At 49.1% G+C, this 67242-nt stretch overlaps 14 protein-coding genes and 2 non-coding genes across 16 annotated transcripts in view; 8 read left to right on the top strand and 8 right to left on the bottom strand.

Moving 5' to 3' along the window:
* Window positions 1-1427, bottom strand: part of F5B22DRAFT_564652 (amidohydrolase 3) — a 2139-nt gene extending 712 nt beyond the window's left edge. The window contains exons 1-2 of the mRNA XM_047973084.1: window positions 970-1427; window positions 1-783 (exon numbers count right to left, since the gene is read on the bottom strand). The exon at window positions 1-783 is cut by the window's left edge and continues 712 nt beyond it. Coding sequence (XP_047825024.1) covers window positions 1-783; window positions 970-1277 — 1091 coding nt within the window. The 5' untranslated portion in view covers window positions 1278-1427. The remainder of the gene's footprint in view (window positions 784-969) is intronic.
* Window positions 1428-1653: 226 nt separating this feature from the next.
* Window positions 1654-1739, bottom strand: F5B22DRAFT_t200. The gene has a single exon. It is a non-coding gene; the product is annotated as a tRNA-Glu (tRNA).
* A 41-nt stretch (window positions 1740-1780) lies between these two features.
* On the bottom strand, window positions 1781-1885 carry F5B22DRAFT_t199. The gene has a single exon. It is a non-coding gene; the product is annotated as a tRNA-Ala (tRNA).
* Window positions 1886-3353: 1468 nt separating this feature from the next.
* On the top strand, window positions 3354-5634 carry F5B22DRAFT_640384 (FAD binding domain-containing protein; the record flags this gene model as incomplete). The annotated part of the gene is made up of 5 exons (XM_047977840.1): window positions 3354-3889; window positions 3978-4369; window positions 4454-5000; window positions 5139-5200; window positions 5297-5634. 5 exons carry the CDS (start codon window positions 3354-3356, stop codon window positions 5632-5634), a joined length of 1875 nt encoding a protein of 624 aa, XP_047825023.1.
* Window positions 5635-7231: 1597 nt separating this feature from the next.
* Window positions 7232-14378, top strand: F5B22DRAFT_564520 (Not1-domain-containing protein). The gene is made up of 3 exons (XM_047973083.1): window positions 7232-7843; window positions 7942-8266; window positions 8331-14378. The coding sequence occupies exons 1-3, from the start codon at window positions 7574-7576 to the stop codon at window positions 14288-14290; spliced, it is 6555 nt and encodes a 2184-aa protein (XP_047825022.1). The 5' UTR covers window positions 7232-7573; the 3' UTR covers window positions 14291-14378.
* A 652-nt stretch (window positions 14379-15030) lies between these two features.
* Window positions 15031-17408, bottom strand: F5B22DRAFT_564421 (Sodium/hydrogen exchanger family-domain-containing protein). Its single transcript, XM_047973080.1, has 4 exons — window positions 16662-17408; window positions 15969-16525; window positions 15515-15905; window positions 15031-15366 (listed from the first exon to the last, which is right to left on the bottom strand). Exons 1-4 carry the CDS (start codon window positions 17254-17256, stop codon window positions 15110-15112), a joined length of 1800 nt encoding a protein of 599 aa, XP_047825021.1. The 5' UTR covers window positions 17257-17408; the 3' UTR covers window positions 15031-15109.
* A 1584-nt stretch (window positions 17409-18992) lies between these two features.
* Window positions 18993-20176, top strand: F5B22DRAFT_564425 (uncharacterized protein). Its single transcript, XM_047973081.1, has 3 exons — window positions 18993-19058; window positions 19189-19281; window positions 19467-20176. The coding sequence occupies exons 2-3, from the start codon at window positions 19209-19211 to the stop codon at window positions 19934-19936; spliced, it is 543 nt and encodes a 180-aa protein (XP_047825020.1). The 5' UTR covers window positions 18993-19058; window positions 19189-19208; the 3' UTR covers window positions 19937-20176.
* A 1074-nt stretch (window positions 20177-21250) lies between these two features.
* On the top strand, window positions 21251-23334 carry F5B22DRAFT_652381 (major facilitator superfamily domain-containing protein; the record flags this gene model as incomplete). Its single annotated transcript, XM_047979597.1, has 7 exons — window positions 21251-21573; window positions 21637-21716; window positions 21804-22029; window positions 22096-22142; window positions 22255-22535; window positions 22634-22802; window positions 22898-23334. The coding sequence occupies 7 exons, from the start codon at window positions 21251-21253 to the stop codon at window positions 23332-23334; spliced, it is 1563 nt and encodes a 520-aa protein (XP_047825019.1).
* Window positions 23335-33322: 9988 nt separating this feature from the next.
* On the top strand, window positions 33323-34559 carry F5B22DRAFT_640380 (uncharacterized protein; the record flags this gene model as incomplete). Its single annotated transcript, XM_047977839.1, has 2 exons — window positions 33323-33738; window positions 33800-34559. The coding sequence occupies 2 exons, from the start codon at window positions 33323-33325 to the stop codon at window positions 34557-34559; spliced, it is 1176 nt and encodes a 391-aa protein (XP_047825018.1).
* A 606-nt stretch (window positions 34560-35165) lies between these two features.
* Window positions 35166-36939, bottom strand: F5B22DRAFT_564300 (uncharacterized protein). The gene has a single exon (XM_047973079.1). It carries the CDS (start codon window positions 36802-36804, stop codon window positions 35419-35421), a length of 1386 nt encoding a protein of 461 aa, XP_047825017.1. The 5' UTR covers window positions 36805-36939; the 3' UTR covers window positions 35166-35418.
* A 575-nt stretch (window positions 36940-37514) lies between these two features.
* On the top strand, window positions 37515-39266 carry F5B22DRAFT_640378 (uncharacterized protein; the record flags this gene model as incomplete). Its single annotated transcript, XM_047977838.1, has 2 exons — window positions 37515-38656; window positions 38723-39266. 2 exons carry the CDS (start codon window positions 37515-37517, stop codon window positions 39264-39266), a joined length of 1686 nt encoding a protein of 561 aa, XP_047825016.1.
* Window positions 39267-45778: 6512 nt separating this feature from the next.
* Window positions 45779-47324, top strand: F5B22DRAFT_630511 (uncharacterized protein). The gene has a single exon (XM_047976550.1). It carries the CDS (start codon window positions 45957-45959, stop codon window positions 47163-47165), a length of 1209 nt encoding a protein of 402 aa, XP_047825015.1. The 5' UTR covers window positions 45779-45956; the 3' UTR covers window positions 47166-47324.
* A 5-nt stretch (window positions 47325-47329) lies between these two features.
* Window positions 47330-49191, bottom strand: F5B22DRAFT_564216 (FAD/NAD(P)-binding domain-containing protein). The gene has a single exon (XM_047973078.1). It carries the CDS (start codon window positions 48721-48723, stop codon window positions 47449-47451), a length of 1275 nt encoding a protein of 424 aa, XP_047825014.1. The 5' UTR covers window positions 48724-49191; the 3' UTR covers window positions 47330-47448.
* Window positions 49192-53176: 3985 nt separating this feature from the next.
* On the top strand, window positions 53177-55492 carry F5B22DRAFT_640374 (fungal-specific transcription factor domain-containing protein; the record flags this gene model as incomplete). The annotated part of the gene is made up of 2 exons (XM_047977837.1): window positions 53177-53526; window positions 53659-55492. 2 exons carry the CDS (start codon window positions 53177-53179, stop codon window positions 55490-55492), a joined length of 2184 nt encoding a protein of 727 aa, XP_047825013.1.
* Window positions 55493-57420: 1928 nt separating this feature from the next.
* Window positions 57421-59896, bottom strand: F5B22DRAFT_563905 (uncharacterized protein). Its single transcript, XM_047973075.1, has 2 exons — window positions 58880-59896; window positions 57421-58825 (listed from the first exon to the last, which is right to left on the bottom strand). The coding sequence occupies exons 1-2, from the start codon at window positions 59409-59411 to the stop codon at window positions 57597-57599; spliced, it is 1761 nt and encodes a 586-aa protein (XP_047825012.1). The 5' UTR covers window positions 59412-59896; the 3' UTR covers window positions 57421-57596.
* Window positions 59897-63248: 3352 nt separating this feature from the next.
* F5B22DRAFT_563915 (uncharacterized protein) lies at window positions 63249-66131 on the bottom strand. Its single transcript, XM_047973076.1, has 3 exons — window positions 64525-66131; window positions 63585-64473; window positions 63249-63521 (listed from the first exon to the last, which is right to left on the bottom strand). Exons 1-3 carry the CDS (start codon window positions 65513-65515, stop codon window positions 63350-63352), a joined length of 2052 nt encoding a protein of 683 aa, XP_047825011.1. The 5' UTR covers window positions 65516-66131; the 3' UTR covers window positions 63249-63349.
* Between the last annotated feature and the right edge of the window lie 1111 nt (window positions 66132-67242).

Here is a 67242-nt window from a genome sequence, read left to right as displayed (position 1 = left end):
GTTGCGTTCTGCTCTAATGCGTCGATGGCGATCTTAATTGTTTTGTCGCCTATCGCGTGAAGAGCGCATTGCAGCCCAGCGGCATCTGCCTTCTTCACCACTGGGCCGAGATCCGCCAATGACCATATCGGTTCGCAAGTGAAACCGTTGGACGTGTACGGCTCTGTCAAGGCGGCAGTGCAACCATCAACTATACCATCACAGATGACTTTGATGCCAACCACTCGGCAATCTGGGGTCGTCTCCGCATTGAACTGCCGGTTGAGCTCAATCGCCCGATCAACCTGCGCCAAATTCTCGACTTCATTTTTGCGGGGAGTGATGAGCCAATGCACCGCGTAGCGCATTGGCGAGGTTTCTTGTTTGCGAAACTCTTGTAGAACCTCCCAACCATTCTCGTCCATTGCCATTTCGACCAAGCCTGTGTATCCAACGGCATTATACGCCCCTATTGCCCCTCTAACAGCTGCTAGCTTCTCCTCCATCGACGCAACTTTGGCGACGTGAGGCCATACAATAGTAACTGCTGCAGACTCAGTCAGAAGACCTGTGGGGTTCCCGTTCTCGTCTCGGTATATCTTCCCTCCCTCGGGGTCGGGCATGTTCTGCACACCCAGGTCTTTCAATGCCGCAGTATTGCACCAAGTAGAATGAAGGTCTTTAGAGTCAATGAAAATGGGGCGGGGATCAATATCATCGAGCATAGTTGCCAAGGCTTTGCCGTCCGTCATGAAGTTCATCCACCCTTTGGCCAGTATTCGAGACGCGGACGGATGCGTCGCACTTGAATCGCAAGATGTAAGTCAGTAACTTCCCGTTGGTGAATATTATTCTAGCCATGATGGCCATGTACACACTCTGTGGTGCGACGAACTGGCATGACAAGTATCTTCACTCTCTCGTCATAATTGGAGGAAAGGGGGAAAATGAGAGACAGAGAGAGAAACATAATCCTTCTGTAACACTCACGCAAAATCTTTGAGTACTTTTCGGATATCATTGAAGCTTTTGCATTGCTCTAATGCGGCCTTCTGGAGTGACTGGCCCATCATCAACAGATGCATATGCCCATCTATGAACCCCGGTAGCACAACACGACCACCGATATCGTGTTTCGTGATCCCCTTAGCCTCGGACTGTCGTACTTGCTCGTCGGCCGACGAGCCTACGTAGACGATTTTTCCTTCTCCATCAATCACCATGCACTCTGCAAAAGAGTGATTTTCCCCCAGAATTCCCGACTGGAAAAAACGACCGTTATGGAAAAGAGTGGGCATGTTGAGAATCTTATTTCGTATATTACTCGGTTACGAAGGCAACGACGGCGGTGATATTGTGCTTGATACCGAGGCATGCCGCATACCTCTCCCCGCCGTGGAAACCCCGCCTCATTACCGGTTATCGGCATGTACAAAAACCAATACCATCGCATATAAAAAAACGGTAATACAGTATTGACAGCGAAATTATTCGTGCTAAAAGATGCAAGTGGGGTGTTTGGGACGTTCAGCTATCCTCGACCCAATTATGAGCGGTTGAAGGGCGGTTGGAACAGACCCATACTGAACAAACTTGAGAATGGCACTTTACACGCTTCTTATCCACATACCTAAACTCCAACCCTCCAAAACACCAAAAAAGTATAGGCTTATACTCCGAATCGGGGAATCGAACCCCGGGCTTGACGGTCCCCTAGTTGGGATGAGAGCGTCAAATGTTAGCCACTACACCAATTCGGAGAAGAAAATCGAGGGTATAGGTGGAATTGAACCACCGGCGATGGACTCGCGGGGAATCGAACCCCGGACCACTCCCAGTTACTCGGTATCTTCAGAAGAAGACATCTTAATGCTAAGGGAGTATTATACCACTAAACCACAAGCCCGATTCTTTCGAACCTTATTCGTTGGAAACGGTGCGCTTAATTGACGCAATTGAACGGCGGCGTTCTAGTAACCCCAGTTGAAATTCAATACTCTATCTAACAGTACCTAGGTAAAATGGGATACCTAGATAGAACGAAAAGCTAAGGTGTTTACGAATTTTCTTCAAAGGCTTGAGTTATCCCCTCAATTGCCTGACCTGCCTAGTATTCAGCGCCTCCTGAATGAATAGGGTGTACTTGAGTTCGCGGCGCATATGTCTCGTTTAACATGTATAATTGATAGAATACCCTTGTATCGAATCACAACACAGCCTACCTACATTTGTAAGGGATTAAACGGAGTGTTATTCACGATATCCCGTGACTAATTCCCAGCACTTTGGAAAGCGACCCCAACACGGATGCGTCATCTTTCTGTCCTCTGTACATAGATTGTCGTGGCACCAAATATTGCTACAATTTGTAAGCAAGATTATGTTGCATTGCATAAAAGATATATACCTGGTTCTGCCCAGGAGCGACGTAGGTTAGGGTTTCTAACGTGCATATCTTTCTAAGATGCCAAGTACCGAACCAATATGTGCCGCCATGCAACAAGACCCAGCCGGAGATATATTGACGGAATAATTGCCCGAACTAGACAATGTAAGCAGCTCGGTGACGTGCTATATAGGAGGCAGATGCCACCCTCAAAATGCAGGTTTACCACTTGTCAGATATTAGCTAATGCGTTTTCCCTCGATTCATAATCACTGACTCCCGGCACACAAGAGGCCAGATGGAACGTCCCGCTCTCCAAGATGCGCGGGGTACCAATGAGATATGATCTTGGTCGGAAGCAGGCAGAGTTACGACAGGAGTCTGGTTGTTGTTTGCGGCGTATACGATTCAAGGAATTAAGAAGAAGAATAAGACCAATAAAGTTAATGTTGGTTAGAATATACATCGTTTTAAAGCCTACATTAGTCATGACACCTTTCCTGCTACATTTAAATGAGTGTCTTCATCTTGTCAAGGCTGCATTTTCATTGAGCTCGACGGGGTTGTTCAGTCGTTATCCACATCAAGTGTGAGTTAGATGTTATTATAGTTATCTGATATCAGCGGGTGGCCTTCCATTTCAAGCCCAAGTAGCTTGGACGTAAGCGGGGGTTTGACGGCGTTCCTTACATGCAGGTCTGCATACACCGGCAAGTTGGTTTTCGCAGCAATAGTTATGTGTCCGAGTACGGAGATCAGTCTAGGCTCTTGTCCAGCTCCATGAGATGTAGTATCCTTGAAAATATATCGGCTTTTTAAAATCTGACAAACTGATCAAGTCATCTTGATGTCTACATGCTAGAGAGAAGAGGAGAATAAGTAGGGTGCTATATAAGTTGAGAGTTGAGAGGTGCCATTCCGCCGGTTGACAGTTCACGCCCAAGAACGGTATATTGACACTGCGCCTTATGTGGCTCGTTGCACCACCATGCATCTTCCCAAGCTTGCTGGTCTACTCAGTTTTATATCAGCGATCGACTGCATCAACTTCCCTTTCGAGGCGAGGGTGCTCGAGGAAGGCGATATTGGTAATTTCTCTGCTATTTCTTTCGGCAACAGGGCCACAGCGAGCCCAGTATACGATGGACCGGAATGTAAAGTATACCCTGGCACGGCCACATGGCCAAACGAGGCAGAATGGACGCGACTGAACAGCACCCTCGACGGCGCTTTGCTCAAGCCGATCCCGGCTGCTGCGGCCTGTTACAGTGGTCCTTTTCAGAATACGAATCAGTGTAACTTCTTGCTGCGCAACACAAGCTCGTCACGCTTCTACATCAACGATCCACTCACAGTCCTCGCCATGTGGCCAGAGGGCGACACGTGCTATGCCTCGGCTAGCACGGCCGGGCTCAACTGCACCCAGGGTGGCTGGCCTAGCTACGTCGTTAATGTTACAACGGTGAAGCAGATCCAGGCTGCTGTGAACTTTGCGCGGAACAAGAATCTCAGACTGGTCGTCAAGTGAGCTGAAAGCGTTTCCTTGAGCGCCTATTCTCTCACAAATACTGAACGGCACGACTGCGAATGAGCTCGCTGCTGACCATGATAGGAATACGGGACATGATTTCTATGGGCGCTCCATAGGGTTTGGTGCCATAAGCATCTGGACGCATTGGCTGAAACAATTTGAGTTCCTGCCCGAGTATAGTATCGGCGAATATCGCGGGATGGCTGCCCGCGTGGGCGCAGGGCTTGAAAGTTGGGAATTATTTGCGTATATGTCAAGACACAATATGACAGTCCTGGTTGCTGGTCCCTATACAGTCGGCGCGTATGGAGGGTGGATATCGGGTGGTGGACATAGCGCGTTGGCTTCAACCTATGGTATGGGCGCTGATCAAGTGCTGTCACTTGATGTTGTCACTGCGGACGGGAGGTTTGTGACGGCAGACGTGAACCAGAATACCGATTTATTCTTCGCACTGCGCGGGGGTGGCGGGAGTAAGTGCAATTTCTTCCTGAATGAGCCCGACTCTATCACACCTTGAGAGCTGCTATGGGTTAACAAGGACGTAACGTATGTAGGCAACTACGGCATTGTGACCTCCGCCATCGTCAAAGCTCATCCCGCGACATCGGTGCTAAGCTCGCCACTTAGGTTCTCCGTACAGCCGACCACAAATTCGTCCGCCACGGGCCTTTTTTGGGCGGCGTTTGATGAATACCACAGATTTGGGCTAGATATCGTCGATAATGGAGGCACAGCATATAGCAACGTTAACCGCATCGCGCCACAATCAGGCAGCAACGCTCTCCCGGGAGCCAGTTTCTCGACTACTATCGAGATGCCGGGGATGTCAGCGACACAGATCACCGCGTTCGTGAAACCATTGTACGATCGCATTGCAGCACTCGGTTTTACACTCCCCGCGTCTGCTATCACACAAGCCTCTAATTGGCAAGATACGAGTCACGGCGTTGGGGACGTGCCCGGTAGCGGTGGGCGTTTTGCCAGTCGGATATTTCCTCGGGTGAGCTTTGAGAACTCGACCCGGTTTGCTGCTACACAGAGAGCTATTCGGAATGCTGTTGAGGCTGGATATCAATTCCATGGAATCAATATGGCACCAAGGTCAGTACTTTAGACCCTGTAGTGCTCTATCTTGACGGCATGAGCTGCGTAGTCAGGAGTACCCATTTAGGGAGATACTCGAGACACCGAGTAAAAGAAGGAGTTACTGGCTGATGACTGACAATGATTTTTGTATAGCCTTGACATCGCTGGATATCCCGGAAGTAGCAGTGCTGTCAACCCAGCATTTCGAACCGGTGGTGAGTTCTAGAGAGATTGAATTTTCTTTCTCAGTTATAGTCAAAGTATTCATAAATCCTGCCTAGAGATCATGCCCCTGACACCTGGTGTAACAGTCATGTTTGCGGACGTTTTCGAGAACACAAACTTGCGGGGTCTCTCGGCGCAAGGAGTACGTGATGCGCACGCCAAGTTCAACGTGTATATGGATCAGATCCGCCAGGCTACGCCTGAGGGCGGGTCATACATAAATGAATGCGACGTCGAGGAACCAGATTGGCAGAAAGCGTTCTTCGGGAGCAATTATGCGAGGCTTGCGGAGGTGAAGGCAAGCTGGGATCCTTGGAGCTTGTTTTATACACCGCTTGGCGTTGGAAGCGAGGCATGGATCGTTAGGAGCGTGGATCATGGCATGCCAACCCAGGATGGACCCCTTTGTCGCGTCGAATCGTGAATCGCGGGTGGTTATGCTTGTTAATGGCTAGATCAAGGATGGTCAAGGCGAGGAATACTACGGGTGTGACTTGTGCCTGATCGGACGGAGGATGTTATGTATGTAGTACAAGCATTTTCCCCTTTCAGCCTGCTGTTACTCGATATTCTATCGTCAAGATTGTTAGTTGCGACAATGTCACGAGGATACTCACTCTCCCAGAAGTCGGCTCACTCTCGCCCCCAGATTGAGCCTCGAATTCCACAAACAGTTGACATCAGTTTCCTCGACTCACGAGAGTATTTCGCTTCACTTCCACAAAATAATAAAAATAAAGAGGAAGAGAACCAGAGCAAAACAGAACGCTTAAAGGTACCGAGCCCAAGTAAGTCGTTATCACAGTCAGCAGCTGTGGTTCTCGGATGCATAATTCTCACTAGAGTCTAAGGCTTCAATAAATGCAGGATCATTAGCATAAACGAATGGACTCTGTGACTCTTGCCCCTCATAGTCAGTCTGAATAGAGATCCAACCAAGAAGCGGGTGAGTCATATATGATTCAGGTGAACTACCTTTGGTCTATACTCTCAGGGTATTGAGGGGTCCGATAATTCTAGGCCGTAGATGACCCAGCTGGAACTTTCATCTGACAAGTTTAAACTGATTGCTAGTGGGTGTGAGATTCCGAAACTGCCGTAGATACAGATCTTGTAAGATACGATAGGATCTTTAGCGAGCCTCCGTTATAGACCAATGGTGAGGCTGTTGCACGTGTGGTTAACATTGTATGATCGGTTCATTTATTTTCATCTCGGCTCTCCGGATATTTGCATATTGAGTCAGATTATTTTAATACCTGTTGTAGGTAACCATTGGTGATATTGGATTGGACCTGCTTACCTCAATACCTACATATATACTTTTTACATAGTAAGTAAAAAATGAGCATATGCATGAAACGAGGCCAGCCTGGCACTCCAGTGGAGCTCTGGCATTTACTGTACCTAAGAAGACCACTGAAGAGGCGAGAGGCTCGCTGTTGAGTGAGTCTACTGTACAATCCTACGCCAGACGTTCCCACGGCGGTACTTAGGTATGTACCTATGTACCTATGTACCCGTGTACCTATGTATCTTACCTTTCCATTTACTGAACTCTGCTTCAAGTTCTACCTCCACCACACCTTACATACTCGCCAGACTCTACGTGATAAGTGCACAGCTTCAACCTAACCTTCTCGCAATATCGCAGCCCCCACACGCCTTACTTGTATAGTATCTTTCTCGGCCAGTGAAGCATACTAGAACCTTCCGCCATTCACTATTTGTTGCCCCGCTGCCATCGTCGTCACGCCGCGGTACCTTGCCCACATAGCCAGAGCCTCCCTGACTACTACCAAGGTTCGACGCCTCAGCTTGACTGCAGAACGCGCCAGCCGGACCCGAACACAGTCGGCCGTGTCAACCAACACATCTTCTAAGCTTGGAAGCTTGGAAGCTATTCGAAAGCCCCGAAGCCGACCGAATTTCGTTGAGTTGGAGCGAATTCAGCCTTGTCCATCGCCCCATCGCCTACCCAGACCAACTCGGCTTTCAAGATTACCCTTCTGGCCAGGCGATACACCACCGGCCGAACCTAGGCAACCTCTCAGACTCCAGTCCCTATAACTCGACCGATAGCCACATATCCATATCATCCTCCACTTCGACAATCGATCAGTCAGCTAGGCTCATGACCCCATTGCCCAACGAGTCGTTAAGCCTACGCTCTCTGTCCGTTGTCGAGTAGTCCGCAGCCTTTTCTAGCCTGCTTGCGTGGCTCTCGCTCGCTTTCAGTGAGATAGTCAATCGCCATTCCTGTGTGATTTTGCGAGGGGTTCTAGGGGATTCGCATTTCACTTCGTTCTATCTCTCATCTCCTTCCCCCTTCTTCCCCCACCGACCCCGTGACCACCACCCTCATGGTCCCTCCGCCCTCCTCCCATTCACGATCCGGAACCTTTTCGCCTGTTCCTGCCCAAGGCTTGCAGACGGGCTTGACCCATTCGCCCCATCCGTCACAGACCGGCGCGTTGAGTGCTGGCGCAAGCCCAAGTACTAGTAGCCCGACTACGGGTAGCAACAACTCTCTCACCAAGATCGTCGTCGCCCAGGTCTATCTGCTGCTGAGTTCTATCAATAAGGACAAAGACCGTGCAAAGTTTGAGCTTCAAGTCGAGCAGCTAAATAAGGTTAGTACATACATGTATATCCATCCCTCCGTCGCTTACGTTGTGACCACCTGATCAAATGTTGCTGCTAAACACAAACTAACTCTTTGATCTCGTAGCTGCTCGATGACCACGGGATGGAAGTATTTTCTAAATATTTCACACGGCTTGTCGCCGGCAATGCAGCTCAGATATTCCCTGGCCTCAATAGGTCTACGGCTAATCCCGGCAATTACTCGTTATTGGCCGGTGAGATGAACAAGATCTCGCACGACCTAAATCAGGCCCCGAAGATCGCCGAGTCAATAGAGACTGCTAATGAGGACATATTCCGCGACTTTGATCTCTCTACTTTCATGGAGCATTTCAAACTTGATGCTCTAGAAAAGACTATTCTGGCACTAGCCTTCAAGCTTGGCTTGCGTTCAGATCTAAAAACCAAAGGTTGGTCCTCCATTAAACCTGCAGTTGTGTCCAACCTAAGCTTATTATAAACGTTCTTTTACAGCCGACGCGATACTCTCCACCAATTTCCCAACCTTTGTTAATATTATCTCGCGCCCTAACTATGGTGATCACTCTGATCTTAGCCCATCCTTTATCGCCGCAATTGTCGACAAATACATCCAGGGCCACCCGCCCAACTTCAACTCGGCTGCCAAGCACGAACTAAGCCATAAAGTGCAATCTCGCTGGTCCCAGTCGGATCACGCACCTCCGATGGAAGTCTTAGCTGCTTTAGATCTCATTCGAGTACTTGGCGAGAAGCCGCCAAATGCTCTGGCTCTCTATATTCGTGCCACAGGTACCGATTTCACCCGTGATGAGGATACCTGCTTTAGTTATCTCGATAAGCGGCCTACTAATATACAACTAAGCGAGGAGCAAGTGTCCGCCGCCTTAACTTACACTACCGTAAGTATTACTTATCGACATAACCCATCTGTCCTGGTAGCCGCCCTTCGACGGATTGTACCTTCGACGTTTAATTGGCAGGACGTGATCGGTTACTTTGATCAGCGCGATGTACGAGTCTCTTCGGCGCAGTTTTTGCGACTGTATACCGCTCTTCTGCCCATTGCCCAGGCGAGTGAAAACAGCTCACAGCCCTTCGATATCCAGTGCTTATGGGGCGGCTCACACTGGGAAAATCCCGAAACACAATTGTCTTTCATTTGTGCGTTTGCCTCTTTGACTCCAGACGACCTTGATGCTACTACCATCCCTGGTCTTCAGCCTACTTTTACTCTCGATGACTACGCCCAATCACCTCCTGCGGTTAGGGAACGAGCCTTGGTAGCCGTCAAGCATCCGCTTGTTTCTGGTCCTGCTCTTTCGGCAATCTTCCAAGTCGCTCTTCATTCTCTACATGCTTCACAGAGCACCGAGGCCAAACGCCTATTCCAAGAAGTCGTCGTTCCCAATTTAGATATTTTCATCGTGTCGGCCTTCGGTGTTCCTAAACCGTGGCCGCCAATGGCTGTCGACACTCTTGCATCTTTGTTCGAAAATTTTCTCCATCGCCGTTCCGAGTATCATGAGTTCGTCATGGACAGCTTGTGGAGAAAGGATCGAGACTGGGTAATTCAGAGGCTTGCAGATGCACATGTAATGAAACCCGCTGATCTACCCTTGATCTATGATCATGTTATGGAACATGGCTGGTTGGAGGCTCTCATTTATGATGCCAATGGTTTCGGGCTTGATCTTTTATCTTATGCTCATGCCAATGGACAGATAGATATCACCCATTGGGCGCGTCACGTATCTGAGCGAAGTCCAGCAATCTCACCAGCACTGGTGCAATTCTTGCTGATCAAGGCGAATTTGGAAGCAAATTCTCAAAAGGTTACGAACGGCCCGAGCCCGTCGAGTGTCCCGCTTCATCTCAAGACCGTTCTAGCTCTACTACAGATACTAGAAGATCTTCTTCCTCGGGGCCCCATTCCTGAACTTATCATGGTTCAACGTGTGTGTATCACTGCCTATCCCAGACTGGTCAACTACGGCGAGGGTTACGATGAAATTATTGATGCGAACGGGCAAGAGAGTCACATGCTCCCCGCGGCTGCTGTTGCCAAGATGGAAGAGCAGTATAAGAAGATGTACAATGAAGAGAGCGAAGTTAAAGTCGTTGTCCAGCGACTTGAAACATACAAGCACTCCCGTATTCCACTTGAACAAGACATATTCGCCTGTATGATTCATGGACTCTTTGACGAGTATTCTCACTTTGCCGGTTATCCTCTCGAGGCTTTAGCCACCACTGCCGTCCTATTTGGTGGTATCATATCACACAAGCTCATTTCAGAGCTCCCACTCAAAATTGGGCTTGGAATGATTCTTGAGGCAGTAAGGGATCACAGGCCGGAAGAGAACATGTACAAGTTCGGTCTTCAGGCTTTGATGCAGTTGTTTTCACGTTTTCGGGAATGGCCGGGATTTTGTAAACAGCTATTGCAGATTCCAGGTCTCCATGGAACTGATGCTTGGAGGAAAGCAGAAGAAGTCGTGCGTGAGGACGAAGAGGAAAAAGCGCGCTCTCAAAACGGCAACGGTCGAGCCAATCACCTAGGAAATGATACCATGGTAAATGGTTCTGCTGAGGCCTCGGATGCGCACCCTCCTCCCTTCACAGCTATCCATGTTGATCCTCCGCCCGGCGATATCAAGTTTGAAGAGCCTGTCGAAGAAATTCAGGACAAAATCCAATTCGGTCTCAACAACTTGACAGCAGCATCACTGCAGACTACTTACAGAGAGATATGCGATATCATGGATGAGCGTCATCAACAGTGGTTTGCACTCCACCTCGTAGAGGAACGCGCCAAGCAACAACCAAATTTTCATCAAGTCTATCTCGATTTAGTCAAGCTATTCCAGCACCGGGGACTGTGGTCTGAGGTCTTAAGGCAGACCTATAAAAGCTGCCAACGAATGCTGAATGCGGAAAGTACTATGCAAAGTTCTACGGACAGGACGCAGCTCAAATTCCTAGGCGCTTGGTTGGGACTCCTTACACTAGCAAGGGATCAACCCATCAAGCACAAGAACATCGCCTTCAAGCAGCTCCTTATCGAGGCTCACGATACCAAGCGCTTGGTTGTCGTGGTACCTTTCGTTTGCAAAGTCCTCATTCAAGCTTCTCGATCAACTATTTTCCGCCCCCCAAATCCTTGGTTGATGGATATCATTCATTTCCTCATCGAGCTGTATCACACCGCTGAGCTAAAGCTTAATCAGAAGTTTGAGATCGAAGTTCTTTGTAAGGATCTTAATCTTGATCATAAGAGTATAGAGCCCTCTAGCGAGCTTCAAGATCGTGAGCCCATTGATGACGTGGGTGAACTCTCAGTTCCGGAATTGGAGCAATTTGAAGGCCTCTCTCTGAACGGCCTACCTGGCCCCATCGCCCCTGGACTATCACCACCGAGTCTTCCAGTATCAGTCCCAGAAGTCAGCAGCCTGTTATCAATTCCGCCAACTAATGAAATGGTTGTGAATACTGCCCGGCTTCACGAGATGGTGCGCAACGCTGTCACAAAAGCATTGCACGATATCATCCAACCAGTAGTCGACAGATCCGTGACGATCGCAGCTATTAGTACCCAGCAAATGATCCATAAAGACTTTGCAACAGAACCAGATGAAAACAAACTTCGAACTGCAGCTATCAACATGGTCAAGGCAACAGCAGGAAGTCTTGCACAGGTCACTTCAAAAGAGCCTCTCAGGGCAAACATAACCAATTATTTGCGAGCTGCTGCAAATGAGTTACCACAAGGCTTGCCAGAAGGCACGATCCTTATGTGCGTAAATTCAAACTTAGACCTCGCATGTAACATCATTGAGAAACAAGCAGAAGATCGTGCTGTTCCGGAGATTGAAGAGATGATTGAACCAGAAATTGAGGCACGCCGCCGTCATCGCGTGCAGAGACCAAACGAGCCATATGTAGATCCAGGGCTCACTCGATGGGCCATGACAATTCCTCATCCTTTCAAGCTTGCTCCAAACACATCGGGTTTGAATGCAGAGCAGATGGCCATCTATGATGATTTTGCTAGACAGCCAAGAGGTGCCACCCAAAGCAGCGCGCATGCCGCCTCTGCCTCCGATACTACCAGGATCATTGCTAATGAGGTGCTCTCTGAACAATACAGTGCTGTGCCCAACCTGCCCACACCCGCTGAGACACCGTCCCTGCAACATTTAAGTGCACAATTGCCGTATTCACATATGCATGCCGGCATGACTAACGGCCGCCCCTCTGCTCATCATGGTCAGGTAGATGTCAGAGGTCTCGAGGACAAAATCTCAAAACTGTTAGAAGATTTGAAACATACGGCAGATACGTCACAGGAGGCCCATTTCAGCGAAGTGCCTAAGCAGCATAACATTATCGATATGGTGGATGCGCTCACCCAGCTCATCATCAACGCTTCTCAAAGCTCTGACGGAATTGCCGTTTACGCGGCAGAGAAGATATGTAACCTGTTGTTCAACCGGTACAACCACAGTGCCTTATTCATAGAGTCACTTGTTCATATCCTTGAGCTGATACTAAAGGTATCCGCTAGCTCCGGCTCGAATCTACGTGACCGAGTTCAAGTCAGCCTCTACAACCAACCACCTCAAAACATTCTCCACATCCCTCTCATATCTGCTCTACTTCAGACAGATCTTCTCGATTTACACAACATTGACACAATGACCGCAAAGGTTCTTGCCCAGCGAGAAGAGTCATTTTTGCACTTTTTTGACCAGCTCTTGGACTTGACATTATTCAATGAGCGACCCATCGCCCTTTACGCGGATTTTGTGCATAGTTTCCAAGTTGCATGGGAATGGATTAGTGAGGACCCGAGTCTCGAAATCGGACAACAGCTGAAGGCGAAGTTCCAGGATTCAGGATTACCGAAGCATCAGATCCGCAATCCGGACGAACTAGACGACCTTTTTGACTATGTCTTAGATGAGTGGGGAAGGACATTGTCGAATTCCAACGCATCTGAAAAACCGTTAGTCGATTTCGTCAGACAGTTGCGGAACCATAGGGTTGTTAACAGTCAGGATGACTTTGTGATGCTTCTAGCGAGAGGCATTGACGCATCGGTCAACCACTATGAGCAAGTCATGCATACTGCAGGAAGCACTAAGACTGAGGCCTTTGCTTATGTGGACGCTCTTGTGAAGCTGACGGAAGTTTTCGCCAAAGAAAGCGCTGACGAGAAAGAAAACTCGAGGAACAGCCCAGTTTCCATCTTCCGAGCCGTCTTTTCCCTGGCTGCTGTTGTCCTCAATCATCACCATTTGAATCGTGGGGAGAGGTTCAATGGACGGGTCTTTTTCCGTCTATTTTCGATGTTGATGCACGCTGTTGACAATGTTTTTGTGGATAACCTTCAGTCTAACCGAAAAGACGTTGTGTTAGACCTAGCAGACACATTTCTCCGGTTGGAACCGGAGTTATTTCCAGGCTTCTCTTATCCCTGGATATATCTCATTGGACACAGACAGTTCATGCCCAGCATCTTGACTCTTGATGGAAGATCAGGTTGGGCTCCCTTCACCAAGCTCCTCCAAGCGCTCCTCAAGAATGTTTCCGAGCATATGAAAGTGGTTGATCTCACAGATGCCATCAAGGAGTACTACCGAGCAACTGTCAAACTTATGATGACACTCTCGCATGACTATGCCGACTATGTGTCAGCCAATGCCACCCAACTGTGTGGGAGCATTGCGCCTCACGTGCGGCAGCTAAGGGGCATCATTCTAAATTGTAGCCCCAGGTCAGAGGCTGTAGATGGCGCAGCTCCTCAAGATCCGGATTCCAGCAGTATCACACATCCCTTTTCGGCACTTACGGAAGCAGGATTGAAACCTGTTCTGGAGCAACTCATGCAGGCTGGTCCTACGGAAGACGCAATCGCACATCTCACACATGCTATCAACAAGTCTAATGGGAATGATACCGTCTTTGGGCACGTCCGTTTGACAGTTGACTCAAAACTCATTGATGATATAGTAGAATACATTGGAGAATATGCGGCCTCTAGGTCTCGCGAAGCTGGACCATTGTTTACTCATGGTTCTACTGACAATGCCACCCTGTCGCTTTTAGTACATGAGCTATCGCCTGAAGGTCGCTACTATCTGTTAAGTAGTATTCTTGACCGACTACGATACCCAGCTCCTGTCACTGAGTACTTTACCCATACCATTCTTGATTTGTTCGGCCGAGACATCAATGATCCGGAAGAAACGGATATTCGCCAGCAGATCGTCCGAATTTTGCTTGAACGACTAGCAGGGTACTGGCCGCAACCTTGGGGCCTAGTGACAGTCATTCTCGAGCTTGCCAAGGACCAGAAGTATATGTTCTTCGACCAGCCTTTTATCAAGGCGGATCGTGAGGTAAGTACCCTTCTATCTAGATCACAGTTTGGCCAATACTCAGATATCTAATAAACGTCAATAGATCGCAGAGCAATTCTTAGCCATAGCAAGACAGGCACAATAATTGTGCGAAGGCCAAGCTACCAACTAGCGAGCTTTGTGATATTCACAATTTGTAGATTGTTCTGACCAAACAAGTATTCACGATGACAAGTTTGCGCATGAAGCTATTGGAGGGACGTCGTTTAAGTTGAGTGCAAGGAATGTTTATTTGGCGCCGGAGCATCGGTACAGGTTAGTTTATGATGAAACAGCATTTTACGGCGTCGGGGGTTGACGACTAAAAGCTTGGCATGATTGTACCCTTAACACAGGATGACCCGATTAGAGGCCTCTTGGGCAAAGGTCCAAATCGTGCATCTTTGTATGTGTATATTAGTATATAGAAATGAGCGGATAGCCGTCTACTTCTGCATTCCTGAAAACTTACAGTCCTTACGCTACTATGTTCACGAACATGTAGATAATAACACTTAACATCAACCAGAACCACTTTGCGTTGTTCGTGCTCCACCAATCTACCTAGGTCTCATTGCTTGATATCAAACCGAGGCCATGACTAGGTGAATTGAGACCGATGCTATAGACCCAAGCCACTCCAAAGGACTAAAATGATTGAAAAAGGCACATGAGTGGCCGAGCTTGGTCTCGTAGTACAGCAGCTTACTGCATGATGATAAAGGTCAGTGCTACCAGCACTGGTTTTCGATTCAAAGATAGGACAGGCGCTCTTGCGAGGCCAAAATTGCGGCAACGGTATCAGAATTCTAAATATCATTGATATAGCTGATTTAATACATTTGCAACCATCAAAGTTGACTATAGCCCTCACATGAAGCCCCAAGCGCCGAGTACACCTCGACCACCACCGCCTCTCGACGGCTCAGCAGCCTTCTCAAGTTTCTTGATGCGCCTTACGAGCAGGCCAGTGCCAATAGGACCAGCGACGGTGCAGAGAAAAATAGCCCAGGTAACGATGAGGAAGAATTTAGAGGCTTCGGAGGCATCCTCATCTACCTGACGGAAAACACCCTGGCTTTCTGCCATTGATGAAATGAGGAATCCGATTTCCCCACGAGCAACCACTACAAGTTCTGAGTCAGTCAACTCTTTCCTTTGAGTTGGTGCTATCGGGTTGGGAGAAAAGTAAGGGAATATCATGGTTCAGAAATAAAGGCCTTGGTATTCCAGTGTCATCAAATCAATAAGAAACTGACCTGGGACATCACTTACTTGCACAGCCCATAACTGCTGCTGGATATAGGGAAAGTGGTTTAGGAGGCGTTGCCGAGTCGGAGCCCGGAGAAGACGGTGTAGCCTCGTCAAGGTGAAGATCCTGGGAAGCTTGTACCGATGTAGTTTCAGTTGCCAGGCCACTATTAGAGTTCGGCTTTGTCTTCGGCACGGGACGACAGCGCCGAATCTTTGACAAAACCTGGCTGTGTTTTGACGCTATCAGCGAACTGATACTTCGTATTGTATCCGGTACAGATCCCGGGAGCCGTACGAGCCAAAGACCACAGACGAGCTTGCCAATAATCATGAGGATGCTGTAGATGATACCTCGCCACACAATTTGGCCCTTGAATAGCTTTGATATCGGTATAGAGAATCCGATGGAAGCCTATGGAAGTTAATATCACGGCTTAGAGAAACTCAAATATCATTTCTAGACAAGAGCACTTACGAAGAAGAATGGTTTCAGTACATGAGCAACCACTTGGGCGTAATATGTATCAAAAACTCTTAGGGCCATAAGTTTTACGGTAGGGACCTCCCAGCTTTTTTCGTCTATGGGAGAACCACCATCGTTTGGCACGGGTTCCTGAATATCCTCCGTTTGTTGCTCTATTGATGGCGGTGATGTATCTCTAAGATGAGACTCGACGACAGGAGAGGTTTTGTTGGGACGGCTTCTTTGCCCGCCCCACCAACTCACTACGACGCCTGCAAGGTAAGCGGCGAGTAAAACTGAAGTTCCTGCATAGTCAGCCGCGACAACCAGTAAGATCAGGAACGCTGTCTGAAAAACAAAGGCTGCTTCTTGGGAATTGACCCAGGCCCTCAATCTAGCTTTATTGTCAGAATCCCTTGCCTCTTTCTCTTCCCCTCTACTATCTTGTCCTGTGGCGATACAATCGGCAATTCGTCGGGCAGGTTTCAGCGCATAGCGGCACGCAAGGGGTATAACCACGGCAAATGCAACAGAGACTAATACAGGCCTCAGTATCGTTGCTGGTTCAACTAAAGCACCCAAAATTAGCATCTACCTTTAGTAAGAGGCCCAATATGTATTCAGATCATATAGACATGAGTCCTCGGGGTAGAGGAATTAGCTCCCTTAAAACCAGCCACGTCCCTATCTGTTGATATGACCTACTACGTTCATTTCCTCGCTGTCCGAGACTAGTAATGATCCGCACCATTACCAATCCAACTACATCATCAATCAGTGCCGCCGACGCCAAAACGGCTCCCAATCTCGTACGACTCAGCCTGCTTGCTTGTAGCACGGAGAACGTAGTACCCAAGCTCGTAGAGCACAGAGCCGCGCCGGCAGCAAAGGCGGGCAATAGCAACGCGCCACTGTCCACCGTTCCCAAGAAGGAACCAGAGGAGGCAAGTATGGCAAAAGATAGACCAATGGGGACGATGACGCCCGTGGCTGCGACAGCAACTGAGAGAACGAGGTTCTTCCTCAGCGCCACGACGTCGGTCTCGAGGCCCCCCGCATACACAACGAGGATGAGCCCGAGATACCCAAGGCTAGACACTACACGCTGGAAGTCGATAGATAGCCATTGCGCCCCGGGCTGGCCCCAGGCTGTGCCGAGGAGCACTTGGCCGACGAGGCCGCAAGCTAGCGTACGATCTAGCACGGAGTTTATGCTGTTAAGAGCTAATAGGAACGTCGATGAGATGAGCAGCTCGACTAGGGAGGGTTCGTGATATGACAGATATGATGAGTTGGACATTATTGCGCTGGTGCGTTACTCTTCTTTTTATTTCGTTTGCTAGGCCATAGAGCCATGGAGAGTTCTCGATACCGTATACACATCCAACGTAATTTTGACAATATGCCTAAGGAGGTTGAGCGTAGATTCGCGGCTTGGCGATGATGTAAGGGTTTAAATCCTGCTCACCAACTACGTAGCTCTAAATATGTCTCTTCGAGCGGTGTCCTTTTGCAAAGTCATACCCGCTCATCTCTCTCCGCTGTGCTCAGGCACCCCCAGAGCGCTTCCTGTAGACATCTAGGATGTCTTCCTATTGATCTTGTTGGTGTTCCAAGAATGAGAGCTAGGTAGTGTATAACAGGGCAATGGCAGGATTGTTGCTTACGTACTCAATAGGGGTTGTCAAAGTCCGAGCTCTGAATATACCCGATATTTCCGGCATGCAGGACTATCTCCGTAAAGAACGCTAAAAGCAAACCAGGGCTTTTCAGGGCTTTTAAACCTAGATCTGATCTCAGATTTGTTTTCCTCTCTCCATCTTCCTCCCATCTTCCCCACAAACCCCAGGTTCACAGCTTGGTGATCCAAAGTCATCTCAGCCAAGCCTTCTCCGCCTGAGAATCTTGGCTGCAGATGCACAGCATGCTTCCCTCTTCTTTCTTTGTTCCTTGCTCTTCAACTGTGCTTCAGTTGAATTGAGATCATCAAAGACCTGTGTTTGGATCATCGAACTGCCTCCGTTGTCAATGCTGCTCTTCCTGCCTGGAGAATCACCTCAAGACCTTTGACAAATCTCCTCTCTGCTTGAGAGAGATCGAGCTTGATTGACCTCTCCTCGACCGGGTATATAGGTATGGCATGGCACTTGGTAAGGTTATCCTGCTTCATTTCTCCTCAATGTTGATTCACGTGGCTCCTCTAAACCAACGAATGTATGGATTGTCGCTGGCCACGCCTATGACATTCTCTCTCCACTTCTTGTACGGCCCATTAAAGCCCTTCTTCTGACTTCGATGGCGTTGTTTTTAGGGCACTGTTGTCTACCGAATCGAGCCTTACATCCCTATCTGCTTGATAGGTTCGTGGGGGTTGACGAGGCGGGCTGGCCGGCGGCTGTGGTCACCATGTCCCAACACCTTCTCATCTTCTTGATGAGAAGTTGGTGACATTGTCGACGCACAAAGGCCCTGCATGCATCATATAGAACTCAGAACCCGGTTCGAGTTCTTCGGTCTGGTGGATCGTTCAACTCCCATCCTGTGGTTTACGCTACGATGGTCTTTGCCGTGTCGTGGGTTATCAACAGCGTATCAACAAGGTCGCACGCCTCTTCACTGGAAGATGTATTCTTTCGGCTGAAGAAGATGTATCGGTGCTGTTTTTCCTGTTCGACCGGTGGGAGCATAATTGCTGGCGGCGAAACGGTGTGGAACAAACGCTTTAGGGGTGTTGTTTGTGCCCCGAAAGCAGACAACCAGATCACCTCAGCGGGATTGCTGTGGCTGTACGCAAGGGCTCTCAGCCTCTTAGGCGTCCCAGTCCCGGGAACTCGGATAGCGCTGTATCGACTGTGGTAGACATTTACCAGCTGTCTAGCCCAAGCTTGACGGTGGCCAAGGTACATTGTCGAAGGTACTGTCTTCCTTTAAATGTCAATGCGTGTGCAAGGGCTCGCTACCTCTGTTTTCTCTCATACCCTAACATTTTTCTCCCCTCTTCTAGGCTTCAAGACCACGATAATCAAAGGGAACTACTATCCCAACGCTTGTTGCCAGCCACAGATCACTTCCGTACCCTTATCCTTCGAAAGCTTGTCACTAGTAAGTAGCTCTTCACAATTTTCTTCTGACACTACAACCCTGCCTTCAGCCAAACCCATTTCAGAATCTTTTGCTGTTCAAAGACACTTGGGAGCAAGCAAACTCGAAACGCCTTTTGACTAACTCTGAGTAATCCAGTACCTCACCAACATGCTTCCTGCTCAGACACCGCAGGTCGACCACAGCCGAGTTCCCGCTCTGGCTACCGCCGAGGGTCACGTCCGTAAGTTTGGATTCAGTTTAATCTAGCTGTTGGCAATTTTAGCCCTCTGTCTCCCCTTCTTTCTCTCTCTCCCTCTTTCTTTCTCCCTTTCTGCATGAATGTGTTTGTGTATGTCCCGAGATGAATCAGTAGCTACATCGTTAGGTTTCCTATTGAGCCCTACTAATCAATTTTCTACTTCATAGTAACGAATGGGTTGTTCCAATGCACGGCCACACGTGCTCCCCATGGTGTCTCCAACGCCAGCAAAACATGTGGAAGTACCATGGAGAATAACAAAAAGAACATCCGCTCTCACCTTAATAAGCTTCACACCCACGACTCATCATACGCCAAATCTCAGGCAGGCTTCGCAAAAGCCAACCACCTTGAACAGTTTGTCTGCGATCGCCCCCGACTTGATGGCTCGGGCTGGTGTACCCGCACGCGGTGGGGTCAACATTCACTTGTCGCACACGCTCGGGAAGAGCACAAGTTCAGAGGCAAGTCGGAGTCGCTCTCCACGCCTTGGGCAGCTCTCAGCGATAAGCAGCGTACCTACTATCTCGAGAGAGTCGAACTTGAGAAGCGTCGCCTGCAGAATGATGGTGTCTACACCCTGGCAGATGAAGAGCTCAGTAAGCAGTTTAAAGAGGAGAAGTTCCCTGAGGCTTGATCGGTCATTAGGAAACACATAGTGGAGAGAGGCCACACAACAAAGATTATAATTCGGGTATGGCCAATTCACTTTAGGTGTAATTGAGAAAGAGGAAAACAGGAAGATTACGAAGTACGATGAAGGTTAACGCGTACGATAAAACGAGCGTAGTACTATATAATAGCTCGCTCACTCATAGTAAATACACAACACTCAAAAGCAGCTTCTAATCCGCCTTCTCTATCCTGTTCACGACTGTAATGATGAAGTGGACGTTTCAGCAATCGAAACACATAGGCAGTGCTGATGCCATCTTTTCTACTAGGCTAAGCATTCGGGAAGATGAGATGGGGCGCGGATAAGCTCAAGCGTATGACTTAAGAAGAAATGTCGGCAAGTATCAGCCCGCAACTAGCAAGTTAGAGGATTGCTAGGTTCATTGGAGTAATGCCATGTCAGCAACCACTACTTCGGCCAGTCTACATGAACTAAGGTTATATGTGCCGTGTTAACTTGGGGGTGAGCGGGGTAGCGGAAATTAATCAACCTGAGATAAGCACAATACCACAACGACATAGCCAACAAGCATACAAGTCTACCCTCATGTCAGCCATTGCTGACCAGTGGAGGGGCAGATCCCAGGCCGGGTTTACTTGCCCAAACAAGAGCCGTCTGCAATGGTCTCAGGTCATGTCTTGGTGTATTCTAGCAGTTGGTATGTCTTCATATTACGACTACAGGCAGTGCCGATGATTGGTCTTCAGGTCTTCCCCTCTCTTCCCAGCCAAGGCACCTACGCCTCCTCCAGAGTCTTCAGTGATAGCTTGGTACTTCCCATTTTCATGAATACTACTACGTAGTTATATGTCGATCAAGATTCCATTATACATTGGCTATGGTATTGATGTACCCCCATTAACGAGCTGTTCTTTAATGATTATATGGTCTTTATTACCTTGGTTCATAATGGTTATATAGTTATACTGTTAGCAGTGTAGGTATACCAATAATACTTATGCTGAATTCATAACTTTTTGTATCGAGCTAACATTAAAGACTCCAGAATAGGTGCAGCTAGTATCGTCAGCATGTGAGCTATACCGAGTCACACACTCTTAGCACTGAACACCAACAATAAGAGCAGATAGATATATTACCTGAATATTTCCGAATTGTAGTTACTAAGTACGGCCGTGAACTGTAAAACACACAATCTCGGCGTTGATTTACCTACCATTTCAACTAGACTCTATCACATCCCTCCCTATACATCCGCCTCTCCCTACTCTTGACCTCTAAGTAGCAATTCTCGGTGGGAATCTTGCTGCAAGGATGGCTACCGAAGACGTAGAGAAGGCAATTGTTACTATGGACACACCAGCGGTGGACAGCGACTCGCAAGACGATCAGATCCACGAGTTCAAAGAATCGGTGGGATATGAAGTCGACGTCGATAACGCAAAGGGAGACGGCACCGTCAAACTCGCCAGAGACGGCCGGACGCGATTGATCCCTCAACCAAGTGATGACTCCGTCGATCCGTTGAACTGGGCTCAGAAAAAGAAGAATTTGGTCCTGTTTATTGTTGCTTTCGCCGCGCTTTTGCCTGATTATGGCTCCGCTACGGGCGCTGTTACTCTGATTCCGCAAGCTGAGTACGTCTTATTAATTATAGACTGTCTGTCCCCATACTCGTTTCGCGTCTGACAAGAGGGCAGACAGTGGAACATGACCGAGGATGAGGTGAACCATTCTCAGGCCGGAAATGTCTTTATGCTGGGAGCCGGCGGCATCTTTGGTTAGTTACTCACATCGTTACTACTTATGGGTCGAGTCGATCGATATCAAGGGAGTTTATATCCTGACGATTCCTGTGATCTATCAGTCGTGGTCTTCAGCGCTTACTTCGGCCGCTTGCCCGTGATGTTCTATTTTCTTGTGATCGCGCTCGCTACGGCTGCTTGGTGCGCTGGCGCCACGAACTTCGAGTCCTTTGAGACCGCGCGGATCTTGAATGGATTCTTCTCGACTGTGTCGCAAGTGAACGGCTTGATATTCATCCAGGATATGTTCTTCTTCCACGAACGTGCGCGGAAGATCAACCTTTGGGCGTAAGGGACTTACTGCTCATCTCGTCGCTCTATAGCTCTTAGTTGTACTCACAGACTTGTTCTTAGATCATTTTTCGTTCTGAGTCCTTATCTTGGCCCGTTGCTTGCTGCTTGTGAGTACAACCAAATCCCATATGCCATTTCTCTTCCAGATGAAAAAGGAAAAAACATAGAGAGATTCCTCCAACCGGACACTTTCATATTGCTAATTAGCGCCGAATATAGTCCAGATCGCAACGAAGCCGTGGCCGACGCCTTTCTGGGTTTATACCGCCGAGACAGCCCTTGCCGTTGTGCTGACGGTATTCTTTGTCGAGGAAACCTACTATGATCGAAGGATAATCTCGTCCGAACAGCCTGATCGTGGTACACGTCTCACAAGTCTCCTAGGAATCGCACAATGGAGGTCTCGCGACCGACGGAACACGTTGCTCCAGGCTTGCATGCGGCCCGTCCGTGTCATCTCCAAGCCTACTGTACTGATATCTTGTATCTACTATTTCCTGGTAAGATAACATCACATACATGCCATGTCGGCACACTCGTTCGAACCTTCGTCCAAAGTTGCTTAAGGTGAATTGTTCTAATCTAGTTTGCTCCCTAGACATTTGCATGGGTCGTGGGCATCAATACGACACTGTCCATTTTTCTCCAACCCCTCTACGGCTTCGGCCCGAAACAGATCGGCTTCTTCTACTTCACGCCCATCGTAGCCGTCATCATCGGCGAGGCCGTCGGCCATTGGCTGCATGATATTTTTGCGAAACATTACAGTACGAGAATAAAGGCTTTCTATTTACCCTGTTTCCACCCCTCCCCGAATGTGCCATCAAAAGCAGTCGGTCACTGACTTTTATAAATCTCATAGTCCGAGCCCACAACGGTCGTTTCGAGCCCGAAGTCCGTCTCCGCGCGATCACGATTGCTCTTCCTTTTTCAATCGTGGGCCTCGTGCTACTCGGGCAAAGCCTCGAAAACGGGTGGCATTTCATGGTCACCTCCGTGTCGTGGGGTCTCTACGTCTTCAGCACCATGATCATCACCGTCGCCGTGTCGTCGTATAACCTGGACTGCTATCCGGAGGCCAGTGGAGAGGTGTCTGCGTGGGTCAACTTCTCGCGCACCATCGGCGGGTTCGTGGTCAGTTATTTTCAAGTCACTTGGGCCAACGCGCAGGGGACGAAGGCGAGTTTCGGGATCCAAGCCTCTGTGTGCGCGGTTGCGTTCCTGCTTGTGCTATTATTGATGTGGAAGGGTAAGGCGATGAGGCTTTGGTCTGGGCCATTGCATTTTGCTACAGCTTGATTGGCTTCCCTTCCTACTCGCTGAATAGTGGTTGGACCAAGCATGTGAGTTGACGGTATGGGGAGACACAACGGCCGGAAGATGTGACGGGAGCAAGCACTGGTTGCCACAATTGACCATTGTCGTACAATCATGGTCCAGCAAACAGCGCGTAAAGCCAATGATCAGTTTACCATGTACGCTATAGAGCTAACTGGGCAGAGGTTTCGTGATGGGTATTGATACGGTACCTAATAGTTACGCATAGCACCTGCTGGCAATGAATAACAATTGATAGATCAGTTGTGGTTAGACTCTATAAATTAATGGTGATACAACCCATTCATGTGGATAATTACTATGGTATGACACAATAGCAAACAATGCGTGATATGGGCCAATAGTTGTAAAATCATTCCATTTGTCTTTTTGTCGTTGGCCATGATGCACCCGAGTAAGCGCCATTTGCCTCTCTTCTTACCAGACCACTGGTACCATGGCATATTTCTTATATAAAATATGCTCTTATCTGTCAACTTTGACCTGCATTATCATCTATGCTCTAGATATCTCGATGTGTACACTTCCCATATCTGACGGGGAGCAAGACGTAACACCTACTACACTACACCTGACCAAAGCAACAACTCATACATAGTCCCTCTCTACGACAAGGCTTCCCCTTTGCCTCTCTAATCACGCTTAACTCATCATCAGGTTAAAGTTTTAAGTCATACAATCACAATGGCTACCCGCAGACGAGAATCCGCAAGCTGCGCTCCGTCGCCCGCAGAACATCACGGTCAGGAGGCCAAACCTATCTACCACCCAATTTTCGGCCATCAGATAACATGGGAAGAATATACGCGCCTCGTGTCAGGATGGCATGAAGCCGGTATCATATATTGTGGCGAAGGTACGACAGGTCCGGGCCAGACCACAGAACATTTCCTGCATACACCGGTACATACCCTCTGCTACCAATGTTGTAAAAGGTATGTTTGGATCTCACTGATCCCATCTATGCTTTAATAATCTCAACAAGCCGCATATTATGAAAGCAACAAGCGAGACATGGAATACCCCTTACATACATGCTATAGTCAATGACTCAATGGTTGTAACATGATTTACCCACGACCTACTCTGTTCATCCATACTAACCATATGTTCCAGGGCACCATATTGGACTCTCTGGGCAACACGCAATGAACCATGCGGCGAGACCTCCTGTCGTCGCACACAACAAGCCAACGTGCCATTCATCGCAGTACGTCTACTTCTTCCAACACCCTCATCCATACCTACCGTTCGCTATCCTCACACACACACCATGATAGAAATATTAACAGAAAGAACCCTATTCAGATGCCCCCTGTCGCGGCCAACGCCTGCCACTCGTTCCGGGCCCAACTGCGCTCGTGTTTCGACAAAATGGAATCCGGCGCCGTCGAGGACGTCGTGAACCAAGCCAAAGCCCTCGTCGAGCAGGCGCGCGGTGAGATCCAGTACATCACACCTGCTTCCGTACACGGGAACTAAGCAAGTAAGACGGGGGCAACATGGCGTTGCCCTGGCTGATCTTAATTACTACTGAACATGGACTTGTGTATTTACTTACATACGTCCATGCACTATACTTACACATAAGAAGGGGTCCATTTACTTAGTTTGATGAAAAAGGTGCGCATGAAGGGTTTTCTTGCCGAATGCGTATATGTTGCACGGAGTTGCGGAACGGCTAGGGCTCGTTAGGGGAGTGACCAAGTGGGCTGGCGTGTTGTTTTTGAGATTCGACTTGTATTAGTAAGAAAATTGTTGGTTTTTTTTTTTTTTTTTCCTTCGATATTAAGCGTGGTCGGACTCTAGTCGGAGATTAACACATGTATGTACACAAATCTCGCGGTTGTTGGCCTAGGTTAAACAAGTTCATATTGAGATACCGAGCGTATGCAGTCCTTGAGCGAGCGACAAGTGTATGTAAGTCATCTACTAGGCTATGTTATGTAATAATAGCGCTCACTATCCTACTGATGAGAAAAATTCACTGTTGAGACTCTCAGCCGTGAATCTGTCGGATGTTCATGCCGAAGTGAAATAGAACATCTCATGAGGGTTGAACTCGTTTCTTTATAGGATAGTGATTGAGCTTCATAGTTCCAGGTTCTGGTTGCTATAGACCTCGTCACTGATGTGCCCTTTTCATTTGCTGAAGTCTAGACATTGCTCCTATGAACTGTATGTCATGTATCTTCGTTCCGCAAACCCTTTTCCGCAGCTGTAGAAGTCGTGTAAGTTTTGTTCTTTATACTTTTGATTCTATGAATTGATACAACATGGACTCGCCGTGTATAGATGGTATGTGGTATGTAAGTATGGGTATTGCTGGCAGCGTCTTCAATTATCGCCGCATGCTCAATGTGCACCGATTGGTCTTACTCTGAGGACTTTGGGTTCTGAAGCGAATCAGTTACCATCCGAAGCTGTCTGCGATACACCAGGTACGTAGTATTCGTATAAGTCAGCTACCAAATAAGCGTGTGGCGATTTTGACGTCTAGTTCTGATGGCAGGTACGGTGGGAGTGGCTATATTACCCCTTACAGTGGATTCCTTCAGTAACTAGAACTTCTACTCTACAACATCAATAATATCCCTTTGGCAATCCATTCACTTATCAATTGGTGAAAGCCGCAGGATTCGAACCTACGCGGTTTCCCACTACGGCTAAATAGCATTACGGCAGCGGTTAAGTCAGAATGTCGTTTCTCCCGCTTAAATTGGAAGAATCCCTCCCTACGGGCGTACGGTTCGTAGTATATAGCTCGCCATTTCCCCCTCGACCGAAAAGAATCCCGTTAATACCTAATAATGAAGAAATCTTTATCGTAAGAAGAATCTCCGACCATATAGCTTAAGCAAACGGTTCGCTTTTCCTTTTCCCTTTTATTGCGAAAAAAAGACCTAAATCCCCTTTATTTTTAAATTCACTATAGTTAACTATAGTTTACGAATAAAATTATCGAATTAAAATTATTATACGATGTTTAACAATCTATATATATACTAGTACCTTTATTATATTATTTTTTATTTCCTATAATAAAACCTTTATATATATTTTTTTAAGGCCAGATAGGGGTTAAGTAAGGAATCTATTAATAGAAAGATTAAAGTGATGGAATATTTATATAAATAGCTAAAGATAAAGGAATTTTATAATAATTAATAATTTAATTTCACCTTTACGGTACTTATAATAAAGGAGTTTAATTAAATAATAGCAGGTATAATAGGAATAGCTATATTACCCCTTATAATAAATTCCTTTAATAATTAAAACTTCTACTTTATAATATCAATATAACCTTTAGCAATCCCTTCGTTTATTAATTGGTAAGAGCTGTAAGACGAATCGCTTTATTACTACCATGCGTTTTAGTTTCTCACTATAGCTAAACAGCAGTTAAGTTAGAATGTTGTTTTTTTCTATTTAAATTAGAAGAATCCCTATAGGTATAGTTTATAGCATATAGTTCGCTGTTTCCCCCCCAACTAAAAGAATTTACAATTCCCTCCATTAATACTTAATAAAGAAGAAAATCCTTATTATAAAAAGAATCTCTAACTATATAGCTTAAGTAAATAGCTTACTTTTCCTTTTCCCTTCTATTATAAAAAAAAGATTTAAATTCCCTTTATTTTTAAATTTACTATAATTAACTATAGTTTATAAATAAAATTATTAAATTAAAATTACTATATAATGTTTAATAATTTATATATATATTAATGCCCTTATTATATTATTTTTTATTTCCTATAATAAAACCTTTATATATATTTTTTAAGGCTAAATAGGGGTTAAGTAAAGAATCTATTAATGGAAAGATTAAAGTGATAAAATATTTATATAAATAGCTAAAGATAAAGGAATCTTATAATGATTAATGATTTAGTTTCGCTTTTGTAATGCTTATAGTAAAGGAGTCTAGCTAAATAATAGCAGGTATAATAGGAGTAGTTATATTACCCCTTATAGTAGATTCCTTTAATAATTAGAACTTTTATTCTATAATATTAATAATATCCTTTTAGTAATCCATTTATTTATTAATTGGTGAGAGCTGTAGGATTTGAACCTGTGCGGTTTCCCACTACGGCTAAACAGCGGTTGAGTCAGAATGTCGTTTTCTCCTGTTTGAATTGGAAGAATCCCCTATCCCCTTCGTACGGGCGTGGTTTATAGCATATAGTTCGCCGTTTTCCCCTCGACCAAAAGAATCCCGTTAATACCTAATAATGAAGAAATCTTCGTCGTGAGAAGAATCTCCGACCGTATAGCTTGAGCAAACGGTTTGCTATCCTTCCTTTTCCCCTCCATTACGGAGAAAAGATAGATCCCCTTTATTTTTGAATTCACTATGGTTGATTACGGTCTACGAACGAAATTATGACGAAATTCCCGTGCGATATCCAACAATTTACGTATATACCGGTGCCCTTATTGTATTGTTTTATCTCCTGTGATGAGACCTTTGTGTGTGTATTTTTCGGGGCCGGATAGGGGTTGGGTGAGGAATCCGTTGGTGGAAAGATTGAAGTGATGGAATATTCGTACGAATAGTTGAAGATGAGGAAATCTCGTGATAATTGAGTGACGGTCTGGTTTCGCCTTCGCGGTGCTTATGGCGAGGGAGGTTTGGCCGAATGATGGCAGGTACGGTGGGAGTGGCTATATTACCCCTTACAGTGGATTCCTTCAGTAACTAGAACTTCTACTCTATAATATCAATAATATCCCTTTGGCAATCCATTCACTTATCAAGTTCTCGTTAGATGGGAACACAAGGCTCCATGGCCATGTGTAAGCGGATCTCGGGAGTCGACGGTGGCGTCGCTTTTAGACTTAGACCGCCATGCACGAGCGATTTGATTGGGTTCGATGTCATTGAAAACATCAAGCTGACATGGCTGGAACAATGCCGACTGCCTACTCGTACACCAGTGAAGTCCAGGTATGTGAGGCTGACGCTATTCCCGTCGGCGATAACCTTAGATTCACTCTTGTTTCATAAGAGTAGTTTCGAGATGTATATATGTACATTAGATGCAGCATGTCCCTACAGGACAGTACCAGAGTGACGGTTCACCGACTGAGATCGAGAAGATGGATACTGTGAGGAGACTGAGCCTCTAGCGGCGCAGACTGTGCTGCGTATGAGATTGCGCGGATTGCGTACATTGCCATCTGGAGACTCTGGAGACTGAGGGTCGTCAAATTCTGTAAACCATGTTAGTCGATTCGTCCAAATCTCTCCCTAAGAGAAACTGCTTCTTTCCTGAAAGGGCAATGTGCTGGCGCATCCATTTGTTGATGACTACTATGTAGGTACGCTAGATTGGAGACTGGCTAGTCAATCTCTCTCCACTATAGACAGTCGTAACCTACATATGACTACCTAATGTAAGTACTATTAGTACGTCCCTATGTAGTAGGAGGCATCAGTCGTTGCGCGTATTACACAGCACGCGAACAGAATTTGTTTACATAGGTGATCTGCCTACGAGGAGTCCGAAAGCGTGATTGCGCATGGAGGTAGGTATACTGATGGGTTATGCAAAAGAAACACCGAGTCAAGCACTATGATACTCATCGCCGGACCTAATGCGACGTCAAAAGACTTCGTCAAAAGACCGATAAACTCTGTTTTGTTGACCGTGGTGAGTTGCGTAAGGATCGGCACCGGGAGTGGCTCCTCTGCGTCAGATGTTCGGTCCAACCTTGACCACGCCCTGGCTCTGCCAGACTCTGCCATGACCACTGACCCCAGATTCACCGAGGTCAATACTGTACACGTGTAGTCTAGTCTGCTTTGCTTTACCTAGATACTCAATCAGAGCTCGATCCAGACAATGGTGAAAGTGAGCTCCCTGACTAGCGGGGATGATGATGACGATAATGATGTCGATAAGATGAGGGGTTGGATCGATAGACTGATTGACTGACTGACTTCAGTGATGCAAATCATTGATGACATGCGTACAAGTATCATCCATTGGACATTATTATCGATGCCAGCGGAGAACTGTAGATAGAATCTCCCTCACTTCCTAGTGTAACTACAGTCACACAACACACACACACCAGACACCACAGCAAAATGCAAAATGCGGGCGATGTGCATTTGGGGAAGTTTCTCGCGTGAGACGGGATTGGATCACTGTCTGACATGGTCGTGCGAGCAACGCATTTACCCAGCCAGACCCAGGCCAAGTACCCAACCTGCAGTTACCCAAAACAGCAGTCAGGCTTGACCATTCTTGGTTAGATCCTGGTTAGGCCTGGTTGGGAGAGAGGACGTGCACGGTGGAACGCAGCCGGCCCCGCCATACTACGTACGTACTTAGCGGTTCGCGGCAATCTTTCCCAGCCTTTCCGACCACAGACATCATCATGCCTATCTTCGTCTTCTTCGAACGGCAGAAGGATACAACAGACATTCACTGTCATTACCTACCTAAATCAATACGATGCTCAATGATAACAGCACCTGACAAGGCCTCGAGGCAATTCACCTAAGGAGTACATGTAGGCGATATGTCTCGTGTCATGGCAAGTACTGAGTGAGGACAGATGAGGAGTACAACAGGATGGCACGTTTAGTCTCAACGCTAGATGGCCCCATTCTTCGCTACCGCCATCTAGACGTGCATGGATGAAACTAACGGTGTAAGTAGTGCGCCGAGGACCAACAACTTTACGTACGTAGTGGCATAATACCTAACACTACATATGAGTACATAGTACATACATATCTGCACAGAAGCTAAACTTTAAGTATGCTCATAGAACAGTCCTTAGCTCGCATGTTCAATTCAAGAGCTGTCTTAGAAAGACGGAGGCGATGGCGAAGACTAAAAAGGAAATGAAACGTGGAAAAAAAGAAAAGGCAAAAAAAAAAAAAAAAACTGTGGTGTGGGACCGGACCCCTGTCTTGCCCCCGCAATCGGCTCCCCACCAGAGCGTTTTTTTTTTTTTTTTCTCTTCTTTTTCACTCACACTTTCTCTTTTTCTTCTCATTGTCGAGGCATTTTCTCAATCCTACAAAATTTGTACTACATAACGAAAATCTCTGCATGAGAAAAAAACAATATCATATCGCTATCGGCCCGCTTGTGGCATCCAATTCCTTTGCCCATATACTTACCTGTCTGTCTCCTGTGGACGTAAATGTTCTTTTGTGCTTTATCAGCCTTGAAAAAAGAACTTATCGATATATGATAAGACGTGCACCATGTATCGAAAGTACCTTTAGGATTAGGCAGGCTGTAAGTACTTGGTGCTGCAGGTCGCCTACAAACCTGACGACTGGTGCGACTTCAGCCCCCATTCCTAGTCGGTTAGCAGGCACCTGAGACTGGGTCCTCTGCAGGCCCTCTGCAGGCCCTCTGCAGACCCTCTGCAGACCCTCTGGTATATTTCCTGTTCGGGATGACGAAGCCCCGGTTGGGCCAATGGCAGTGGTCCGAGGCTTGTGCATGTGCTTTACCTGTTTCTCTTGCGCTGACGGAGCCGACGACGGGGACGACGCGGACGACGGGGGAGGGGGGGGGGAAGGGGAATAAGCATGAGGCCTTGTTCGTTCGCGCAGTGCTTACCGCCTTTTTATCCATTTCCACCATCCCCGACCGCCTTCAGAATAGATAGATATCTCCCTCTGCGCCGACTACACTACATGGTATGGTGGTGGTGTAGTGAACCTATTATGCATCAGGTGCAGTTAGGTAAAAGAGGAATTATCGGAGGGGGGAGTAGTAAGTATGACATGTTTGAGAGACCGGGCAGAACCATACTACAGTAGGTATGTGTGTTGCGCGAGTCGAGACGATGATGATGATGATGAGAATGACAGCATCTGCTCTATACGCATCTGTACGCAGTACTGGCCGGGAGGATCTGCTCCCTGTCTCCTTACACTACTTACATCACTATGTAAGTACCCCTTACTGGTTGTCGACTGGTGTAATCCAGCTGTGTGCTAACATGAATGTGGCGGGTGGCATTTCCTGGCGATTGGTTCACTACACTTGTTCTCGACTACTTACCTGCCTACCAGACACCTATCTACATACAGCACTTTTGATTGGTATGAGGTGAGGTCAACGGTCTGGTCCAGGCTGTCGACTTCGGCCGGTCTTCAGTGAAATCGGGACCGCTTTGGGGATGGCAAAGCTAACTGACTGAATAACTGACTGACTGGCGTTGCGCACACTACTCTAGATAGTAAGTAGCGTATCGTGGTGAATGGTAGTGTAGGCAAATTTAGCATCCTCGATGCCCAAAAACAACCTAAGCAAGTCTAAACAATCCAGACGCTCCAAATGCACGGACGAGCGAGACCCTGAAAAAAGAAGGAACGAAGCTATCAAAGAAGCTATCGGAGCCATGACATGCGAAAACTTGCAGACGTACAGGCTCTGTACAGGCCACGTCCAGGCTAGGAGGGGACAGAGAGGGACAGAGAGGGATTGAGAGGGATTGAGAGGGACTGAGATGGCCAGAGATGGGGCGCAGATGGGGCGGCTAGAGAGGCTACTGTACCTACATGATTTTGCCTCTCTTCTTATTGGCCACTGGCTTCCAGATGGGCGACCAACCCGTCCGGGGACATCCCTGTGCGCGCGAACAGGGATAGCCGAGGTACCTTGCCTTGAGGTTTCTTTTTTTTCTCTCTCTCTCTCTTTTTTTTTATATATTTTTTTTATTTTTTTTAACCCTTTCTTCCCACGTCTACCCAGGTGGGCTGGCCATCATATATGGTAGGTATTGTAGGTAGGCACATGTTAGAATACCCTCAACACCTATATACTTATATACCTACATGTATATAGCTAAGATTATATATATATATATATATATACATATACAGACTCACCTCTATATCCAAAATTATTCAAACGATAAGCAAGATAGATCTATTATATTCTCCCCTCTACCTCACCTAGATACTTACTTGGGAGATCGCATCGTTTGCTACTGTCAAATGATGCCGCCCCCCGCTGTGATTTAAATGCGCTGGGAGCACAAGCTCCCGGGTACCTCGAGCCTTGTAGACGGCACTATACCGAACCTATACCAGGCTCCACTGTAGCTGTGCACTAGTCCAGGGTGTCCCAGGATGTCCCGGCGTAGGGCCAGGGTACTTAGGCCAGGGTAGGCCAGGGTACTTGGAGGGCATGTACCGTGAAGCTCTCTTTCTGTTTGGGGTTGTCTGTTTGGGTGTTTGGGGGCCCTTCCCGTCCATTGCTCGTAGTGTATGTAAGTACCTACAGACGAAGTAGCCCATCGTTGCTACCGCCTACCTACCCTACCCGTACTTACTTACATACATGTACTTGCACTTTTCCGCCACCCACCCATCCCGTCGCCGTTCATCCCAAACACACGGCTCTCTCTCCCTCTCTCCCTCTCTGCCTGCTCCTCTCCCAAAGCTTGTTGCTACTCGTGTGCTTCATACCGTCCGTCAAGCACTGGACTAATAGCAGACATAAGCATCCAGCAGCGCGTCCCGATTCGTTCGCCCGCTCTGCCATCATCCGTGTTGCTGTCACCGTCCTTGCACCTTCTTACAACCTCTCTCCGCCGTCCCCTGGACGCACCTCGCCCTCGCCAGCCATTTGTCCCCAGTCTTCTCCAATTAATAGTCGATTCATAGTCGATTCGAACCCAATACTTAATACCTACTATACCATCTCAGCTGCCGTCATTCCATACATATTACTTGTCGCCTATCGCCTGCCCTCCCTCCTCTCATCGCCTTTTGCATCATAGCGATCTGCGTCTTCTGCTCGTCTTGCACTACGAATAGTTGTACCATAAGTCAGGATTCACCACTCCCACCCCCCGGCCGTGATTCATGCGACTTTCGAGTATCAGATCGTCAAGGATATACATAGCCTAGTCCCGCCCTCTTATGTCTCTCCCTTCTGTCGCAGCGCCCGTCACCATGCCTTATAACACCCGTCGTAAATCGTTGTCCCTTCCGTCCCTTGGAATACACGTCCCTGTCCACCGTTCGTCAACAAACAACCACAACACGCAAGCAAACATGAACTCAAGAGCGCGACCTTCAACCGACGGGTCACCCCGTCCCAGCAAGAAGGTAAAGCGATCGCACGACGAATCTTCCGCCCCGCTCTCTAAGAAGTCTGCTTCGATATCAATGCCATCACCGTCGCTTGTCCACGCTTCCATAGAGATGGATGATGTAGATGCGCTTCAAGTCAAACCTGTCAACCTAGACGGGATAAACGATGAGATCGTAGAGGCTGTCATTATCCGGTTACAAGAAACGCGAAACCGCCCCCAGCTTGTCAAGGATCTGGCTACCGTGCTGATGGATAAACTTCCAATCGTTCAACAGTAAGTTTCACCTCGCATCCATACTAGTTTATGTTTGCCTTGTCTAACTGGCTTCGCACAGGTCTGCGAACCCATGCGCTATTATCTCATCACGGCTCGCTTCATTTACAAAACGAGCTGGCTGGACTGCATCCGCCCCGTGCCCATTGGCGAAGGAGCTCGAGTCTGTTCACCCCAGACGTACATACTTCTTCCTCACCACATGTCCCCATCTCCCCTTACCAGACCCTTATTCTGCACAGCACAGCCCCATCGACACTCCATCATTATCTAGCTCGGGCTCTACTACCGAGGATGCAGAAAATGACCGACGTAGGGAGCTTAGCCTCTCGCCTGAGGTTGATCTGTCGTCCCCTGAGTTTGATGAGCTGGACGATGACTACCCTGTACATGGAACGTCGCTGGGCTCCGCCTCTCGGCGTCACCGCCAGATGCACACATCGTCGCGTTTTCCTAGAGCGGATGAGCCCCCTCTAGAGAAAGACGAAAAGGAGTTCACTCAGACCGCCGATGGTTTGCAGAAACGTAAGGCCCGTGGGGAGTTACTCTCTGCCACCCCTGCCGACCAGCTTGGCATAGACGATGGTATGCAGAACGAGCAGCTCTTTGGCGAACCCCACCGAACCTTCATCCCCACCTATCTTCCACACATGGCTTTCATGACGAGTCCGGCCATGCGCCCAACCTTGGCCATACCAGCGCCTATGAAGCGAGATGGTGAGGCCGAGGGCTGGTCTAAACTAGACGCTATGTTGGACTGGGACAAAAGTCCCGAGACAATCGAGTTAGAAGAGCTCGATTGTTTATTAGACGACTTTTAATCTTGCCATGAATTTCGATTCATGTTTTTCTCATCTCACTCTCTAAACATCCGTCTCGCGCAGAGATGGACGTAATTGCATATCAGGAGTTTTGTATGATGGGTCATGTGCTTTATTTTTTGTTTCCGGATGGCGTTGAGATTTCATGAGGCTACTGGCGCAGGATGGGAGCGTTGAATCTGTTTTATCGGCATCCAGCCTTTTTGCTATTTCACTGGTCTACGGGGGTAGGATGAGGATTATGCACGTGTATGACTATGAAGCATTTGAAGACACTCGAAGAGTTTAGTGTCGTATGATGATAGGCTGGTGCTGTTCCATGGTGTAGAATGAGTTGTTGCTGAGCCATCACGTTTGCATATGTATGAAAAGTGACAAAAGTCATGAGGAGTACTGGGCAACATGCACAGATGCGCAACGTTAGACCTTGAGATCTGCTTTTCCTTGGCTGGGCGATGAATAAGAAAAGGGAAAGAAAAGAACAGGCGCAATTAGGCAAAGAAAATAAAGGCAAAAAGTTCCGGGCGCACGAATCTAGACAGAGAATTTTACCTAAGAAATCTCCAATCAAAAGGCTGCTTTCCACATGTCTTGGTCGAGATCCATCTTGTTAAATTCGTTGATAAGCGTAGTACAGTCAGTTATTAGTGAGACGTAGCATCCAGGTGGTAGTAAGCAATGCTCATGATATGTGACAACCAGCTATGAGTTAGAAGTACAATGGATGTGATATATACACAAGTGTTTATTTTACCCTAGAGGTAACTTCAATCCAATTAGACCGACCTATTGATGATGAGTAAGCGAGCATGTAGGGAGATTTTCATTTAATCAATCAATCAATCAATCAATCAATCGATCAATTGCTCTTCTTGGATTCATCCGTGGCCTGCTTGGTCGATAGGACAGACGGGAACCAGCCAGTTGCTTTCTCCTTCTTCCCCGCATCTATTTCTCCTTGTTGTTGTTTCGTGACGCGTAACTCGACGACGACGTGTGTGCCGGCCGTGGTCCAGCCGGGGCGTTCGAGGCGCACGATCTCGAGACCCGGGATCCGACGCGAGGCCTCGGTCACGATGACCTCGATGTCCCGGTTCCACCAGCACCCGAAGCGCTCGTGGTGCTGGCGCGCGCCGCGGTCGAGAAGGCCGTTCACGAAGGACCATATGCTCCGCCCGTGCTCGAGGAGCAGGATGCGGCCTGTGTCGGGCTGGAGCGAGGCCGCCATGGTCGAGAGGAGGGATACGGGGTCCTGCACGCTGCAGAGGCCGAAGGTCTGGATGATTGTGTCGTATTTCTGGGGCAGTGAGGACGTAGATGGGGCTGAGTTGGAGGGGGATGGGGGCGCGGGTGGTGAGGGCAGACCTGATGATACGTCGGATTGAAGAAGTCTGATCCGATCCGATAGCAAGGAAACGACGTGGCCGTGGGATTTCCCGTCCTTGTCGTCGCTATACTTGGAGGCCAACATGGCGAAGGACGGCTTCTTGGGGATCTCGCTGCTCATATGCGGGACGACCTGGCGCACGCGCAGCAGCGCAATGTCGAGCATACCAGGAGAGATGTCCACGCCCGTGAAACTAAGAACGGCGTCATCGTCGGAAGAAGATTTCCCTTGCTTCTTCGTCTTCTTGCGCTGCTCCTCAGGACTAAGTAGGGACGCAGTCACCGCGTCCCAGCCGTAGAACTCGAAGTTCCGCCCCGTCCCTATCGCGACTTCGAGGACGTGGCCGCGCACCGAGGCCCCGAGCTCGCGCCGCAGCCGCGTGATGCCGTACCGCCACTCCGACTTGTCGAGGTGCATGTCGAATTCGTACGGCGACTGGATAGACGGCCGGCCCGTGGGCACAGTGGGCTCGCAGCCCAGGGGATAGCACGGCGCGGGCTCCGTCCGCCAGTACATCGTCAGACTCGTCGTGAAGTAGCCCAGACATGCCAGCGCGGTGCCAAAGCCGAGCATGGCGAACCAGCGCTCGCGCATGAGGTCCGAGAGAGGCGCTTTCTCATTTCGCCTGTACTGCTTCTGCTGGGTATCTGCCGCCTTTGGTTGTGTAGGCTGGTAAGGGAGCGGCTTTGTGACGGGTTTTCTGCTGCGATTCGGGCCCTGTGATGAGGCATGCCGCCTTATCAGATGGCTGCCTTCATGAACTCGCCTCAAGAGGCTGTAGGAATTCCTCATCGGCCTATATGTATGTGTCACAGTCCGTACGACTGTACACGATGTGCTGCCATATAGGGGCTGCATCGTGGGCCCGTCAGCCCAGCTGCCACTGACTGAATCCTTGCCTCACTTCGCCTTCTCTGTAACCCTGCCTCAACCGTTAAATGCAGCGACTTTTGACCTAGAGTCACAGAATGGTGAGATCTTTATATCACCAAGCCTGCTGGGTTCATTCCCCTCAGGTTTCATCGATCCATGATAAGGCTTCCTGATCTGCCAATCAGTAGGATATAGGTACCCCAGCTTTTGGCACCTTTCTCACAGGCTGAATGAACGTCAATGAAACAGAAGTAGATGACGGAGTTGGATATAGGAATATGGAAACCCCGTGATGCAACTGGAGTGACAATCTCCCTCTCTCAGACCGTTGTCATTGCTGATGATGATGGGGCTTTTTGGAGAGGTTCCTGGTTGTCCCGCAAATTTTGGAGCAGATCTGGCACAGTACGGTGGATTTCATTCTCGGGGCTATATACAGTTTCATTAAGTTTCAACTGTACAATACACACTGTCTTCGCTACAGGAGCTATATGGACATGCAATTAAAAGGTAGTTTATCTGAGCATCATATGAATATAAACGTTATTCATATCTTCATTTCGATATGTAAGTAAGCCAAAGTGCGTGCACATGGCATGACGTTATCTCACTCTCACGCGGCTTGTATATCCAGAGCCGCGTTTCATAAATTTCCATAGGCTTTTAACTCCTACGTTACCGATGACACCGAAGCGATGTCGGCTCAGCAGGATCTTCAAGATCTCATTCGGCTGATGACCGTGGGTATGAAAGTGCCGATGAAGGACGCCCTATCACGCGTGAAGAGTCTCCAGGTCAAGAATCTTCGTAGTGTCCAGCAAATCGCGGAATGTCCACTATCAGATGTCCAAGCAGCTATATCCGATGCCAAAGCCGCGAGATCTCTTCATAACGCATGTAAAGCTCGCATGAAGAACCCCGCCGGGCCTTTGGCGAGCAAGAGGACTGGCTCTCATCTCACTGCCGATGCGAAGCGGCTGAAGGCTGCTGGTGATACAGGATATCTGGATGGACCAGATCCCGTGCAGCCGCGCGAATACGAGGCAGCGCTGGAATTCTCCGTCGAGACAGATGAGCAGCTCATTGCCGATACTACACTGTTAACAAACAGAGCACCCCTCGTTCTGGCCTTCGCAGTGGAGCTTTTGCGGTATACGATGCCAGAGCAACCCCCTTCTAGTCGGTTAAGCTTGGCACAAGCCGTCGTCAGTGCTAATTCGAGAAGCAAAGCCGTTTCAATCGGTCTTGAAAAGGGTCTCAGTGCTGATGAGGAAGGCTGGGGTCACGGGCAGCCGAGGGCTAGGGTTATGGGGAGAGAAGTCACGGTTCTAAAAAGAGGTGGATATTCATGGAAGGGGGAGGAAGAAGAAGTGAAAGACTCGTCCGAAGTAAAAGAATCATCAGCCGCAGCCAAAACTAGCACCCGTGATAGTATTCGAGATACGAATGAGAATACAGCTAGTCACACAGCCAGGTCGTGGTCCACTAGTCAACCTGTTACTTTGAAACAATCGACATTTGTTGTGCGAGCTATAACAATTACCGAGCCATCTCAGCGCCAGTCTGTTCTGCAGTCCCTATTCGCCGCCACACCATCTCTTCAATCCGCGACACACAACGCGTGGGCGTATCGGGTCAAGGTACCAACCAATCTATTCAATGCTACTACGATCAAGGAGGAGTCCTTCGACGATGGAGAGAGTGGATGTGGGTCCTTCTTGCTCAAGACAATGCAAGAAATGAACGCTGTTGACACATTGGTCGTGATGACGCGATGGTACGGTGGGATAATGCTCGGGCCAGATCGCTGGAGACTAATGCGCAACTGTCTTGCAGAGTATGTCTGAACACAGTTCATTTACTCTCCAAACTTATACAATAGGCTAACCTGTAAATGCCATAGTGCATTATCAGAGCGTCTTCGCGTCACAGGAGAACAAGCTACTCTGGGAGGAGAGGCACTATGGGGCATAGACCTCGAAGCCATGAGAAACAAGGCCGGCACAGTCGGTACAGCGTCCAGCAGATCGTATGAAGCCGGCGTCGTCGGTATGCCCATACACCGACCAGAGACAGCCAAGGCGTACCTTTTCAGAAGCTTTGCTACGCGGGTCGATGCTTCCCAAAATCAAGAAGGGAATAATGTCACCAGTGAGAACGATGCACAGCCATCCCACCCAAAATCGACGGCAAAAACAACCTCAAAAAAGAAAACTGCCAGAGAGCTCGATCTCGAGAAGGAGGAGAACGTCGCCAGACTTCTCGGCGCTATCAGGCTTCTGTACGAAAGCTGGGCAGACCACCTGAGTTCCAGTGACCTCGACCGTCGCGCATGGAACTGGTACGTCGCTGTCCGGCCCGAAGTCGAGAGCGGACCTTCTGGTTGGGGCGCCAAGGGGCATTTAAAGCTATCCGATATTCTCGCACTGAGGCGGAAAGAGGAGTGAATTTAAATCAGCAACTTCATTCCTCGTCAAACAAATATCGGGTAATCCTTGCCCCATTAACAGAGATGTCGACCGCCTAAAGAAGTCTTCGCAGATAAGGTTGTTGAAGTTCCAATTCGATTAACAGGTCTCCGTCGATGAGAGCCGCGTCGGTCGGTCGGGATACCTTTATACCCCCTATGCTTTTTATTTACTTCCTGACGAAGTTGGAGATGCAAAATACGCGAAGAGCAAGCGATAGCCCCTCGTTCTGCTTCTTGTGAAAGCAAAAGTTCCTCTCCCATTCAGCTTAGTGAGCACAATCAATCCAGTATCCTTTTCGTATAGCCCGGTACACTTACTAACGAGTTGCTTAGTATCGTTGCATAACAAGGCTTGTTGCATCGTGGCCCCGAAAGTCGGAATCCAGCATGGCTTTTCCTGAAGCCGCATATCCAAGGTTACGGCCTGTTATCTTTGTTGAAAAGTACCGGCCTGGAGGATTCATCTGTCTCTCTACGACATGAAAACAACTAGAGATAGGGAACATGAGCTACCGAGGGAGGCAACAGAATGAATATAGTTACAATGCAGGGGAATTTTTTTTATTTATTTATTTATTTTTTTTTTCAAATAAATCGTCGTTGCTATCGTAATGAACGAGCTGTTGAAGTGGCATATCGCTTGTCATTATGCAAAGAGTTGGGACATGCATCCACGTGAAGTTTATGGCCCTCAATGATCCTTCTTTATTCCACATTTCCCAGACAAGAGTGTGCTAAAAGTCTATACTAACTATCTAGGTATCATCTTCGTCACAAGTTTAGTGCCAAGGACCCAATATATATGTATCTAGCCCACCTGCATCTAACAGATGGGCGCCCCAAGCGACAAAATGGTAATATCGCTGAATCATAAGTTACTCCTATTGATGCAATACGCCCCATAAAACAACCCCTTAGGTTAGTATGTTTATACCAATGCACCTCTCGAACAATAAGCCAACTCAATTAACGCCGCCAGCAAACCAACCCATGCTCGTTCAGTAAATGCCTTCCATCATCTCATTGAGTATATCACGCGAAACAGGATTGTTCCGTAGGAGCGCTTTGCCTGTGACATTTCCCCTTTTGGTTGCCGGTCTCTGGTTTTCTTTCCCAGCAAAGAGCAGGTTACCCTTCATGGACATGGCCCCTTTCCTTGGGGTTTTCTTTGGACTTTTCTTAGATGGCGAGACCAGACTTCCCGGTGCGCCCGTTGCTGTGAATTGTGTTGCGCCGTCCTCAAAGAAGTGGCTTTCAAGCGCGTCATGAGGTAGGTCATACACCCAGTCTCGGTCTTCCATCAGCCGGACGAATCTACTCAGCATCTCCTGTTCCCCGCTTCCCTTTAGAGTCTCGCGACTCCCGACTACAAGGAGCTTTGTCTTGGCACGCGTAAACGCGACGTTGATCCGGCGCCAATCTTTAAGCAGGTCGCCTATGCTGCAAGCCTCGTTACTTCGTACGAGGCTAAGCACTACAACTTCTTTATCCCGGCCCTGAAAGCGATCTGCCGTGTGTAGTTCTATACTATTTCCAAACCCACGGAGACCATGTTTGAGCAGGGAGAGCTGCGAGCGGTAGTGTGTCATGACGCCGATCTCATTGGCTGGCACCCCGACGGCGATGAGGGAGTCGACGAGCTGGACAACGATGCGGGCCTCAGTTGGATTGACGATGCGATTGCCTTTAGCCTCTTCCCGGGGTGCAGGCAATTGGTCCGTATTGACGAAACGAACCCGTGCCTCAGGATCGAGGAGATGGTGCAGCCAACAGTGGTCACTGTTCCAATTAACACAAAACGACCTTGGTGTGCCGGGCCGCATGATTGTGTTGGCGTCATAATGTTTTTGTCGTAAGTGGTTCATCTGAGGAATTACTAGCTTTTGATGTCGTAGGGCTTCAGTGCCACATTTCAGCCGGCCTTCGTAGATCAGAGTGTTGCTGAGTGTCATGACATCTTCACACATTCGATACTGGTGTTCGAGATTGACAACTGAGTCAGGGTGGGTATCCGAGAGCAGCTTGAACAGGCTGATATCCAACCCCCCCTCTCGGGCTTCTTCGTTTTGAACCAGTGGCGGAAGCTGGTTATGGTCTCCCACCAACACGAAGGTCCGCGCCAACCGTATTGGTCCTAGACAAATAGGTAGGGTGATCTGCGACGCTTCGTCTACGATACAGTAATCGAATGTACGTTCGTTGAAGATAGGATGGCTTACTCCTAAGCACGTGGTTGCTACGACTGGGCTGTCGTGCCAAGCGTGTCGAATCTCCTCGAAATTGCTCATTGGCTGATTAGCTAGAATAGCAAAGTCCTGAACCTCAGGGTGAACCTTTGCCGGCGCTCCAAGACGGAGAATAGGAAACTGATCCGTCTTCAGCTTCAACAAGATGTTGTCCACGGCAGAGTGAGTATATGAGGTCAGAAGCACACTCTTCCCCTGGCTCACTAGTGCGCGGATTATATGGGCAATCGTGGTAGTCTTACCCGTCCCGGGCATACCGAGCACGAGAGCATAATCCTCAGCGCTCATGACCTTCTGGATGGCTCGTTTTTGGTCCACATTGAGACTTGCCTGTTCTGACATTGAATACTGCGTTGTGGTTGCTTTGAATCGAGGAGGAGCAAGATCGACCACTAACCGCCTGATCTCCTTTGAGCCAAACACGCCATCTGCCATCACTTGGATCAGATTGTTCCGTACGGTAGCCATGCCATTACTGAATTCGTCTTTATCCAGACGGTACCGCAGAGGCGCCTCTTTGAGTTTTCCTTGCGACTGATTCGGGGTGGCGCCTTCTGGCGCAACTTCCATGATACTAGCAAACACCTGATTCGTGTTCTCATCAAAGCTAGGACGTCGGATACGCGCATTGTGAAGGCGACGATCGACGGCGACGGATATCCTTTGTTTTCGCACAGAGGTAACATAGCCGAGAGCCAGTGCGAAATGACCTGCTTCGTCTGAGACTACGATAGGCTCCCCTACTGTTAGCTGAGAGTCTAGGAAAGAGAAAGCGGAGCTGGCGCCTTCTTTGATGAACGTATAACGATAACGATTGATTTTTGGGCCATCACTGTCCTCAAATGCGGAACCTTCTTCGATCATGACGTTGGCAAAGCAACGCCCAACCTTTTCACGCTCTGTGCTGACCATAGTCCAGAGCTCTCGTCGTAGCTTCTGACCTTCTTTCTCTTCCTTTGTCAATAGACGTTCCCATTTTAGGAAGAATTCCTGGTGCGTTGGAGTCAGATGTTGGACTATTTCTTCGAATTTGCCCTTGACTCCGCTAGTCTCGGCGCTGCCGTCATCAGCGAGCTTGTGGTATATAAAGCAAGATACTTTGGCATAACACTTGCCACAAGTGTTGGCACTTTTCTTCATCGGTGGAAGCTGTACGCTGCGCTCCCTGACATAACATGCTAGCTGATTGCGCTGTAAAATCATATGACGAAGCTCATTACGTATTGTCGGAATCCGATACGTCTGTGACGTCTCCATGTAGTACAAGACTCCATAAGCGATCTCAATATCGTATCGATCTGACAACAAAAGATTGTAGAGTGCCGTCTGAGCCATATGGTTCGGCGTCGCATTTTTACCTGTTTTCACTTCGAAGGGTACAGTGAGAGTTCGTCTCCGAGAACCCTCTTTCATTGTGACTTGAACCGTTGCATCAATATTTCCTTTCAACCCGTACATGGGCGACCACACATGTTCCTCGACGTCAAGTAGCTTGGTAACACTCATATTCGCCTTGTCTCCGCTTCGACCCTGGACGATGGCATCAGGCTATTAGACGGTTAGCGAGGGTGTCTTGAATCCAAAACTCGAGCATTCGCAAGAACCGACCTTGGGAAAAGCAGAGACAAATGATTTAGCCCAAGCTTGCAGCTCTGGCATTTTGGATCGGAGATGATTGCGAGCATCGGCGATTGCAACTTTGATGATATACAGGTCCTCTACATGTTTTTCGGTAATCTTACAGATTACTGTGTCCAAGAATCCAGAATTCCAGTCATTCGCCAACAATGCTTCTTGGAAGATTTCGTGGAGCAGGGTACCATAGACGAGAGGCGGCGTCTTCTCACTAGTTGCCTTTACGCGATCTTGAAGAACGGATCTTCGCATGCAGGTGAAACTGTCGGCAACGACCGTTGCTGATATCAGCTGGTCTGGGTGTAATATTAATATGTTTTGTAAATTGTCTATGACACATCGACCAGAGGGCTCGAAATCGCCAATTATGTGAATATATGATTTCGGGCTCGCTGGTGTTTCTACCCAGTCGCCTCGGAGGTGCACTGTCTTCATTATCTTGGCTCTGTCAAGTTCGACAAACAAAATCTTGAGGATGTTAGCAACAGGCGGACCGGTTATCTTTGGGTACTTACCTTCTCTGGAAGCTCTCTACCCAGGTCGTCTGTATATTGGCTCTGCAAAACCTGAGTGATAAGGTAGCGCTGAATTGTCTTAGGTTTTTGAGATGGCTACTGATCATATTAGCGAGTGTATAGTATATTATTAATGGTATGACTTACGTACAAGCGGTACTGATCCAGTAGGCTTTTTGGCGGATTGTTGTGTAGCAGCTATTTCGGCAGCCTCGAAATCGAAATCTCCAAAGTCGTCCCCGTACATGTCCTCTGCCGAATCATCAAGAGCAGGCTGATGCGAAACCGCGTTCGTAGAAACGGGAGCCTGAGACGCGCCGGTACCTTGATCAAAGTTACAAATCGAATCAACATGCGATAGCAAGTCCCCAGCATCGGCAAATAAATCATCATCAAGATCCGCGAATTCGTCGAACGATGTATCCGCACTTCGAGAGGCATGATTTGGATTCACGGTTTCCTTCAGATCAGGCGTCCGTGGCTGCGTACGAGGTTCTTGCTCCAGTGCAGAACTAATAGTAACATCTAAGTTCATCAGTGTATCATCGTCGAAATCGTCATCGCCGTAATCAGACGAAGCATCTACATTGCTAGGTTCTTTCGACACAACGGCAGCCTCTGAGGTTTGGAGCGGTGGTGATTTCGAAGGAGATAGGCGTCGCTTCGGAGAGCCAGAAAGATGGGTAGCAGGATTGTACCTTCTCTTTTGAGGAGACGGCGATTTTAAAACATTTAACTGTGTTTGGGCAGCTTTCGACCTGTTTAGTTCACCTGTTACACTCTTCAACAAAGCATTGACCATTGATGACTTCGAATTGCTTCTTGGACTCTCTTCAGCGGTAACATCCATCGAGGGGGCAGTCTCGGTACGTTCGACGCGACGGCGCTTCGGCCAATTTGCTCCACAGCTAATTGCTCTCCTCAATCCTCCATCGCTACGGCCTACCTCCACATATTGGGGGGGCTTGGGAGAAGAAGAGACCATAATCTCAGCAAAAGCTGGGTTGGCTGCGCCTAAGGGCGTAGTAGTAGTAGAACCGCTCAAGGAGAACCGATCCCAGAGCTCGATGGCGGGGTCAGCGTGAGGAGACTTGAGAGCTGCCGACAGCTTTCTGACATTAACAGCAGGCGCCACTGTCCTGGGAGCTGTGGCGGGCGAAGAACTACGAGCCCTCTTGGAACCCCGCTTCCGCGGCATTGGCGACATGCCGTACATTGGCTTCTGTTTGGTATCCCACTCGATCCTCTCCTGCGGGCTAGCGTCTTCATCTTCGGGGTTGACATCTGAGTCGCCAATCAGGTCCTGCCAGGCGAGCCGGTTTACGGGAGTGCTCAGATGCTTCATAGGCGCCGAGAGCAAATTAGATGGAAGAGATGCGGCGTCACACTGGGCCGGGCTATCGTTCTCGTCGAGGAATTCTCGTTTAGTGGGCTCATCAGGTTCGGGAGCTTGAGCAGGTGGGCGGAAGTTGAAAGCGTTGAGCTTATGCTTGGTGGCGTCGGCGACGCGTTCGAGAGGCCGAGGACGAGCATCCGAAGTAGTCGAGGACTGGGTTATGGCAGAATGGCTTCTGGATTTGTGCCAACGTTGACGAGTCTGTAGGCATAGTTATATTAGTTAGAGAATGACAGATTCAATTCAATCAAGCTCAACAAAATAATTGTTCTCACTCACCCTAAGGGAGCCATTCTGTTCCGAGAAGGACTTTTGGAGGGGCATGACGGCTTACTACACCCATACGATTCGATGGATCATCCTTCTTTATCTAGAGAGGCGAAGAAGAGATGGCGAGGATGGTTCAATAGATATACATTTACAGGTGTGCATCTAGCGGCAATGGTCGCTGGAGAGGTGAACAACAGTTGTGGAACTGTCGACCAAGCAGAGAAGAGTCGTTGTAAGCCAACCTACGTAGTAGTAAATAGAAAGTTGTTGGTAGCTGTAAAGTGCACACACCTCAGGCTCCATCGCCTTATCTAAAGTGCGGGCTGCCATGACGCGGTGAAGCGCGTCGCGACCGCCACACAATCAAAGTCAATAAAACGCGCCCAGCCACAAGATCCGGGGGGAAGCAGCCACATCTGCCGCTGCCCAGCTACCGGTACTCCACCTTAAGTACCTAAGTACAATCATCACCTTACCTCCGATGACCTCACACGATGGCCCAGGCTTAATGCTGTTGCTCACTCCTTCGTCGTTGTTCTCAAATCACACGCGCCTACGTGCATTGTATTCTTGGGCCTTGGTAATCAGACGCGGACGCTGACAAAATGTCAAACGATAAAGGCTCCAATGTGCCACATTGGGAAGGCAACAATGACGAAACCCCTACTCATCACCCGCCTTGGCCGTTCGTAGACCCTTTTTTACAGGGTCGCTTCGAAAAGAGATTTATAGCAGAAGGAGAGACCTTGAACTTTGACAACCTGCCGAAACTGCAGTTTTGGTCCTCATGGGCCGGCATCGATGATAGGATATCCACTCCCTACATTCTCTCAAGGCTTCAGACTCACGCCATCGCAATTCAGCGTCCTTTGACCGGCATCGAAGCCAACGCCGTCGCGGAACATTCTATACACGGCCTTCGCTACCTCAGTTGGATACAGCCCGTGGCCTCGGCCATCGCTTTAGGCATAAGTGTATCCAAGAGACGCACTTTCTCATTTCCCTTCTATCGGCCCAAGATGCAAAAGTTCGATCCTTATTCCTTCCCCACCAAGAAGTTCCAAATTCTTAAAGGCCAGCACGCTGCTAGAGTATGGCATGTTGTACGCTTCATAGCCTATTATCCTTTTGCTTTCGTCCCATCAATTTTATTTTTCAATTCCATGTGCGAGAACTCTCAGGTAGCACACACGAAAAGAGACCCGCGTCTTCAAAGCATGGTACAAGAGATCCGCCAGAACGCCCCTCGACTGCTCCATATGCGCGCCAGGAACCAACCGATTGACATGCCTGGCGACGCAGGATACACAGGGAACTCCCCGCATCAAGATAATGAGAACACCGGCTACTCTAGTCGACCGACTCCTGAAAGTCTTGGTTCACTCCCCCGGGTTTCTAACTCGGCTCGGAGTCCACCACCTGGACGTGGTGATACTGATGATCTCTTTGACGATGATGATGCTTCGCCGGTAGCACTCTCAGCTAGAAGGCAAGAGACAAGGCAAGGACAAATCAGCTCACCCGGTTCATCTTGGGATCGTATAAGACAACAAGCAAAATCTGGTAGTCCTGATTGGGAAAGGGGTGACTCATCTGGACAAGAACGAGGATGGGGGCGGCTCCGGCAAGACAAATCACAAGACACGCGAGATTCAGATCCCAGGACCGATAGCTACTCTTATTCCCCTGAAGATGAGGAGAGAGAGAAGCGTAATTACGAGAAGGAGCAGGCCCAGAAGGAGTTTGATGCGGTGCTTGAAGCTGAAAGGCGTGGTGAGGGCGATAGCAAAATCAGTCGCGGCTGGCGAAGATGAATGCGACTGTATCAGATAAGGCAAATAATCTGAACACAATCCCATTTAGATTCAGATCGATGTACCATATATAACACGGCATTGTATCATCGGGGATTTGTGAGTTACGTCTCTATCTAGCGCTTCGGACCATTCGAAACAGCTTATATTGGATGGGTATAGTATTTTCTATTAAAACTTTCTACTAGGTGAATTATTATGTGTGATGATCTAGATCTGATGTGTGGAAAAGAAAGGTGAGTTTTAAACAACCTCAGTCAGCGATACCGCTCCGTCTAGCCCATCATGACTCCTTCGTCCACTGCTTCCCACTCCAGAGATTTCCCGTTGTCCATAGCCAGTAATCACGCCCTTTGATTAACCATACAAGAAGACTGGGAAGCCTCATCCCCATCGTGGCACCGACTCCCTTACTCTTCCCAATAGGCACGAGCTGTGTCTCACGAGTATCCTCTTTGAAAACCCTGTCCTCGCCAGCCACTTGGGCCTGTTGAGTACTGGCTACTGCTAGCAAATCGCGGTTGATATTCGCACCGAGCACGGGAACCATGGAAATAATGTTGTGTATCGCGGGGCGCGCGGCCGCAGATGCATCGCCGATAGCATATACTCTCTCTCCAGCCTCGATGACACGCAGTGTCTCGGCGTCGGTGTTGACCCGTCCATCTGGACATCGAAGAGCGGCCGGGACGAAGTCCGTGTTAGGCAGGGCACCCGTCGCGGGAATGTACAGGTCAGCCTGGAGGGTCTCTCCATTGTCTAGAGTCAGTGTCGCATTTGCCGCAACATCTTCCCCACCGGCTCCGGGGGGAGCAACAGTCGCCACTCGCGTGTTATGCACGGTACGCACACCAACCTTTGCCAGGTAAGTTTCAGCCGTTTGTGCAATCGCTGGTCGCAGATACGGTAGGATCCTCGACCCACCACTGAGGAGGGTAATCTGCACCTTGGGGTTTGACAAAGTTGAGCTCAGCCAACCTGCCCGTCCGTTAAGATGTTCACCAAGCTCACCTGCGCATTCGACGCCGGAAGCACCACCGCCCGCAATGACGATGTGCTTAGCCTTAGGCAAAGCCTCGCGGAATGAGCGCCAGCTCGACTTGAGTGCTACCTCGTCATACGTGAATCCAAGAAGCGGCGACGGTGTCGAAGCGCCCGTAGCAATGACCAGCGCATGATATGTGATAGTGAGCTCAGCGCCGCTGTCGCCATCTTTCGTCAAGAGAACCGAGACTGCTCGTTTCTCATAATCAAGGGCTGTCGCCGTCCCTTGCTCGAAGACGAAGCTGCCGGCCGTGTACTGTGAAAAGTTTTTCGGTATGCTCACGAAGAGCTTGTCTTGCGGGAACATAGCATCAGAGATGAGGGCGCGTGGGACAGCTGGCCGGCACATGGTCTGTGAAGTCTTGCTGATAAGGACCACTCGGTACGATTTTGAGTCTGGGAGCTTCGGGACGGCATGTTTAAGGAGATAGTGTGCTGTCGAAATACCGCCGTAGGAGCCGCCCAGAACAACGATGTTCTTCTTATCGTCGGCAGTCAGCGTCTTCAGATCCATCCTAGAGGTAGTAAGTAAATAGAACACAATACCGGTATCACCAGCCACAAGAGAAAATTCGAGACTCCACGACGAAGCTTTCAACTACGATTTAATTGCTAGAAATGCTTGAACGCGGTCATCACGACTTATATAATTTCCTTCATTATCAGCACCCAAGACCTCTTACCCAGCCGTATGGACGGACCAACGCCCAATTTGATGTGTTCAGTTTGTCTGAGCAGGTGAACATCGGCCGAACTGACGGACGAATCTCTTGCCAACCTCATCTCCCCCTTTCCCATACCCCTTTCAGCTTGCCGTTGTTCAAAACTCGCAAAACGCGCTTCGTATCAGGCGTATATGATATTTTGCGTAGCCTGCTAGAAAACGCTCACATAGAATGGACGCCGGTGAGTCATTAGCACTAGGACAAGACCTACATGTATGTATCGGTAGAGTGATCCGTAGAGTGCCAAGGCCAAGAAATATTCATGTAGAGGAGTTGTTTTAGTTTTCTCAACGCGACTCTCAGATCGGACAGCATTTGGAAAATCTCATATTTGCCGTCAACCCGATGAGGGAGTTTTGTTTTCTTTCCTTTCCCCCGACCATGAGTTGTGTCTCTTCAACACTGACCTTCCTTGCTTTACCCAGGACAACAAAGTCTATACAGCCCATTACTCTCTTGGGCCACCTTAGCGATACCGGCGCGTATACATAGCAATCCCTAAATTTTCCGAAATTGCAGCTTTCCTGTTTTTTTTTTATCCTCCCTGGTTCACCGTCCTCGCCCCGTCACCAGTCTTTCGGGTCTTATCTTATCCCTATCGCCGATCCGCCGTTGCTACATTACTTCTACTTAAGCGAGCCATGTAACATGTTCCGCCAACCGTAGGTACCGGTAGGTCAAAGGTCTAGGACAGAAGCGCTATGGCCGTTGCGATACTGGCTACACTAGATTGAATACGGCATAATGATTGATGTATGGTGGACATGGGCTCCCAGCCTTTTGGTTCTGAGACACGACAACTCACGATGCACACAAACAAGAGTCCATCCCATTGCAGTCGCCGACATCCAATGAACGCCGCCAGCGATCCCAATGGTGGGTGAGCAGGACGTCCTGCTATAAATGCTTCCGTCCATCCCGCGCATTCAACACACGGCACATGCTGCCATCTACATCACACCCTGTCGCAGCACTCACGCAGTTAGGACGGCTTTTACTTACATACCGTAGTACACACACCACACCGAATCCTGGACGGAACCCTCGTTGGGCGGGCAGAGGCGGGGAAACGGCTGTCCCGTGGGGGTCTTGATCTGTATGCGGGCTCAGGGGGACTACACCGTATGCGGGCAATGCGGGTTGGCGAGGACACGCGATGCGGGTCGACGGCCTCGAGCTGTCTTTACCTACCTAGATAGTCCGTAGAGAGGTGTCGCATGTCCAATGACGAGGATAACGATGACATAATGGCAGTGCGCCTTTCTCTGCCTGCATCCATGTACGAAGTAAGTCCATGCTCACTACTGCGCGATACTGACACGGGCCCGCCGCAACATGCGTATCTTGCCTTAGTCGGATGTAAGCTAGGTTCCTTACATGGGACCAAGACCCTTGGGCGTGTTCTTCGCTAACGCTACTGCGTAGATAGAACATGGTTTACGTATTGGTAATTGCATACAGCCTGATAGGTGCTGCCGGCAACAGATATCGATTTCGTAAGATTATTCAGGGAATATCTCGATGGTCCCAGTCTGTCCCAGGTAGGCGGACGGGCATGAAAGTGCTGGGTACACGTCCCGGAGCCGACGGCCGAGTCCAATTTATCGGTGAAGCCATGATTATCGTTTTAGGATCTACTCTAAGTATGTAAGGATCTGCTCATCAATCTCTATATTGATTCCACGATTATGTCATGGTAGTCGCCAGTCCATAAGGGGGGGGACGATAGGTAAAAGACGGTAATAATTCCATCCGGTCGGTTCGTGGAGTGATAACCAGAACCCCGCGCAGGCTTCTTCTCTTATTATCATTATCATTATCATTATCATTATCATTATCATTATTATTATTATTATCGTTATTATTATTATTATCTACACATGCTGCGAGTGTTTGTCATGGTGCTACATATCTAGACTGAGTTATATGTAAGTGCAGTACGTGTGAGACGGTAGCATCCGATCATCAAAAGCCGATTAATTCCATGCGCAATCAGGATCAGAGCACCCAGTCCACAGTCGCCGTGATTGGTACACGGTCAGTCTCGAGTCTCTCAAGGCCAGCTCCTCGTATGGTACAACTTACATACAACTTACATACTAGCACTCTGGACTCTGTAGACGAGGGCAGAACAAAGACACTACAAGGGCCCTTGACCCCTGCATGACTCGGCAAGGTTGGGCTCATTACGTTAAATAATCCCCAGCCTAGCCACATTCCGGCGCGACGGCTTTTCTATTTGGTAATGGAAGCACAGAACCCAGCCGTTGTGGCCTGAGAGCTTGCGTCGGATTGGCCCGCAGCCCGGCGTGCACAGTAGTGTACAGTAGTGTAGGCGCGACATGGGCCCCCCTCATCCATTGTCCTCGTCCTCCTCGTCCTCCTTGTCCTCCTTTGTCAAGGCTAGTCCAGTGGCATGGCATGCTGAGTACTCAGATGCTAGATAGTGTCGGTGTTGCTCTGGTACTACCTGGCAGATAGGGAAGCATGCCTCTCGGGTCATATTGCTCCTATCATCTTGCAGTGAATGAGCCGACGAACCTGCCTGTGTACCATTATCGTGCGTTTGCGAGCTCGATCGTGGCATCACACCAGCACCAGCAAACCAGCAAATCAGCGTTGCACTGTTAGCCGACCGCTCTCGGGCAACCTGGCTTCGGGCTCGCAGCCACAATTCGAGCCTGGGTGAGCCTCCCGAGTACATACATGTATGCCACTGCCTCGACCGTCTGTGAAAATGCCGAGATCTGTACTTACACATATATCCTCTACCTACACGGTACCAGAGCCGTCGTCGACGCTAACGACCAAGTAGGCGGTAGTGGTCGCGTTAAAATCAGTCTAACCCGGCATTATCAGACTTCACTAGCAAGTGTCTCTCTCTTTCTCTCTCGTCTAATTATTAATAGTAGGTATTACAATTCGCTTCTTGTCATGTCTTTCCGAGAGATAAGATCGACCGCCTAACAGCGCCCTCGTTATCAATGGCCCTATGGTAATTCGTGCGTTTAGCCATTAGCTTGCTGCAAGAGGCATATCGGCCCTCGACTCTCTGATCTTGTCATCTCCAAGGCACGCCCTCACCTACAGATACATCAGTCATACCCAAGAGCGTCAAGGGCTTTAGTAGTGTAGCGGGTAACGGGAAACATAGACGGCGTCCCGAGCCCCTCTCTGGTTGTCGTCCGTGTGTTCATTACGTGTGAATTAGTCTCTTTGAAACGGCTTGCCAACCAAGTTCTCCCTCGTTGTCTATCTATATGTACCGTCATCATTGGTCTTGACCATTTCTCAGCTAGCATACCTTGAATACCGAGACAGAACTCTTAATAGGTAGTCAGCCTGTCTACCTATTGCGCGTGCTTGGTGGCTGCTCTCCCGATCCTCATCCCCGCCCTTTTCTTGGCTCTATAGATCCTATATTCTTCTCGATACCTTGACTGGTTTTTTTGATCATTTCTTTTTCCTGCTGACCTACCGAACTGCTCCTTTTCATCACGGCTGTTGGAGTTGCAACCTCAATGACGAAGACAAGCCTAGCTTATCTGGTCCTAGCCTCCGTTATCACCTAGAACACTCGGTCAGCCCTACGACGTTCATCGCGAGACTGACACTGGTACAAGTGTCCAGACTACTGAGTATCTATACTGGGGTCTACATTCGGTTCATTCCACCTGCAGCTGTGACTGTGGACGTATTGTACCAAATCCATCCAGGGTGCCTGCAGAGAACCGCAATCAGCTGTGTGTGCCGTATCCCAACCAGACTTTCAAGGGACCCCCAACAATACATCGTCATAACTCCCGCGCCTTTCTGCTCGGATCTAGACAAGCCAAATCCGCCACTTGATTGTCAGAGCCAAGTCTGACGAGGGTTAGAAGCTCAAATATCTCATCCCCGCTAGCCATTATCTCGTAGATAGATATCTTATCATCCGTCCACCCATTGAGCTTCCAGAATTGACTAGGCCACCATTCTCTCCTACGGCCTACAGTATAGCCTCGAATAGAGGCGGTGGACTGACTATCTCCAATCCATCGTGGCTACTATTCCACTGGGGTTGGCCGGTAGCTGCGCCGTAAGCAAAGTTGACCTTATACCTCGTCTATCATAGCATCCCTATTGGGCTTCAGCAAGCAACCCAAGTGCCAATTGGGACGGATCTACCCACCCACAGCCCTGTGTTATCGACGATTGGAATACACGGTCTAGCTCATGATTATTGAGCTTTCGCCCTCGGCCATGTCCAACCCTGGCCTCGTCCCGAGGACGGCTCCCATTGCAATTGCCCCCAAAACTTCACATCGGAACCCCAGCCTGCCGTTTCGGCATAGTCATGCAAATAAAGAAGACGCGTACATGAGTAGTATGGCCGGCAACGACTCGGCTGATTCCGACTCGGCCCTAAGCGGGACCGTAACCCCGTGTGAGTCGTGCGCCCTCCGCGGATCCAAGTGTGTCGTAGGTGAGGACGAGGAGAGGTGTGTGTCGTGCCAGACCCGGGGTGTCGAGTGTTCTTTATGCCAAAGCCCGCCGCCTCGGAAAAGAAAGTTGGCGCGTGACCTGGCCGATGAGAGCAATGGCCATAGAGGGTAAGGATTCACCGAGTTTTCCCTATTTGACCCCCATGCCTGCAGTGCGTTGTTATCATGCTGCTGGGCGCTCGTCTATACCGCACCAACCCGGGGAAACATGGTTTACTAATACGCCATTGGCTGGGGCAGCTCACCTGGTCGGTCAGATAACAGACGGCTGCGGCAACACGCGCCCAGTCTATCCAGCACGGCCGCCAGCAATTCCTTGATTGAAGAAATGGCCAACTTCGGAGGACCGACTTTCCTCAAGCGCACCCTCGGCCTTCAAGAAGACCGGTATTGCCAGTATATCGGCCCGACGACGGATTTCGAGCCTTCATTGATTAACCTCTCACCTTTCGACCCGCAGGACGAGAGCCTCCTCGCTCGAGGGACTCTCCGGAAAGTCAGTGATCATGACACCTTCTTGATGCTGCCGGACGCCGCAACGCCTGGGTATGACCACCAGTTCGATGACGTAGACGAGATTGAGCGTCTCGTCGCCCCCCATGGCCGGAAGTTGCTTCAGCTCTACTTCGAAGTTGTTCACCCGGGCTTCCCTATTCTTCAAAAGAATGTCTTCATGGAGAAGTACGACAGAAACTGCCACGAGTTCTCACCGGCCGTTCTGGCTGCCGTGTACATCATTGCCGTCAACTGGTGGGACCACTCAGAGGAGCTCTCGAAGTATCAACGTCCAAACATCCGCGAGCTAGAGAGACTAATAAGGTCATGTCTCGCTGATGCTATGTTCCGGCCCAAACTCTCGACGGTACAAGCTGGCCTGCTTCTTTCGCAGCGGCCCGAAGGCGATCAATGGGCACCAACCGCTCAGCTCGTGGCCATCGCCCAGGAACTCGGTCTTCACCTCGATTGCACGCATTGGAAGATCCCACCTTGGGAAAAAGGCCTTCGGAAGCGGCTGGCTTGGGGCCTCTATATGCAAGATAAGTGGGGAGCGCTCGTCCATGGACGACCATCCCATATCTTCAGCTCGAACTGGACTGTACAACCTCTCGCTCCGAATGACTTCTCTGAGGCCGATTGCGACGAGAATGACATAGAGGGGAGACAGGAAATCGAGCGTGGCCGGACGCTTTTCGTGCAAATGGTATACCTGTCTCAAGTCCTAGCTGAGATCCTCGAGACCTTTTATACCCTCCAGGCTATGCAAAATGTGACGGCTGCCGGCCCGCAAGGTACTCACCTCGTCCTATCCCTGGCCAAACCAATCCAGCTCAAGCTGAAGGAATGGTACGCGGCCTTGCCGGCGGCCATCCGTATGGACTCCACATTTCTTAGTAGTACCATCTCTTCCAACCGGCTGTCCAGTATCGGATATCTTCATCTGGCATATTTTGCCACCGAAATCACGCTCCATCGCCGTATCATCCGGGCGCTGGCGTCCGACTCGCAGGCCATCGATCCATATCTTGAGCACATATGCCGGAGTGCTGCCAAGGCCCGTCTCATCTCGGCCATGGATTTTGTCAACCGTCTCACCCCTCAGCATCTGCGCGCTTTCTGGTATTTCGCCTCCAAGACCAACTTCGCTCTCATCGGGACTTTTGGTTCGCTTCTCTGGGCCACATCCCCCGGTCGGGAGGAGGCCGATTGGTATCGACGGCGGCTTGGCGAATATCGATGGACCCTTAGCGTGAGCAGTAAACCCGGCGAGAGCCATCAGCTCACAGAGTTTGCCATGGGGATGCTCGACATCTCAACCGGGCTGCTCAAGAAGCTCCCAGAGAAGCCCGAGCTCAGCCGCAACGGCAGCGCAGTCGATTTCAGCAACGCCGGTAGACGGCACAGTCTTCTCTCGATGGGTATGAGCAGTTTCGTGGGCGACACGTTCAGCGGGATCAACAGCGCCGATATCAGCGCGGCACAGAGCCCTGGGAGCCCCATCGACAGCAGCGATGACGAGGACTATGACTACGAGACCTTCTCTCCCACTGGGGGAATGGCGTCGATGCACAGCTGAAAAAGCCAGTATTATAAGTATGCAGGCAGGCCATCGCGCAAGCAAGCCTGCAAGCAAGCAATCTCTTTTTATCTTTTATTTTATCGTTGCGGTGAGGTATATATAAATGCGTATTGGCCGAGGTAAATTGACGAAGTTTGGATGAATTGGATGAGCATGCGACACGATCACGCCATTACCCACGACATTGTGCAACGGAATTGCACAATCGCACCGGTGACGGGCAAGGTATGAAGACGACGGTATTCCATTTGCTCCTCAAAATTATTTCTTTGTCAATGTAGTCCTGGGAATGAACCCCACCAGTCTCTTCCCGACCTGTCTTATTTTCTTCTCTCGGATTACGGATACCCCTATCTTAGAGTGTGTCTGGCGTCAATGCCGGGGGCATGTTTGGCTTTTCGGCTGCCCTTTATCGAGGATGGCCAGACCAATCGGGGTTGGCTCATCAAGTATTTATCATGAATAGACTAATGGCAAGCTTCTCTGAGCAATGCTTATCTTCATACTATCATTCTCTCTCCCGACTTGTTGAATCTCTATATCACATGCATGTGCTTCATCAAACCCGGCTTCGGCTTCGCATTCTTCCCGTGACGATACGATGCCTATAACAAGACATACATAGCATGGCCTATTCTTCCTTTGCCCACCACCGATAATGAGCGCATCACCATGCCGAAGTCTGACGGAAGTGAAGAGCTCGCTCTCCTAAGCGACGGATAGGTACTGAGCTTTCGAATATGTGGATAGAGGATAAAGCCGCGGTGCCTGAGTTGACCCAAAAAAGAAAAATGGCATGGTCAGCCTTGATCTAGCCTCCTTACTCCACCATCATCAATATCTTCACTACACACCTTGGTTCTCTTTACCAAGGAAGAGAAGGAGAAAAAAATATAAGCCAGGCAAAACGTACAACACCGAGGATTCGCTGGTCGTCACCGACCCAACTACTAATTCGGCGCTCACCGGCTTATCTAAGGGGGAGCAGACGGGACCCCGAGTTCTCCAGTGGCTATGGTCGTACGTGATATATCAAAGAATTCTTGGTAACTATATAGGAACGTCCAAAACCGAGCCCTGAATGTGAGCATATCTTTATCACTCCACTGTACATGCTTACTTTTAAGTATACATGCACATACATGTATGTATATAAATATATAACTATATAGATAAGTGTTAATGGGCGATTAGTTATGTATATATAATACGATCCTTTCTCGCTGTGATGAACTATCTACAACTATGTAACCAAAGTCAATCTAAACTCCTTCATAGCCTACACTATTATAAGTCCTATACACTACAACTACAGCCCGTCCATCTCACTAGATACATCCATGACTACAGCTACCATTACTATTATTACATATAAGTAAGTTGAATGAAGAGACAGCAAGAGCAGAAAAGAGCAGGACCAGGGTACAGACGCCATATACAATACTACTAGGAATGATATGGATTATACTTAATACACTTAATATAACACAAAGCAAGCCAAGACGGGACAGGACAAATATACCGCCCTCGTTATGTGAAACTCCCCTTCCTATAGTAACCTAAGCGAATATTAGTCAGATATCTCCCACAATTTTATCATTCTGACGAACAAGAAGAAGGCGAACAGGAAGAAAAGGGAGTCATCAGAAAAGGTGCAACAAGAAAGGGACAGGATAAATAAATAAAAAAACGCCTTACCTAATCCGTATTCTACCAACCCAAGCCAATCTAATCTAGCCCAAAACGCCATGAATCAATCATTCCCCTCTTCCCTTTATCATTCGTGATGCAAAGGGGCACGTGCTTGCTAGACGTAAACTTCATCCATGCCACACGGTTAGTTAGCTCACTTCCTCTCTCCCTCCCTTCGAAGCGAACACGCTTTCTTCGCGGATATATAGATAGCACCATGTTTCGATGCCGTCTGGCGAGCTAGCTAGCCGGCTGTCTCGTCATAGCACACAGCCCGCAATTCAAGTTCACGTCGACTGGATGGATGGATCTTGCGTGTATCATGACACGGCTATCCCATCGCAAGACGTATATACGAGTGCGCCAAAAAAAAAAAACAATGAAGACGATATTTCCACAACGCTCACCACTAATAAGTTCGATGTGAGTTCTCGTCTACGAGTCTCGCGCTCGCCGTAACAATAGGCCGTCTATTCCCGATGTCACCATACAGCATCTCCATGAGCTTGCCCTTCTGGCGTGCGCGGACGCCCTCGAGGTATATGCCCACGTCCTCAAGCCCTTTGATCTGATCATCGAGCGTGAGGGTGCTACTATTCACACTTCTCACGAGCGGTGAGACGAGCTTGCGCCGTAGGTTCTCGAGGTTCGCTTTAAGGCTGAGCAGTTTGCCGTTGTGCTCTACTAGTATCCCTTTGTTGCGCACCGTCTTCTGGCGCACGTTGACTAGTAGCTCGCGGTTGCGCTCGTACTTCTTCACTTCGCTGGCCTTGGGCCCGAGAATGCGTGTCCACAGCGATGAGAGCAGGTCCGCGTGCTGCTCGTCTTGAACGCTGGACTCGCGGACGACGAGGCGGCCTAGGTTGAGGAATTGCCTGTCAATGGCTTCGAAGAGGCCAAAGAGCGCGAGTGAGTGCTGGAGTTCGCTCTCAATTGCTTCCTCCAAGACGGACAAGAACTCGGTGAAGGTGCGCTGTAAAGTTTGCTGTGTGTGCTGGGATTGCGACATCCCGAATACGGTAGTTGCTACGCTTCCCAGCCTCGTCGGCGCACCCGTCACTGGGTTCTCGAGAAGGCCAGCCGCGCATAGTAAGTTGTGTATGTTGGAAAACGCCGTAGCCAGGGGCGGGTTGGGCAGTGAATGGAGCTGCGAGAGCTCGCGCCGTGCCCAATCCATAACGATCAAGATGCTATCGATGTCGCCGTCGACATTAGCGAAAAACTTTGTGAGCTCGACAGCGAGCGTCTTGAGACTCTCGGATAAGTCATCGAGCGATTTGACGATGAGCGGGGCTGAAGTCATGTTGCTCGAGCGCACGCTTTCGCCAAGGTCCCACACTGCAACGCCAGTCGCTTGCAAATCGCCCACCTGGGAAACACCATTTTCTGAGTAGTAGATAAGGGGCTCAAATGAGCGTGCTAGCCCCGCGACTTTGACAAGATCTGGAACAGGCCGCATCGGAGCGGGTTCAAAGAGCAAGCGGCTTGCCGACATGGACAGCATCACAACTAATATGGCGAGAACGACGCTTGCCCATGATTTGGTGATGGTTCGATAGCTCTTCTGAAAGAAATTGACAGCCGCATCAATGGGTTCTGTGCGTTGTTGTATATCGGCGCGGACGGCAAACCGTATATCTGAAAGGTATATTTAGCTTGCAAGACTGATAAGTTTCAGCGACCGGCACCTACAATTGTCATGAGTAGCACTCGGAGGCATGGATGCCATCATGCTTTGTCTTGGGTCTTCTGTGGGATGTCTATCTACTTCCTCCTTTATCGGAGGCATGCTTTCGCTTTTCATTTTAACCAAGGTATCATCGTCGCCTATATCAGGCTCAGGCGAACGTCCTTTTTCGGGACTGATGCTACCGGTGGGCAGTCGAGTCCTGCGCGCGGCTTCAAAAATGTCGGAATCGTGGTTGGGGTCGAGTAGTCTTGATGACCTGTCGAAGGCATGGCGGGCCATCGCATCGTTTCCGCCTCGCCAATTGCCGTAAAACCGATCGCCATTTTCAAGGCGCCGCCAGGCCGGCGGGCTATAGTTACCGTTGGACAGTGAGACATCATCCAAGTTGTCGTCGCTCTCGTCGTCGTGAGTCTCGGCCGAGAAGCCACGATCTGAACGCGCCAGAGGGTAGGCGAGTTGCCTCGGCGGTGGCGACTTCAGGGTCGCGTAGTCGCCGTCGTCCAGACTGGCTTCGGAGAAGTGCATGGTCGTCATTATGTTGCGCGACACGTACAAGCTGTTTATCAGCGTTGCTCTGAACTCTAGAAGTCCTTGTACTTAAGCTTTGACTTGAGCTTCGGCCTGGGCTGCGACTAGGGCTTGAAATGGGCGAGGAGCTGGGTAGTGCTTTGTTACGAGAGGAAAATAGCGACCGTAAGCTGCGACTCGAAGAAGAGCGACTCGAGTGCGATGTGCGAATTAGCTGAAGCGGCGGTCGTTTGATCTCAGGCGCAGGTAATGCTGGTAATTCCTTGTGTAGTCGTAGCTCTTCAACCTCGTCAACCTCTTCAACAACGAATGAAGGTTCTTCAGGAGTAAAAGCGGGTGGCGCTCTCTTGCTAAAGCTGGGAATGCGAAAAAGAGACAGGGCTCGAAGGGGTATACAGCCGACTGAAGCGACGTATGTGAAGAAGAAAACGAAGAACAAAACAGCCGCAGCCAAGAAGGTACCTGGTGTGACGTGAATGCTCAAGAGTGAAATATGAGTGTGCGTATTCACTGATACCAATGGCTGCATTGATATCAAAGACGAGCAAGCTCGAGGGTCGACTCGTCGTCTTCGGTAGCGTCGAAGGCGTTCTGCTCTGGTCTGTCTCTCTAATACCTATTTCGAGCGACTGTTCTAGGGATTCCTTGTCGAGTCTGGTGAAATGTCACATATGCGAACAGGTAGGGATGAGTGTGTGTTCTTTTATAAATATTTGCTCGTTTGAGTTTCTAGCGCATGTAAGTTTTAAAAGTAAGATAACACAACCTCCCAACGGCGCATGCGAACCTGTTGAACCTTGTATCCGGGTAGGGCAACGATAGCTTGAACTCTGTATATATCTATGAAAGTTTGAAAAGGACCAGATGCCGCAGGGGTGTTGTATAAGGTGTTGCACAGCAAGCAAGGCGGGAAGCGGAGTGAGGGAGAAGGTAAGTAAGGTGACGTCTGGTTTCAAGTCAAGACGAGGTGAAGTCGAAGATTGGGCGTCGATATAGAGTGTGTAAGTGGTGGCATGTAAGTAAGATGGGATGGGATGGGATGGATGAATGGAGAATGCGTAGTGGTAGCTGTGCTGTCTGTTTGGTCGATGCGCTGTCGAAGGTCGAATGGCAGGTACCCTCGGACTAGCTCTGGCCAGGTACAACGAGGTATAGGGGCAGCGGTGCCTGTAAGGGGAGATACCAGAGGATACAAGAGGTCACAAGGAGAGGAGGATACTACTTCGTACATGTATTCCTCTTCTATCTCAGCAAAGCGGCGAGAGGCAAACGATCTGGAGTGAACCAGTCAGCGCGGGGTGAGCGGGTGGGTGAGTGAAATGGAGAGGTTGGGGAGGGAGATCCCCGCCCGGGACTGCTGCCACTACCTACCTATAGTACACTACAGTACATGTACCTACCCTTCCTACCTACCCACTCGTATGTACGTACCACGATGTAGGTAGAAAGAGAGCACAGCAGCGGCAGATAGGGATGCCACAGTCTCGGCTGCTCCAATCAAGCGGCGTCGTCGGCCTCGATCTGGGTCGTTGTCTGGGTCTCTCTGTGGCTCTATCGGTGGTGAGACAGATGGACTGCAAGGGCGACAACCGGGGTGAGGGGCGTGGTCTGCGTGGCCAAGACAGCTCTCGCGGACTTGCTTCTACCTCATTGGCTACTGGCCAAACTGGCAACGCCGACTGACTTACTGTAGGGACTGTAGGGACTGTAGGGACTGCTGGGGGTGTACCGTATTATGTGTGTAGGTACTTATGATGTACCTGGAATAACTAGATAGGTAGATATTTAGAAGTCAGCGAGTGTATAAGAGGTTGTCGACATTGCCTTAGTACCTGGTATTCTGCTTGAAAATGATCACTGTATCCGGATAGGTAAGTTAGGTAGATCCATGTAGTACACCTAGGAGGCAAGCAGGCACGTTATGCACATGGTAGGCAAATAACTACTCTAAGTAAGTAAGTTGGGGATTCCTTACCAACTCCAAGTTTGTAGCTATGCACCCGACAGGTAAGGCAACAAATAAGTACAGTGTGTGTGCATATATAGTCCTGTATGTATGTAGGGATTCTACAGTAGGGCCGGGATTCCAAACGGTAGTAGGGATTGGGCATGTAAGTAGTGTATGTGGGATGTATAGAAATACGTAACCAGACACACACACACACATACAATAGGTAGGTAAGGAGGTTGCGCCAGCCAGGTACGGGAATTTGCGTGATCCAAAAAAAGGAAGAAGAAGAACAACAACAAGCAAAGACAAGACAAGACAAGACAAGACAAGACAAGACAAGACAAGACAAGACAAGACAAGACAAGACAAGACAAGACAAGATCAACTCAAAGCTGATGAAATAATTCCAAGACTGGTATTGGTATGGTATGACTTTGACAACGACGCAGCATTCGAGAGTCCCGGATTGGAAGGGAAGGGAGGGGAGGGGTGGCGGGGGAGGAGGCGATTGGAATTATTATATTCTCACTCCCTCCTCCTCCTCCTCCTCAAGGTTTATACTATTAACTGTACACCGTTCCTTTGACTACATAGGTAGATATCTATCCAGGGCTATTTAATTGTAAACGTGGTGAATGTGGTTCATTTCATATCATGCCATGGGACACGATGACACACTGCCCAATGACGGCGAACCAAAGTTCGTCACATCGTCTAACCCACCACACTCTTTGCCAACCATCTCTGATTGGAGCGCACAGTTGGATATAGCTGGATAGTAAGTAGAACATGTGTTTTCAAGTACCTACCTACCTACACATGTACATATGCACTACATACACCCCTCCTACCCTACCTGGCTTGGGATGTGACCGTTGCCATTATCGAAATGTTATGCTGGATGTGGGTAAGTATGTATTACCTGCGCCGCCACTCTCTTCTCTTCTGTTCGTGACCCTGACCTTGACATATACATAAGCGCGTGTATAGTAGTATAGTTAGTTAGTTGGTTAGTTAGGTATGTACATAGTACTGCAGGTAGTATTCAATGATCCCACGTTCCGTCCCGTCCCGTCCCAGTTCTTGTATCTGTGCCGCGCATTACCGTCCCCTCCTTTACTCTCCCTCATCGCTCATCGTCCTCCTGCACGCACTTAACGCGTCTCTTCCGACATATGCAATCAATCAAACGCGCAGATCTGCACGACCCCGCCAATCCCGCCAATCCCGCTGAATTCATCGCGCCTTGGCAAACATGGTGGCCCCTCGCCATTGGTCGCTTGCTTCACTGCTTCCTCACATGACACCAACTGCAAGTCCAAGCCTCGCTCGTCGAGATAATGAATGTAAACAAACAAGGCCCGCCGCCAATCAAGACCCAAGTAAACCCTTCCCCCGATTTCCAACTCCCTCCCACCTTACTCTGTCTTGTTAGAAAAAGAAAGGTAGTTCCTTGAGGTCATGATTGCTACGTAGACCACAGCCGCCCACTAGAAAAGGAAAATGGGCGGGAAATGCCTAGTACGAAAGTCACCTTGTTTCAAGGGATCAAAAAAGCACAAATCGCTACATCGGGCAATTGGCAAGCTTGGAAAGTTCTTCATTTAGTCATTACATGATCATATCGGGCCGTCGTGGTAGAGAGTGTGTTCTCGCCGTAACGAGAGTGCCACCACATCAGATGTTGCCCCGTGGCAAATAAAGGCGGGAAGGGGGGAGGCAGCGAGTCTGATCTGGCCCCGCAAACCACGGGTGATAATGTAAACAATAGATCACCCAGCCCCCTCGTCATTCGATCTGGTCATCGACAGACAACCGTGATTCTCCGACATCCCCTGCTTGCTGCGCTTCGGTGGCTCATCTTACTGCACTGTCTATTCGTCCTAATATCAAAAGGACCGTGACAAAAAGAGAAAGAAAAGAGAGGAAAGTAAATGAGAGAGGCTCATGGAGAACTAGTGTATCGACCTCAACTAAATAAGTAGTGGTTCAACTAGTCAATTCTCGCTGTTTCCAGGCTTCGCGCTGATGGGTTGGCTAGGTTATTGACCTGCTTCATCGGCGGCGGCTGATACTTGCTCTTCTTACGCAGCCGCTTGCGTGCTACCATGACCGGAACGGAGCTCTTGGTCACTAGATAGTTAGAGAACGATCCCAGGAGGGTGCTGTACGCTGTGTTAGCTTGCTTATCTGTCCTTCGCCGCTAGCATTGTCTCGGTATGCCTTACCCTTTCAAAGCACTCCTTCCCCGGCTCCCCAGAATCACAAGTGTAGGGTTGATTAAGTCAATCACTTCTGTGATAAGGTGCTTCGGGTTTTTACAGTGGATCACCTCCACAATTACTCGCACTTGAAGTTGCGTCTTGCGTAGTAGCTTTGACACCCTTTCTGTGATGTCCATAGTGGCTCGTTCTCTCTCCTCTTCGGTTCTGCCTTTGTTCCTTGATCCGGGGGCCGGTGACGATGTGGTACTACCACCGTCAGTCGCCCGCAGGCGCGGTGAATTAGTTGCTCGGCTGAAGGCGAAAGAACTTGGGCTGCTGCTACCCTGACTGGCCCGCGCATTACTCGCCTTAGCCATGGCACTGACTGCCGCCGCTTGTTCTTTCATGGCTTTCGGATCATCCAGCACCGGGCCGCCCGCATCTCCGGAGCCACTAGCTTCGTCATCTATGCAATACATGGCAATGAGAGTATCTCCATCGCGGAGCACGGTTCCAATGGCCCACTCTAGAGCATGCGTGGATTCGTCGCTCAAATCTGTCGCCACCAAGTATTTCCTTAGCCGCCTGTGCTCTTCTTCGGCCTCCTTCTGGATTTTCGGAAACTCTCCTCGGTAGATGATCCGGATAGTACGGTTCACTTCTGGTGTCGAGATAATGGGAGTTAAAGAAAGCTGGAGATTCTGCGCTGCCTTGATAGCATTCACATCGGCGTCCAGGTCAGGGTCAAGCGGTGTCTGTGTCCCTGAGATGGGGTCCTGGTCAAAGCTAGTCGCCGGCTGAACTACTTGTTTCGTCGATTTAGCCTTCGTTTTCTCACCATTTGGACTCGTGACTGTGATCGGGGTATCATCAAACAACGACCTATATTGAGGCTGCACGGCCACTTGTTTACCTGCTTCATACTTAGTGACTGCATCTCGACATTATTTCTGGAATCACCTACGCTCATCCTCGACAGCCGCCAGCAAGCTCTTAGCGGCCTTATTCTGGCTGGAATGGCCGTCTTCTTCAGACTCGGCTCGTGTTGTTAGTTTTCTACCTCTCTGGTCCTCCTCGTCCGAGGAATTCGCTGCATCGTCATCGCTCTCATCCGGTAATAATTCTCCATAAGGGCTGAGGTTGTCTTTTGCGATTCGTCCATAGCCGTCCGAGTCATCCGGTTTCTTGCGAGCCAGTGAAGCCAGGCTTGACCCTCCGTATATCAAATTCGCATCTGAAAGGCGCCGATAGGCATTGTTCATATCAAGCATTTCGCCATTATCTAACATTAATGTATTGGCTAACTGGGGTGGCGAACGTTTGGAGGCACTCCCAAAAGGCGAGCTTGACCGCATAGAAAACCTATTGTTTGGAGATTTGGATTTATTCTTACGAAATGCAAAGGGGCGCCCAGACTCGCCGGGTAGTACTAGGCTGGACAGGTCAGATCCGCGGAGGGCCTCGCCTAGCGAGCCTGCGCGAGGTGCAGCACCCGAACCTCGCTTATGCGGCAAAGCTTGTCCCACATTCGTTGGTAAAATATCATGAAACTTGTATGCAGACGTCAAATCAGTGTTTCTCGAGCTGACGAGGGGTGGAGAGCGGGGAGCCAGGTCATGGACAGGATTCGAAGCTGCATCTGACATGCTTCGGTTGCGTGTAGTATTGTCCGCTACGGGCGTTTTAAAAGTAAGTGTAGGAGATGTGTGGGTGCTTGATGGCGTAGGCAGAGGACTGTCAATGTCGAGCATACTTCGAGTGACCTGTCGTGTAGGTGGTGGGCTATCTATATCTAGCATGCTGCGGACGGGTGACCTCATGTATGGTGAAGGAGATCGTGGTCCAACTGAAGGTGCTCGCCTCGAGACCTTTGGCATGGACATCAGGCTCTCGATTTCTTTCCGCTCTTCCTCAAGGGCTGCCTCGAGTGAGATTGGTGGTGGTCTTCCAGCCATCGTGTCGTGCTTTTTCTCTTTTCCCGCCGTAAGGGTCGTCTAAGGTCTCAATGTGAACGCGGATGTCACACAGAGTCACCTGGGTCTTTAGAAGAGCTATCTCCGTTAAAGTGAAGAGAGATGACACGGATCAACTCAGGCCAATCTTGTAGACCTCCTCTTAACCAACACTTCTCGAATGTCCCCGTGGCCAGTCCCGTTGGTTAGTAGTCAAATTAACAGTGCCAATAATGTATTTCTTGTTGTTACTGAATGTTCCACAAGCTAATGTTATCGTGGAATAATGGTAGGTCGTCTGCAATAGGAATTGAACAGGCAGGGCATTGTTTGCGGTTGGAAAGACAGGCGGCTCAGGCCACGCCGGGGTCGAGAAGCGTATCGTCGTTGAGGTTGTCTCTCGACAAGGTACACCTTAAGGCAGGTCAAGGGATTGCGCGTCTCTCATAGCTCACCCCCAGGAAACACTAGCTCGACGGTGCCACCAGGTCAGGAAAAGCAGTGGTTCTTCTGGTCGAATCGAAGGTAATCAGTATATAATCTGGAGTTGGAGTCATGGAGGAAAACAAGTGTTGCTAGCAAGCATCGGAGAGAAATGGGTTGGTTTTAGGTAGGAAGGGGCGGGGTGTGGAGGTACTTGTCTACCTACCTCTTGGCCTATGAGGCTACCTATCCCTGTCCGAGGCAGAAGACCCTGTAACTAGAGTCTAGAGGTGTCGAGGAACGTCCCGTCGTGCTTCGTTGTCTGACGGCGCTAGGTATTTATTAGTGGCATGTCTTTACCTGGGTAAGGTGTAATAAAATACCACGGTATCAGGAGTTGCTGGTACTACCTATATCAATAGGCTTGTAGGAATGTGGTGGGTGAAACACCTACCGTGACTGGCTGGGGTAGAAATGGAGAGGCGCAGAGCACTTCCACGTCGAGGGACGGATGATGGAGCGCTTGCGGATAGCGGATAGCGGATAGGTACCTATCTCTTAAGAGAATAGAAAAAATGATGAATGATGGCGTCCAGAGGAGGGGAGATTCGCAGCCACGCACGCACACTGTGCCAGAAGGACGGGACAGCTCGGGCGGCGGACTAGCTAGGTCCTCGGGTGGGAGGTAGGCAAGGAGACAAATCCAAGTAATTATCACGCTACACTGCGCTCGTTCATTGCCTTCGGGGTTGGGGTCTTGACTTGGGACAGATGAGGGGAAAGGAGGCAGCCAAGTGGGTTGTACGAGTTGCCAGCATGCGATGTGTAATAAAATGAACAGGGCTGAAGTTGAGCGTGGTGAACAAAGTGGAACTGTTCTCTGCTCGGTTTTCTTGGAGTTTTCTTGGAGTTTTCTTGGTATTATCATCGTCGAGTCTCTCTCCCTTGTGATCGCCATGCAAGGTACCTACGAGTACTTCCCCACAAATTGGTAGGTGCTTCCGTGGATGTGAGAGCGTGATATAGGGAACCTAATTAGGTGCTTTAGCACCGAAATACGCCAATTGTGTGCCGAGCTCCAGGTAGCTTTAGCGTACCTACTGTCCACCAGTTACATGGACGCAAGAGCCTACGAAGTACACTACTAGTCCACTAACAGTACATGGTACCTACCTTACCGCCCCGGGGGGGGGGGGGTATTCGTAAGGGTTACTGCAAGGGTTACGGCATTTCGAAAGCCTTACAGCTGAAGACACTTGCAGGGCATTTACCAAGTGGTAACCATGTCGAAATGGAAACCATTACGG

Source organism: Xylaria bambusicola, assembly GCF_022495145.1.
Source record: "Xylaria bambusicola strain CBS 139988 unplaced genomic scaffold F5B22scaffold_89, whole genome shotgun sequence".
NCBI lineage: Eukaryota > Fungi > Ascomycota > Sordariomycetes > Xylariales > Xylariaceae > Xylaria > Xylaria bambusicola.
The sequence above is the reverse complement of the archived record's forward strand: the minus strand, read 5'-3'. Positions and strand labels throughout refer to the sequence as shown.

Excerpts from the sequence above, each read along its gene's own strand:
- F5B22DRAFT_564520 (XM_047973083.1), top strand. The coding sequence starts at position 7,574 with ATGGTCCCTCCGCCCTCCTCCCATTCACGATCCGGAACCTTTTCGCCT. Across the intron at positions 7,844-7,941 it reads AAGTCGAGCAGCTAAATAAG|CTGCTCGATGACCACGGGAT; the intron begins GTTAGTACATAC and ends TTGATCTCGTAG. Across the intron at positions 8,267-8,330 it reads TTCAGATCTAAAAACCAAAG|CCGACGCGATACTCTCCACC; the intron begins GTTGGTCCTCCA and ends GTTCTTTTACAG.
- F5B22DRAFT_564421 (XM_047973080.1), bottom strand. The coding sequence starts at position 17,256 with ATGTCCAACTCATCATATCTGTCATATCACGAACCCTCCCTAGTCGAG. Across the intron at positions 16,526-16,661 it reads ACAGCGAGGAAATGAACGTA|TTGAACCAGCAACGATACTG; the intron begins GTAGGTCATATC and ends TGGGTGCTTTAG. Across the intron at positions 15,906-15,968 it reads TACTGAAACCATTCTTCTTC|GCTTCCATCGGATTCTCTAT; the intron begins GTAAGTGCTCTT and ends TAACTTCCATAG.
- F5B22DRAFT_630511 (XM_047976550.1), top strand. The coding sequence starts at position 45,957 with ATGTCAAACGATAAAGGCTCCAATGTGCCACATTGGGAAGGCAACAAT.
- F5B22DRAFT_564216 (XM_047973078.1), bottom strand. The coding sequence starts at position 48,723 with ATGGATCTGAAGACGCTGACTGCCGACGATAAGAAGAACATCGTTGTT.
- F5B22DRAFT_563915 (XM_047973076.1), bottom strand. The coding sequence starts at position 65,515 with ATGGCTGGAAGACCACCACCAATCTCACTCGAGGCAGCCCTTGAGGAA. Across the intron at positions 64,474-64,524 it reads GGCGGCTGTCGAGGATGAGC|GTAAACAAGTGGCCGTGCAG; the intron begins GTAGGTGATTCC and ends AGTATGAAGCAG. Across the intron at positions 63,522-63,584 it reads GGAAGGAGTGCTTTGAAAGG|CACCCTCCTGGGATCGTTCT; the intron begins GTAAGGCATACC and ends CACAGCGTACAG.
- F5B22DRAFT_564425 (XM_047973081.1), top strand. The coding sequence starts at position 19,209 with ATGCTTCCTGCTCAGACACCGCAGGTCGACCACAGCCGAGTTCCCGCT. Across the intron at positions 19,282-19,466 it reads TACCGCCGAGGGTCACGTCC|TAACGAATGGGTTGTTCCAA; the intron begins GTAAGTTTGGAT and ends TCTACTTCATAG.
- F5B22DRAFT_564300 (XM_047973079.1), bottom strand. The coding sequence starts at position 36,804 with ATGCAGCCCCTATATGGCAGCACATCGTGTACAGTCGTACGGACTGTG.
- F5B22DRAFT_563905 (XM_047973075.1), bottom strand. The coding sequence starts at position 59,411 with ATGACGACCATGCACTTCTCCGAAGCCAGTCTGGACGACGGCGACTAC. Across the intron at positions 58,826-58,879 it reads GAGTGCTACTCATGACAATT|ATATACGGTTTGCCGTCCGC; the intron begins GTAGGTGCCGGT and ends TATACCTTTCAG.